Source organism: Gossypium hirsutum, chromosome A09, assembly GCF_007990345.1.
Source record: "Gossypium hirsutum isolate 1008001.06 chromosome A09, Gossypium_hirsutum_v2.1, whole genome shotgun sequence".
Taxonomy (NCBI): Eukaryota; Viridiplantae; Streptophyta; class Magnoliopsida; order Malvales; family Malvaceae; genus Gossypium; species Gossypium hirsutum.
Genome location: NC_053432.1, coordinates 54,126,616 through 54,198,704, shown reverse-complemented (window position 1 = coordinate 54,198,704; position 72,089 = coordinate 54,126,616). Strand labels below are relative to the sequence as shown.

At 33.9% G+C, this 72,089-nt stretch overlaps 1 long non-coding RNA gene and 1 other non-coding gene across 2 annotated transcripts; both read right to left on the bottom strand.

Annotated features, from left to right (window-relative positions):
• Positions 1–20,020: 20,020 nt before the first annotated feature.
• LOC121207432 (small nucleolar RNA R71) lies at positions 20,021–20,127 on the bottom strand. The gene has a single exon (XR_005902522.1). It is a non-coding gene; the product is annotated as a small nucleolar RNA R71 (small nucleolar RNA).
• A 21,096-nt stretch (positions 20,128–41,223) lies between these two features.
• LOC107890243 (uncharacterized) lies at positions 41,224–56,229 on the bottom strand. Its single transcript, XR_001681895.2, has 4 exons — positions 56,056–56,229; positions 55,890–55,985; positions 54,909–54,988; positions 41,224–41,675 (listed from the first exon to the last, which is right to left on the bottom strand). It is a non-coding gene; the product is annotated as an uncharacterized lncRNA (long non-coding RNA).
• Positions 56,230–72,089: the final 15,860 nt, after the last annotated feature.

Sequence of the window (72,089 nt, the reverse complement as noted above, 5' to 3'; positions counted from 1 at the left end):
TTCTTCTCTTTAAGTAGTTCTTCAAACTTGCAAGCTCGATCAACCAGTACTACCATTTCTTTTAATTCAAGAATCCCAACAAATACTTTGATGTCTTCATTGAGTCCGTCTTCAAATCGTCTGCACATTTTAGCTTCTGTAGGAATATATTCTCTAGCATACTTACTCAACCTGACAAACTCCCTTTCGTATTCAGTAACTGTCATGTTCCCCTGTTTTAATTTAAGAAACTCTTTACACTTCTGAGCAATAAATCTTTCACTGATGTATTTCTTCCGAAATTCTTCTTGAAAGAACTCCCAAGTTATTTTCTCTTTCGGTACTACTGAAGTCAATGTCTTCCACTAATGATAAGCTGAATCCCTCAACAATGATATAGCATATTTTAAGTATTCCTCAGGTGTACAAGACAATTCATCAAATACTCGAATAGAATTCTCAAGCCAAAACTCTGCTTTCTCGGCATCATCATCAATATTTGCCCTGAATTCTTCGGCCCCTTGCTTACAGATTCTGTCAACTAGAGTTCTGTGAAATTTCATCAGATCTACACCTTGAGGCATCAGGGGTACAGGTTGAGGAATCGGGGGAGGTGGGGGAGGTTGTGCATTCGGGTTCGTACGAACGAACTCAGTATACCAGGCACTTATCATCTGGAGAAAGGCTTCCTGAGCCCCTTCTCCTCCTCCTTGACCAACAGTAGGAGGTGGATTTTCAGTTGGCACCGCCCCTTTAGCCGGAGCTGGTGCATTACTCCCTACATCATCAGCCGCAACTGGATCGGGATCCATTTACTATAAAAAATATTTAAAAGGTCAGAAGTCGTCACACTATCACAATATATATATATCATGTATAGCAAAACCCGTACATACAACACATTAGTCCGAGAACCGACTAAACTTGCTCTGATACCACCAAATGTAACGCCCTCACGCTCGAGACCGTCGCCAGAGTCGAGCTTGAGGTGTTACTAAACTTAATTCATCAATTTAACAGCTTAAACAATTTATTTTTAAAATTTCCAGACAAGCTGGCCAACTGCGTCAACTTCGTTTAAAAATTCATATCTCGTGTTCCGAACTCAAAATCCAATTTCGTAAATTTTTCCTAAAACTAGACTCATATATCTATTTACTAATTTTTTTCTAGAATTTTTGGTCAAGTTATTAGTTAAAGTTTCCCCTATTTCAGGGTTTGACTACTCTGACCCCTGTGTATTACGAATCAGATATCTCCCTGTACAGAGTTTCAATGACTATGCCGTTTGTTTCTTATAAAACTAGACTCAATAAAGATTTCATACATGTAATATAAAACTCCTAATTATTTTTGTACAATTTATAGTGAATTTTTAAAGTCAGAACAGGGGATATAGAGATCACTCTGACCCTATTCCACCAAAACTTAAATATCTCACAAAATATAACTCATATACCAGTTTTGTTCCATCCATATGAAAATAAGCTCATCAAGCTTCAATTTAATAACTTACTCATCATTTAATTCCATTTCTACTATTTTTAGTGATTTTTCAAATTTACATCACTGCTGCTGTCAGATTCTGTTTTATGGCAAATTTTACTTTACTATAGATTTTCATGGACTAAATAGCATTTTAAACATACATAACATCAAATATGACTTAGATTGGCCATTCCAATGGCTAATCATTTACAAACCCTTTTCTTTCCAAACCATAGTCATATCATAAAATCATTTACACAAAGTGAGTATTTTGCCATACATGCCACATTCAAAACACACAAGCCATTTTACCAATTTAGGCCTTCGGATAGTGTGGACGAATCTTCGACCTATCCCGATTCTCAAGCCGGCTTGTCAACAACTACAATGAATAAAAAGGAGGGAGTAAGCATAAATGCTTAGTAAGTTCACATGCAAATAGCAAGTAACATAATCATGAAATTCCACATAAAACATCATTTGCATAAACAACACCAAGACATTCATGTTTCATTTGCATTTAATATCTTTCTACGATTTCATCATACCAAGTTCTCAACCCTAGGATTTAAGCACATACCTATCAAATTTTCTCATTCACCACACTTACCAATATGTCACCTTCGTTTTAGGCATTCTTCTCATTCACTTAAGATTCACCCGGTGAACACATCGGAATATAATTCGAATATGCGGATTTCATGAACGTAAGTGCCATACCCGCAGCTAGACAAACTCAATAGCCTGCAGAACTTATGTAGCCAAGCTACCATGTAACCCGCCCATAAGTGAACTCGGACTCAACTCAATGAGCTCGGGCATTCGCATCCATAAGTGAACTCGGACTCAACTCAACGAGTTCGGATGCCTAGTTACATCTCACGAACTCGGAGTCAACTCAACGAGTTCGGAACTCAAGTATCCTAGTGACATGTCACTTGTATTCTAATCTATTCCTAAGGTTCAAATGGGATTTTTCCTCGATCTCACATCTTTGCCGTCTTCCACGGAATATCGGAACCGATACTCGGTGATAGTTCATACTCATCAAGTAATTCACATAATTACATATTATTCAACAATAACCACAAAACATAACATTTCATGATAATAATAAGCATCATATCATATAAACAACATTAAATTGCTCAAAATGACAATTATGTTACTACATTTACACATGAACTTATCTCGATACAAAATTATTAGCAATCGAGCCTATTATTCGTAAACTTTGTTTTTCCCTCGATCGCCACTTGAATCTCGTTTCTCTTGATCTATAATGCCAAATTAATCTTATTTAATACATATATTCATCAAAACAGAATTTAATATGAACTTTGGCAAAATTACATTTTTACCCCTAAACTTTTACATAATTATACTTTTGCCCCTAGGCTTGGGAATTATACTTCATCCCTTATTCTTATGTTTTATGACATGCTGATCATTTTTCCCTTCTATGACAACATCAAATTCTCACCCTAACATGTACTTATGACTATTAGGTATTTTTACCGATTAAGCCATTTTACTCGTTTTCGCTTAAAACCGAGTAGCACAAGTTGTCTAACATAAATTAAAACCTCATATTCTTTCATAAAACACCAAAATACACAAATTTCACGTATGGGTATTTTTCCAAATATGAACCCTAGGTAGAATTATTGCTAGCATAAGTTAATTCGAGCTACCGGGATTTTAAAAACATAAAAATCATTAAAAACGGGGCATGAAATCACTTACTATGAAGCTTGAAAGTTGAAGAAAACCTAGCTATGAGGAGAGGTAAAGTTCGGCAGCAACAATATGGAGAAGATGATGATTTTGTGTTATTTTTCCCATTTTATTTCATTTAATATGCAAATGACCAAAATGCCCTTACTACTAAACTTTCTAAAAATTCCATCCATGTCCAATTTTTGTCCATAGACTTAGAAATTGGTCAAATTACTTTTTAAGACCTCCTCATTAATATTCCAATGCAATTTCATACTAAAAACTCCTAGAATGCAAGTTTTGCAAATTATTCGATTTAGTCCCTAATTTCAATTTCAGCACTTTAGGCATAGGATTTCATCACGAAATTTTCACACAATCATGCAATCATATCATAAACATAAAAATAATTATAAAATAATTATTTCTATCTCGGATTTGTGGTCACGAAACCACTATTTCGATTAGGCCCTAATTCGGGATATTACAAACCTAGTAATCAATTGAGTCTTCCAGTAAACAAGCTTCTATCATTAAGAATTCCATAGATTTGCCTTTAGTGGCCAAGTATTCCTTCCACTCTTTATAGTTTGCCTTGAAGTGCCCTTTCTTACTGAAATAGAAACATTTAAACTTAGATAAGTCTGTAGGCTTTCTGGTTCTCTTCCTTTCCACTTGTGGTGGCTTAGAGACCTTAGCCTTGCCTTTCTTAATGTGATTTCCTTTCCCTTTTGATGAAGAAGCAATGACTATATTCGCTTTTGCTTTTCGGACTGGCTGACCGTCGGTCAACATCAATTCATAGGATTGTAAATCCTTTATGAGTTGGGTAAGCGTCAAGTTTTTGTTTCCAAGTTTATATGCGGCTCGAAAACTAGTAAAATCCTTGGACAAGCTTTTGAATACCACCTTTATTTAGGTGTTTTGGTCCAAATTGGCCTCATTGTCCGCGGCTTGAGCAAAGTAGCCCATAAGAGTGATCATATGGTATTTGACTGGAGTGTCGGGTTTTTGCGAGGCATTCATTAAGCTAGTTATAGAAGTCTATCAAGACAAGGCAACTTGGCCTCCGAACATGTCTTCTAGCTTATCTAGAATCTCTTTAGCAGTCTTATAGCTCTACAGTTGCTTATACAGAGTGCTGGTCACGCTTACCAGTATATAACAACAAGCTATCTCATCACTTCTCTTAGCATTTTATTGCCTCAGCTTGAGTGGCCGGAGGGCATTTAGTATCAAGAACTATTTTACGTTTCTCACAACTCAGGACAATTATTAGGTTCCTTTTCTATTCCTTATAATTGTTTTTGTTTAGTTTGTCTTCAGTGAGTATGCTTAATTATTGAGTTGGTTCCATTTTCAAACTGAAAATAAAAGAAAATCATATATTAATATCTTTGTATTAAGAAAATGTTTGAAAACATTTTGCAACATTACGATATACATGAAGATGATGCATGCGTCTTACATTAAACCTTGAAAACATTTGTAAGCCATTACAATGATAATTCTCACTCCAATTGAATCAAGCCACAATGGGGTGATCATGATAAACTAATAAGAACATGGATTTACATCCAATTAGTATAGGTACCTAATTCCTTAGGCATTCACATGTACTAATAATCATGTATTGTTTGAACATCATTCTAACTTAAGTAGAGCTCCATGGGGAGTTATTTAACTAGAAGGTCTTGAGTGTATAACAATCAACTCGATACCTATCGCATCATGTACCACAAATGAGTCATCATGGGACAATCTTATTGAGTAGCATGCTTTGATTAGTTTCCCTCTTTTGAAGATAGAATTTCTCGAGCTATCGCATGATAATTCCTATTACAAGGGTCATTCCAATTATCATTTGATCACAATAGAATTCTTCTTACTTTTAAGAAATCTCCGCAGTGAAATCCATATAGAAATCTTACCGTAGGGTAGTGCACTTTCTATGCCATTACAAGAGACTATTAATGAAGGTCGCAGGTCTTGTTTAGAGACCTTCTCCCACTCAATATATTAAAAAACATGCAAAGTTTTTATAATTTCTGGTTTGAATCATGTATGATCAATATATGCATGACAAGTACATGTGACATTCTTTCCTAAACTATATGGAATGCTTACCTCATGTATGCAAGACATGCTATGACAATTTTATAATATTCACATTCAATTATTTACATGATTCGGTCAAACAATTTTGATTCTCTATAGTTTTTCTTTTAAGGGAAAACTCGAAGAAGTAAATGTGAACCGTGCACTAGAAAGGTTCCCAGGAAAGGGAGGTGAGTTGTATTTGACCACTTAAAAACCAATCCTTTCTTTGCCAAATCCAATCCTAGACATGCACCTTCTCATTACCACACTTCTCGCATTTAGACAACTAATGAGCAACATTTGCTTTCATTTTGCTTTGCATGCAAGAACCTTTTGAAGACAATAAAACAAAGTATATTAATGTAATAAATGAATTTTTTATTAACCAATCTGTTCAAAAAATTACAAGTGTATATTGACGAAAATACTACACTTAAAGGCACTAGATCCAACACTATATACATGAATAGCTACTGCACGCCATTTCACTTTGGCAAAGTCTGGCTTAGTCCCTCCTAATTATTTTGAGTCTTTGTTTAACATGCAATCGAGAAAAAAATTTATAAGTTCCAAGGAACGTAGTGAGATCTGTATACGGAAATTAAAAAAAATTGAGAATTCTAGTTTAGAATTAAAATTCTTGAATTTCATAGGAGCATTTGTGAACTTAGTTGTGAAGGCCCATGCCCTTTGTGTTCTAAGCCGTTAATTTGTGGACTAGATCCTGGTCTAATCCCGACCATGTTCACTATTGGGTCTCAACCCTTTCCATTTCTCATTGTTCCATCTCCCTGATACTCGCATTTATTACTTTTGGTTAGCGACGCTTGGCAACCACCCAAGTAATTGTCCTAACTACAGCTTTTACCAAAATACAATGTCCTCACTACCTTGGAGTACTAATGCTTACAAAAAAATATTATATTACTCGCTTTGTTGATCCATTCCTTAAAAGGGCTTCATTAGACATGTAGTTCCTACCTTTGATAGACCAAAAATATTTCTACCATATTTCATGGTCCTAACGGACCTCCGCATTCCATTATTCTTTAACGGATTTTACTAGCCATTCAACCTTGAGCAAGCATTTACTCCCACGAAGTCTGTTATCTATTTATTCAATCTTTTGGCTGACTTTTTTGTTGACTTACTAATTTATGACTGCATCCTATTATAGCCTAATCTGTGTTTGCTTAAACCAAGTTGGATCCACAGCTTCCCTGGTGCACTAGTTTTGATTTACATTATGTATACATCTTTATTTAAGGAGTCACTTCCTCTTTTCATCCTAACTGGGGTTGAGGCGTTTCCTTGGTCCCATTCATCATCGTCTTTGGCGATTTCTGTTATTATCCCTGTGGTTTGAGTTCCTCAGACACGCCAAGCTCATTCATTCTTGTGACTTATCACACCAGTCACACTGCAAACTCTACTGTAATTCTTGGTGTTCCTCTTGAACTCCAGACTTTCAAATTGTGATTCCCATGTTTTACACCTTGGTGGACTTTCTTGAGTTTTCTGTCTTGGCGGACTACCCCGTGTTTACTGTCTCGATAGACTACCTCGTGTTAGCTATCTCAATGGACTACCTCATGTTTACTGTCCTAGTGGACTACCCCGTGTTTATTGTCTTAACAGACTTTATTGGTTGCCATAGTTGAGCTATGGTACATTAGACCTCTTTTGAGGTGTTGCCTCGTAGGACCTTACCGCCATCGCGGTGTCGCCTCATAAAGCCTGCTGACCACCATTACAGTGTTGCTTTATGGAACCTAATAATCATTTTCACAGTGTCGCCCTAAAGGACCAATTGATCATTTCATTTCTTATTCAACCTTGATGCTCAAACATAGAAACATCCCCTCTGTAAGGCTTGGAGGTTTGCGCATCATGGTTTTCTTTCAGCAACTTCGTATGGCGGTATTTAACAGGAATTCCATTTTCCCTATTCCTCCTCCTATTCCTCCATTTTTCCATTCCTAAACTTGATGGTCAAACACCACAGTGTCCCTTCTGCAAAACCCAGAGATTTTCAAATCACAATTTGCACTCAGGAACACCGTATGGTGGTATCTAATAGAAATTCTCATTCCCAAGTCATAACTTCATCTATCCTGTTAACACTTTCCCCCATACTACGCATACATTACTCAAGCATATCATACAATTTATCATTAAACAAACATCATGCCAAATTATCTATCACCAACTACCTACCATAAAACAATCAGTAGACAAATGGTAAGAGCTCACATAGTATTGTGCACATACATAACCTACTCTTTCTTCAAGCATATGCACACCATATATTAGGAAACCTCAGTACATCATCAACGTGATACGTGCAAGCCACATAACATTATCTATCATCCAAAGGCAAGGCATAGAAATTCACCTCACTTTCTTATCCTTGTCAACTTAGCTTGTCCAAATGCTAGAGCCTTCTTTGTCCTGGCAGTTAAGGATGATAACCATTTATTAGTTAAACTAAAGGTGTTCAACCCTTAAAACTCAGAATCCATCATTGTATAAAAGCTTTTAAGGTTCTTACTCTACTATTTTCTTCAGTCCACGACTAAAGAGAGGTAAAGAAGCTTAATAGCTCCTTAATTTCTCTACTACTAGGCTTCAACACACAAGACTACTACGACATGCAGAGCTTCCTTTAGCTACATCCTCTTCTTCTTCAAAGCGATTAGGAAATTTTGTCTCCATACACACATATATATACTCTTGTGGCACGATCTTCACCTATCGTCACAACCATTCATCTTTAATAATTTTGTCTCCCATTATAGAACCAGCCAGTTCCCATCTAACTAAACTAGAATTGAGATTCAACTAATCACGATTCAGCCATTAAAATTTTGAAATTCCCAATAGAGCCCAACAATTCACAAATCCTTGTAATTTAGTCCTAGCTTTCCTTAATTTTAGGTCAATTAAAAACAATCGGGTGTTACAACATATCATATACACATCCAAAATAGGCATATTATGTGGACCATTTCATTACTATTCAAAATTTTCACATCAAAACCTAAAAACATGCCACATAAATGAGTCTGGAACGAATTTGAAAGTCTACTGAAGCTAAAGCTGGATATTGTGAGCTCTGGAGTGATCCGACAGACATGTTCAACAAAATGGCAATTATAAAAACAAAAAATAAAACATAGTAAGAATTATGAATACGTAGTAACTTCATAGGAACTAAAACAATAAACTCACCTCAATTATAATTAATATAACGAATTAACTACTATACAAATTTCCCATTTCCACATTTAACTATAATAAGGTGAGATCATTAGATGCAAGTCTCAAGCAATTCAATTTATACAATACCATGTACTCAATTTGATGTCATTTAATCAGTATCATCAAATATTTATATGCTTCAGATAAATTATTCAATTGTCAAATAACATACCCAATTTATACCATTCAATCCAAATCAATACCATTGCATCGAACCGTTGAGCATAATAAGCAACATTTACATCATTCCAATTTCATTTAACCATTTCCAATCACAATATACAATATCAATCATTCAATTCCTTTTAACCAAAACCATGTAGCCCAATGAACTAAAATAACAAATTTAGATACGCAGGTAACTAGTACAAGTGTGCTACTAACCCTATTGGGATGCCAGTTGTATCCTATCCTATTGTTCATTTAGGCATGATTTACAGATCAGTATCATTTATTACAATTCATTCCATTGCTCACATTTTATACAATTCCAATCACAATTCAAAATATAATCACATATCATCAATTCTTGTCCACTTGATGTCAAAACAATATATATATACCTTTTAACAATATAACATCACCATGTATATATCATACACTCGTATAATAAATTTTACATTCATTCAATACTGCATATCTATCTGTATTTATCACAAATCTCACATTTTCTGATGTAGTCCTTTTAATGCCATAAGTCATTGAAGTTACATTTACATATATAATTAATAAATACAACCACACTATTCAAGCATAATAAGAAATTACAGTAAGTTTCATATGAACTTACCTTGAAAACGACAACTACAAAGTGTGAGGGACTAATATGCAAATTCTCTATTTTTTCACGATTATCTATCGATTGATTCAAACCTAAATCTATAATAATTTATTATAATTTATCAATTCCAATAGCCTTATATCATCTTAGTATATGAATATAACAACTTAATTTAATTTTACACAATTTGCCTAAAGTTTTTCATTTTATTCAATTTAGTCCCTAAAATCAAAATAACTATATCTTTAAATTTTAATCTTCATTTTTCAATATGATTTCAAGTTCATCCCTATACAGCCCTCTAAATTCAATAATTATAGAAATTTCATGTCAATTCTAAAATATTTTCATTTTAGTACCAAAGCTCAAAACTAACAAAAGTCACTTTACACATCAGTCCTTAATCAATTCTAAGCTTACAGCCGATCCATTTAACAAAAAAAATCATGGATGGAAATATTTCAAAACTTTAACAATTTTACGATTTAGTACCCGGGATAGTTAGATTAAGCTACAGTGATCTAAAAAACATAAAATTTACGAAAAACAGGCTTAATTTGGACTTACATGCAAGAGATTAATTTTGGCCTAATTTTCTTTAGCTTCAACCATGGGGAATCGGGTGAAGATAATAGGAAAATGAAGATGATGGTTGTCTTTTTAGGTATTACAAATTTTAACATAAAAAAGAATCTAAAATTTAATTAAAAATAATATCCTTTTAAAACATCATCATTCCACCGCCTATTAACCTTCAAAAATGTTTAATTCTCATTTAAACCCTAAAACTTATTAATTAATCATTCTAACTAGTAAAAATCAATGAGATTAACTTTTACATTTTTTACAATTTAGTCATTATACATGAATTAATCACTTAATCGACAAAATTACTAATCCAAAATTCAATTAATCTATACAATAACTCCATAAACATTTAATAAAAAAATTTACAAGCTTTTTTTATGAAATCGAGGTCCTGATATCTTATTTTTCGATATCACTAACTTTAGAGTCAGTACACTTGTACTTTAACTATCCAATTGACAAATTTCACTAGACCAAAATTCTATATAAAATTATAATTAACTTGTAAATATTAATTAATAATATTTACGGAGTCAATCATTAAAGAATGGGGCTTTGAAACCACCGTTTCTAGAACCACTGAAAATTGGGTTGTTACAATGTTGCAACTAGATGGTCTAGGTACCAGCTCCCATGTTTCATTCCTCTCGAATTGTTGTAACTCTTCTTATAGAACCTAAATACAATCAACATCATTTAGGGCCTCTTCAACTCGTTTTGGCTCGATTTGAGAAATGTAGCAGGCTAATCAAACCATGCCTCTATAATTCTATCTTGGTGTCTGCCTCTTTTTTTTTTATTTCATTATGGACATCACCAATAATATTTGTTATTGAATGATTCTTCTTGACCCTTGAAAAAGGTTGAAGTGGTTTAGCATCAATAGACTGGTCATAAGTTTAATTAACAACTTAAACTTTTTAGCTTTCTATTTTTGACTGTTCTTCAAGTTTCCCAGTGCCAAGAGGAGTGGGCACAGCCTCAGACACATTTTCAGAAGGTTTATAATCCTCATCATCACTTTGATCTCTTGTACTCCAACATCATCAACTATCACATTGCAAGACTCAATAACCTTTTGGATGCATTTATTGAACACTATAAAGGTTTTACTGTTGTTAGGATAACCAAGGAATATCCCCTTATCAAACTTAGGATCGAATTTACCCTGGTATTTTTTGTCTTTCAGAATGAAACATGTACTCCAAAAGACATGAAAATACTTCACTATAAGATTCTTTCCCTTCCACAACTCATATGGAGTCACAAGTTTCTTTGGTGTGATAAGCACTCTGTTGATCACAGGAGTAGCATGTTAACTGCCTCACCCTAAAAGCAATAAGCAACGCCATTGCTCTTGAGCATTACTCTGGCCATTTCCTACATTGTCATGTTCTTTAGTTCCACCACTCCATTTTGTTAGGGTATCTTTGGTGTAGAAAGTTCCTACTGGATCCCCTTTTGATCATAAAACTAAACAAACTCATTATTTTCGAACTTGTGTCCACGATCACTTCGATCCTCCTTACCATGCCAATAGCTCTTCCCTTATCATTCATCAACCCTCTACACAATCTTTTAAATTCATCAAATACATTTGATTTATCTCTAAAAAACCTTACCCATGTATACCCGGAGTAGTCATCAACACATACAAGAACATATCTATTCCTTTCTAGGCTCTTTGTTTGCATACGACCAAACAAATCAATGTGCAAAAGTTTAAGTAGTGCTTTGGTTTGAATATGAGCCATCTTTTGATGCTTTTAACGATGTTGTTTGGCTTTCATACAACTGTTACACACATTAGGTGTAACACCCAACCTGGTCGCTGGATCCAAATGCGTGATGTTACATTACATTGCCGAAGCAACTCAGGATAACTCATTTCATAATCATAAAATTTAAATCCTAATTATCATTTAAACCAAGTTATTCATCAAACATATATAAAAATATACAATCATAATGTATAAGTTTCAAATTCATCATTTTACAGAGTTATGGAAGGTCAAATTTAAAGGTAGGACTCAAATTCAACTCAACTATCAAATTTCTATGTTGTGTCTCGAGACAACGGACTTCTTGTCTCAAAACAGGCCTCATTTTATTTAGGTATTTTTGTTTCGATATCAATAAGTCTTGGGTCACTAGATATGGTGTCTCGCGGCAGGGTCCCTTATGTTTCAAGACCAACCACTATTGTTTTCTTATTTTAGCTTTGATATTTGAATGTCTTGAGATAAAGGGTTCTTTTCTCGAGACCTAGAGCTAGACAAAACTAATTTAGCTTCGAAGTTTTTTTGTCTCAAAACGAAAGCCACTTGTCTGGAGACTTAAATAGCATTGTATTGAGATTAGCTTACCAAGTCTCGAAACACTAAGTAGGTCAAAATATAAGGTAAATTTTATTCTTATGATTTTGAGACATGATCGTACTATCTCAAGACATAATGGTAAAATGACCCTAAATGAACATTTTTAAGGGATCAAACTAAACCAAATAACATTTTAAGTAAACCTAAACTTTACATCAAAGTAATACCATCAATCTAACACATCTAAACATAATCAAACATCATCAAATTATAGCAACAAACGCATAATCATTTAACCATTTATTTCTCATTATCAAAATTATATAAACTAACATAATTATCTACTAATTAAATATTAAATTTCATCTTATAAAACTTTATAGGCCAAATATCAAATATACCAAAATGACCATTTAAACAACATGGCCCAAAACAACCCAGGTGTTTTGAAAGAGGTAGCGAAATGATTCCCAAGCTGATTTGTTGAGAATGAATGTTTTGAAACTTCCAACTTACTGGTAAGTCTAAATTATATAGGTTTATTTAACACATTTCCACTTTATTATGCTATATGTTAATTTTTGTTTGCTTAATTTGCTGTAGTTGGACCACTGAATTAACAAATGTGGGAGCCAATAAAAACATACACACGGACATGAACTAATATCCACTTCATGTAGATGACAAGAAAGAAAATTTGACCCAGAAAAAGTTGATTAAAACTAGTTGAAAGTTGATTGCTAAGAAGGGCTAATCTGCTAACTAGTTGGGTTTCCAAAACCCTCCAATAGGAGGGTGAAAAGCCCAATTCGGCTAAGGCATGAAGAGCAGCTATAAGACCCCAAAAACGACCTAGACGTTATGGTCGAGTCCGGGAGTGTTACGAAGAAGGGATTTGAAACTGACGATACTTCAATAAAACCATGTTTAGTTATTTAATAAAACGTCTAGGTATTATAAAACATATTCATTTCTGAAACCGTTATATGTTGTTCTCTAAAGTTAACCATTTATTTCGCAGCGGAAGTTTGAAAATTATTTAAAATAAAACCAAGCTCGTGTTTCCAAAAACCATTTGTTAAAACCATTTGTTTGCTTAAAGTGTTTTTGTCAACGTTGCAGAAAAGAAAACAAAACAAAATCCAAATCCAAAGGTTGAATCATACAATCCAGAGAGTCCCAAAAATTACAAACTCTTAAGAAAACTAGATTTTAAAATAAAATCATTATTACTAAATAAAAACAGATATTGATAGAGTGGTCACTGTTGAGCCTCCGTCGTACCGACCCGCCTAAGACTGTGGATTACCTTTACAGAACAGACAAACAGATGTGAGTTTTCGTAAACACAGTGTGTAACCCAATAGAAATAGGCATGCAACATACACAAAGTTTCATATACAGTCACATACAGATTCGGACCTAAGTCCATCCTAGAAATGGATATCAGAATTAGATGTACAAAACAGATATACAGAATCCTACCCCCATCCTTGACACACCATCTCCATCAATCCCATCACACCATGTGGGGTTAAAAACACCCACCCATCCCTACATACCATATAGTGTTGATGCGACAGATAACAGATAATATACAAACAAGTTGCCAGAATATAGGCGCGCCATGCAGACCACTTCCTCCATATATACAACTCCCACCCTAGACTCAGATACAGAATACAGATGCAGAAATATCAGAGTAAACATGCTTAACATGCTTGCATACAGATAGATACATACTTAAATAGTATAGTCAGACATACATATAGTATCCTACTAAAATCAGTCGTTCAGAATATCATATCACATAGAATAAGGTTTGGTTAGCCCTTATCGACCCTACGATAGACCCACAGTCGATCAGAAGGACCCGTGCAACCCTGAGAAAATTTTAGAATTTTGGGCCCACACGCATTGGCCTAAAACCCACACGCCCAAACTGGCCTAACCCGTGTAGCCCACATGGCGACACTCACTCTGTCACATGGCGATGTCTTGTACACGACAACGCCTTCGTCAGTCACAAGGCCAACAACACGACTAGCCACACGCTAGTTTGGAGTCGACAGACTCCATTTTTGCCTTTCGCCAAAGCTTAATTTTTCGTGTTAAGAGTACACACCTGGTTCATTTTCGAAACAAACACAACCCCAGAGTGAACAGAACCTAAAATTATCACAAAACGCCTACAATCAAAGTGGATTCACAATTCCAAACGAATCCTCATTCAAATTCACGTAACCAAACGCATGCCTTCAAAAGAAAAACTGTACTAAAACGTTTTGAAAACTTACCCTCGACGACGGCGGCCTCTAAACTTAACTATGCAATCGAAGGGTCTCAGTTCTCTTAAAGAACATCTAGCAAAATGGTATACCGAATTAATCTCATACACCAACAGAGGCTAATGTATAAATCAAAACTATCACAAAACACAACGAACCCCTTACTTACGCAACAACACGAAGGAATCGAAATTATAAAGTATCGCGATTTGAAAGAGAAATTTCTACAAAAATTAGAAAAAGAAAACAAAAGTTGAAAATGGGAAAACAGAAAGAAAAAGAAGTTAGAAAAGGAAAAATTTTGGGAAAAGAGAAAATCCAAAATTAAAATTAAGAAAATCTAATAACCTATCCCTAATTTTTCTCCCACCCCCACTAATCTACTAACTCTTAACCACATCAGAATTTCAGTTCCTCCAAACCTTTATCAGACACCCGAAGTAAAAATTATCACCTATGCTCACATAGGGATTTAAACACAAAACCTCCAACACACTAACTCCTTACCACTCGAACCAGCAGGCTCATGTTGATATGAGTTTACAAAGAATATTACAAATGCCTACCCAACAGGGATAAGGGTAGGATAAAAAAATAACAAAATTTTCCAAAAGTAAGACTTGAACCCAAGACCTCAAATACATTTCATTGAGAAAAACTCTCTTGGCTGACCACTTTGAGAAGCAATTTGCGAAGGAGCAATTGTGAGAATTGGAGGAAGCCACCACGAGAATGGGAGGAAGCCAACACGATCAGTCTTAGGGGAATTGCCGAACTCATCGAAGAGTTTCTTCTTCCTTATTCTTTTCAAGTGTTCTTAGTTGTTCAAACATGATTGAATGTTTTTCCATTAATGGTAATGAATTAAATTTGTTTTAGCTAGAATAATTGCAATGATTTGATTAAATTCATTCGATTCATGTTTATGTTTTGTGCCTCAATTGTTCATGCTTCCAATTTAAATCATTCATGTTATTCATGCATTAAAATATGTTTGGAGGCATTAGAATTAGTTGCTTAATCCTTGTGCTAAAGGACGCGATAATTGGAAGTTGCATACTTAGTTTATATCCTATTTAGAATAAATTAAAGGTTCATAATAATCTAAGAAAGCACTATTACCTTGCATAACTTTAGGTTTATGTGATTAATTATTTCAAACCTAATCTGTCCCTGTTACTTCACATGAAATTTAAGGAATTCTTAGTTAAATGTGGAGATAAAAATATTTTTTTTTCTAAGTATAAAACTTCAAAAGAACTTATATAAGATTCCAAGTTAATTAATGATCGAGTTACCATGGAATATTTTCTAGAACATTGTTAAACATGATGAAGACTGAATCGAGTCAAGTGTTGTGATTGTTCTAGCTTATTCATGCTATTGTTGTTAAACTTGTGAAATTATTACTAAAATCACTTCATTTCATTTGTAACACCCCAAACCCAGCCCAGAAGTTATGGCTGGATCCAGCATGCCACATCAAAAACGTTAAAAAAAATTTCCATTCTAAGTCTAGAAAATCGTACTTGATGTTCAAAAGATTAATTCATTAAGGGTTAAAGTGAATGGAAGTTGTACACTAGGTAGGAAACCGAAAAAGAGGTGGTGAGTCCATCGGACTGCTTAAGTACCAAGCTCCCTTCGGATCCAATCCTAGACATGCATACCGCCATTGCCACACTTTAACGTCATGGATATTTCTAGGAAACCGATTTGATTAAGTCATTTTTTGGAAAAGTGATTAATTTTGGAAAATACTTTCATTGCGGAAGCTTTGCTTGTTGTCGTGTTACTTTGAAATCAATTGTTGTTTTTGAAAACGCGCCCTAAAGCTATCCAATTTCAACAGTTAAAATAAGCATTACCTATCTTAGTAATACATATTAAAACCATCAAAAATAATTAAGCGGCCTTATTACATTTAAAAACCCAAAACTTCAAACGTAAATAAAAGGATGTCTAGTTCACCAGAAGAAAATCAAGCTTTCAGAACGGGTGGCCACTCCGAATTCCCTCACAGCTCCAAGCCCACTATGGTTGGGGATTTCCTGTGTGGATGATAATAAAAGGGGTGAGTTTGGGGAAACTCAGTGTGTAAGGAAAACCCATTCAAAGCCCAAGTCAGCTCAAGCCTATTGGGCCTAAGCCCATTCAGGTAACAGTGGTACTGGGCCAGAGCCATTTTCAGATTACAATAAACTGGGCCTTAGCCCCTTATTCAAATAACAGTATGGCCCATAGGCCCATTTCAAAATACATGCAACATCAGTAAACATATGCAAGCCCATTTGGGTAACAGTGGTACTGGGCTAGAGCCCTTTTCAGATTACAATAAACCGGAACTTAGCCCCTTATTCAGATAACAGTATGGCCCATAAGCCCATTTCAAAATACATGCAACATCAGTAAACATATGCAAGCCCATTTGGGGAGACTACTCAACCCACCAACCACTACACTCCACCCGTACCAGCCATACACTCTATGTGGGGAATAGCTCAACCCACCCAGCCCAACACTCCACAGTTGCACCCTTACTGCTCAGTTAACAGTAAATTGAGGCAAAGCCGCCAGTACATGGACAAGCCACTTTCAGTACTTCCTCCGTCAATATCCCAGTCCCATGTATCAGATAATAACAACATGGCATGCAGTAAATAACAACAATCAAACATGCATTTAGGTCAATTTAACCCTAGGGGTATTTCGGTAATTTATCTACTAGGGGTAAAACTGTAAATTTTCCACTTTTAAAGGTATTTCAGTAAATTATCTATTTTAGGGTTTTTCATGCATATTCCTACTTTTCACGTACTAACAGAATCACGTACCGAGGGTTCTTACCGAATTGGGCCCGTTGGCACATCATTCCAATTTTGGCCCATTAAGCCCAAAAATATCGAGGGCACAGAAATCATGCACTTTGCAGTCCAAATTTTGCAGCTTACCAAAAACATTAATCGATTTACCTCACGAGCATTCGCACACTCACAAATCTACAAAATACCGATTTTCGGCATTTCGACTTTTCGACTTTTGCCGATCCAGACTAAGAAAGAGGGTGTTAGTTACACACCTGTTTGCGACGATATGCTGACGAGATCCACACACGAACTGCCTACAATTTGATTACTAACACGTTAATCTAACTATTCAAATACGAACTAAGTATTAACCCCTTAAAATATTCGGCCAACCACACCTACAGATCATAGTAAGCTTATAAGAAAACAATAAGCAACTCATTAACAAATTTTTGTCAATGTTTACCACATAACCATAATTTCACTGCAAGCTGTCTTCCTGAGCAACAGTCACTACATTATTTATAACTGGAGCTATGAAACTCCAAATCAAGTGATGTTAATTTTCCCTGAAAATAGACTCATATATCTTCTATCCATAAAATTTTCAGAATTTTTGGTATGGCCAATCAATACTAGATTTTTCTTAAAGTTTCCCATGTTTCACTGTTTGACTAATCTGACCACTCTTCATTACGAATCAAATTTCTCATTGTACAGAATTCAAAATATGTTCTCATTTATTTCATTTGAACCTAGACTCAACAAGCTTTAATTACATAATTTATTCAGCTTCTCATTCATCTCCCACAATTTATGGTGATTTTCCAAAGTCACGTTACTGCTGCTGTCCCAAGCAGATTTATTACCAAATTCACTCTTTCACACATAACTTGCATGCATGTTATTTAAACATGTATATCACCAATCAATCATCACATATCTATGATTTTACTTAAGTATAATCTCCATTTCATCATTTTAAAGCACAACATGTTAGCTGATTTTTCCCTTTAACATCTAAGGCACATGCATGCTCATTTGTTTGGCTCAACTTCACCTATCTTCCATTTTTCATCAAAAGAACATGAAACAACAACCATTTCCTTCGTTTTAATTCATGACTAAATGCTCACAACACAACTAAAAACCAAAATATGCTTCAAGGGTTAAGGTAGAATCAAGAAGAACTCATGAACATCAAGATAGAAGCAAACTACCATGAACTTACCTTCAATTTTCTTCCCCATGTGACCGAACATTCAAGAGCTTTCTCCTCTCCTTTCTCTTCTCTAACTTTTGGCTATGATGAACAAAGATGGACAAAACTTTGTTCTTTTCACCCCTTTTTCTTTTAATAAAATTTCATATTTCATCCATTTAATTCTTTAATACAAAAGACATGAAATGCCCATCATGGAACATTTACCTAACCCATTATCATGGAATATTTACCTAATCCATTATCATGGAACATTTACCTAACCCATTATCAATTTGTACCATGAATTATGGATATCAAGTGCTCATATTGTCTACAACAACATGATGGCTGGCCACTTCATGTAAAATGGGAGGTTTGTCATGCAAATCCTCCTATTTTGCACTCCTATTTATTTGGCCACTTAAATTTAGCTTATAGCATTTTCAAACATTTTCACATAGGTTTTATTTCATAATTTCACCCCCTTTTTCTTATGGAACAAAAATTAACTAAAATTGTCAGGTTCTATCTTAAGCTTGGCTTTCTAGAGGCCCACTAACATAATTAAACTTATGCCAACATTCACAGAATTCCCGAAAATTGGGGCGTTACATCATTTTATTTCACTCATTTGCATTTAGGTTAGTTTGCATTTAGTTAATTTATTTAATTTTAACATTCATTACCTTAAAATATTGTGTTTTATTAACCAACTTGTAAATTCTTAATTTTACAATTATTGATTAACAGATACAGTCTCTGTGGAGACGATAACTCTTTAACTTACTTATTACTTGATAACGACTATGTACACTTGCACATTCTGTTGGAACCATGTTTTTGGCGCCGTTGCCAAGGACTGTTAATTTAATAATTGATAGTGATACTATTTCTTGCATTTTGGTTTTTTATTTTTATTTAATTAATTTTTTAATTATTTTTTCAAGGGTTTATGAGCATAGATCGAATTATCGATTTACTCCTTGTAGACCCTGAAATCGAGTGAGCATTTATACAAAAGAGACGAGAAAGACTAACCTAGATACAAGCCGTAGAAATGGACCTTGAAAATCAAAACGAAGTTTAAGGAAATGGAGTTGCTAATGCTCGCAATTCAATCCTTATTGTTGATGATAAAGATAGAGCTATAAGGCAGTACGCTGTGCCACTTTTTAATGAGTTAAATCCGACAATTAGGAGACAGTTTGAATTAAAGCCTGTAATGTTCCAGATGCTTCAAACAGTGGGCCAGTTTAGTGGATTGCCCACAGAAGATCCATACCTTCACCTTCGACTGTTCATGGAGGAAAGTGATTCCTTCAAGATAGCCGGTGTAACCAAGACGTATTACGATTGAAGTTGTTTCTATACTTGTTGCAAGATAGAGCATGGGCGTGACTTAATTCTTTGCCACTAAGCTCAATTTCTACTTGGCTAGAATTAGCTGACGCTTTCTGGTAAAATATTTCCCACCTAGCAAAAACGCTAAGTTACGGAATGAGATCCCTACTTTTTAGCAAATGGATGAAAAATTCTTATATGAGGCATGGGAAATATTCAAAAAGTTACAATGTAAGTGCCCTCACCACAAGATTCCGCATTGTATTCAATTAGAGAAATTTTATAATGGTCTCAACGTACACACTAGGATGGTGGTAGATGCTTCTGCATATGGTGCTCTCCATTCTAAGTATTAAAATGAGGCTTACGAAATCGTCGAGAGAATAGCCAGTAACAATTACCAGTAGTTGACAAATTGAGCAACTGCAAGAAGATGAGTAGTAAGAGTGCATGAAGTGGATGCTCTCACTTCACTTGTAGCTCAAGTATCTACTAGTTCTTCAATGCTTAATTTTTTTCACTAACGGTTTAAACAATGTTACAACTCAGCCACCGAGTTAATTTGACATTATTTTCTATATACTGTGGGGACGGATATTGGTTTAAAAATTTTCCTTCAAATCCCAAGTTTGTTTATTTTTTTTTGAAATTCAAGTTTGTTTATTATGTAGGGAATCAAAACCAGAATAGAAGTGGACAAGAATGACAGTCTAACTTCTATAACGTGAAACCGTCCAAACTTTTCTTAAAGTAACCAAGGAGCTAGATTGAACAACAACTACATGCAACATAGATCAAATCAACCTCTTAGGTTCAATCAACAAGTTCAGAAACCACCTCAAGCTGAACCGTCCAACAATTTGGAGAATTTTTTAAATACGTACATAGCTAAGAATTACGCCTTAATCTAGAGTTAAGCAGCAACACTGAAAAATTTGGAAAACTAAGTAGGTTAGTTAGCTAAGGAGCTTTGCAATAGACCACAATGAGCCTTTCCAAGTGACATGGAAAATCCTAGGAGTGTGGGTAAGGAACATTGCAAGGAGTTGCTTTACAAAATGGAAGGACTTTGGAAACTAAAGAAGTTGAGGTTGAAGATGAAACTGTCGAGTAAGAAAATCAACTGACATTTTGTAACATCCCAAAATTTAGCTTAATGAGAATGTAGAATTGCATAAAAAATAATGAGTTAGCTAAGTAGTTAGTTGTTAAATGTGAAAGCATGAAAGTTAATTTGAGGTCCCAAGTTCAAATCCCTTCCATTGCAAAATAATTAAATTTTGCAAAAATCCATTGATTTTAATGTATGTGCCGTCCATACCCTTGTAACCTAGGTATAAATGTTAATTTTATACAAAATAATAAGAATTTATTCCTTTTTCTCTCATCCTAGCCGTCCCTCCCTTCTCATCTCTTCCTTGATCTTCAAATTTTCTTTCTTCCTCTATTGTTGCCGTCGCCCATAACACCTAGTTTTATCATCTTTTTTCTTTTATTTTTGCCACAAGATTTTGCATCATCTCCTCCATCATATTTCTTCCATTATGAAATCTTGAGTCTCCAATATTGATTCCTAACGTTGCGAAGAAGTTCCATTATCGTCTATAGCATCTAGCTTGTGTAAGATCTCTTTCTCTCTTGTTTTCTTGTTAAATATTGTTAAATAAAAACCTAAATTTTTAGATCTAGAATTTGGGGGATTTTTAAAAATTTAATGGAATTTTTCCGTACTTTTAATCAATTCCTAAATTGGTTTTAGATCAGCCCTAAAATTGGCCACTGAGGATGGTGGTGTGCGCACCTATGGGCAAGAAAGGGGGCTGTTTTTTTTTAATTCTTTCCCATCTTTTTCCATAGTTATTATGGGTTCTTGAGCCCCTTCTAATAAGCCTTGAAAAAAAATTTAATTATAAAAAATCGTTATTGACCAATCAGCAAATTGGATATGATAATTCGAGAAGTGTAAGTGTGGGTAATTATAAACTAGTTAGTTGTTTTGATATAGACTTTGGGAAAATGTTATGGATTGATTAAATGTAGTATTTTAATCAAGATTAGATACTGGTTTTATAGTATTTAAATGTTTTAGGTGCTGACCCAAATGCTCTAAATCAACAGTAAAGCCAAAAGTTGTTCGTGCGTATGATTTGCATAAAAACAGTGTGAGAAATCTATCTAGTTTGGATTCGAAAAATAGTTGTAATTGTGACGATTGGATTGAAACCATAAGTGGGTGTTTAGGGGATTTATAAGAGGTGTAATTATTGAGTTATATATTGATTTCTTTTAATTTAATTAATTTAGGTATGTTTGAAAGTTTATTAAAGAAACCACAAGATTCGCTAGTGTGCTGCAAAAGAGCGTAAATAAGGTGTGGGACCTAAACTCAATAACTTGTTTGATAATAATAAATATTATGATTAAATTGATGGTTTAGCTTTCTGATTGGTCTTGACTTAATAGCTAAGAAATTAAATTTCTATGTGGCCCAATCAGGTACATTACGAGCCTTAATTATTTGGCATGGTGGCATTGTTGCTAGATTGATTGAATGATTGACATTTCCATGAATGTTTGGTTAATTTAATGTATGATTGGTGGTAGGTATGACATGTTTATGAATGAAAATAAGGCTTATGCATGATGTATTCGTACAAGTGAATTGCTATGATATGTTTGAAAGACTGCTATCCATGCACACAGAAAAAAAATAAAAGTACATGAAATTGTGTTTTGGGAATAATATCGTCTTTATGGTAGTTTTAAAGTTGGATTATTGATTCCATATTCTGAAAGTATTGTGATAATTGAGGGCATGTATCGAGAATGCCAACTAAATGTGAAAAATATTGATTAATGGCTATGTATAAGATAATATGACATATTGCATGTGCATGGGGTGAGATTATGTGGATGACGGAGGAGTTCCGTAGAGTTCTTGTGGAATATTAAGTTCACATTTATATGTAGTTAATGAACTACACCTAGAGTACTGAGGGGATTGGAGATTTTATCGCATTATTTGATATTGGAGATTTTATCGCATTATATGTTATACAACAGATTTTCTGCATTTATGTTATATGGTGGTTTCTACCACATTGAGCTTTCCTCGCATATATTGGAGTTCAACAAATGGGTTCTAGGGAACTCATGGTGTGTAGTGGATGGTTTGGTTAGGAATTCATATTACATTATGTTATGATCATGTTACATAAGGATGTTATTATGGATATTGAATATGTTATTTGGTTCTATGAGAAAATGCTTGAATGTATGTGATATGCTTGATTGTTTAGACTCACACTGAGCTTGTTAAGCTCACTCCATTACTTCAACTTCTCAGGTAATGAACGAACTTAGGATTGAATTGGCATGTGGATGTAGGACGTGCTTTAGACTTGAAACAACATTGTGATTTTATTTACTTAGTTTTCTATTCTATTATTATTCGATTTTTAGACTGTAAAATTATTAAAAATTATGGTTTTGGACTGCTTTCTTTTTCATGATTTTCATTCTTAGATGGATTTTTGGATTTATATATATAGAAATTGAACTATGCATGTAATTTGGCTAAGTTAATAATTGGGATAGTATGGTATATTTTCTGCTGTAACCAAGATAAACAAAATATTTTTCAAAGGCAATGATGTCTATTGAGTTTTTCGAAAACCACACCTAATTCACTATCTTGGCTTAATAATGGTTGGATTAGTTAAATGAATGGTTTCCAAAATTAGTGAAGGCAACTGCGATTTTATAAAAAAAGAGTGTTTTTGAGGTTTCAACTATCGATATAGTAGGTTCGACGATTAGGTGACTGATATGACTTTCACGATTCGGTCATAATATCTAGGCTGGGTTTGGGAGGTTACACAGTTGAAATTCTTACATCTGATTCTACAAATTCGGAGGAGGTAAAATCTAAACTTGTCAACTCTGGTAATCTAACATCTATCTCGGATGCAAAGATGTTACCACGAAAAAGCTATCTAGTCTAAACCAAAGTTCCACAACCTCCATATCCTCAAAGACTCCAGCAACATAAGCAACAATAGGGTACTCAATTTAGGATAATTTTGGATGTATTGAAATAGATACATATCAACATTTAGTTGGTGGAAGCTTTGGAGCAAATTCTGAACTATGCGAAAGTTATGAAGGAATTTTTGTCCAAGAAGAGTAGGTTTGGGAAATTTGAAATTGTTGCCCTAACTACAGAATGTAGCTTATTTTTTCAGAATAAGTTTCCTCCTAAGTTGAAGGATCAAGGAAGTTTCATCATACCTTATAATATTTGAGAATCCTATTATGGCAAGACTTTGTGTAATGACCCAAAAATTCACGGGCATCAGAAAAGTGTAGTATCGGGCCTCTGTCTTAGTAAACAGAGTTCGTCAATAATTATTAGGAATATTTGTAAGTCTAGTAGTGTGTTTAATTAGGCTTTAATTAAGTGAAATTAGCTCAATTTAGAGAAAATAGTAAAAAAGGACTAAATTGAATAAGGGGTAAAAGTTGAATTATAGATTAATAGAAAATAAAAAGGATTACATTGGCAATTAAGCCATTAACAAGAAATGAGGCGGCATATATGTAATAAAAATCTAAGATTTTTATGTTATATTTTAATTATATAATTAATTATTTAGATATAAATTATGTTAAGTTAATTTAAAATAATTATACTACAAGATTTTTATATGATAAATAAATTGAAATTATGACAAGTGGATGGTGATGATAATGTACAAATGTAAAATACAGATGTTTACATTTGTAATACATATATTTGTTATTAAATAGATATTTATTATTATAATTATTAATTATTATTGTTTATATTATTATAATTATTATAATTATTATAATTATTATATTATGGAATAAATTAAGAAAAGATATATGTAGGGTGTAAAAATCATACATGTCTCATGCATATATTTATACACTTGTAAAATAAATATATAATTACTTAAAATTTAAGTACAAAGATATTTATAATTATTAATTAAATAAATATAAAATAAATAAATCAAATGGTGCCAAATGTAGGGTGATAAAGTTGTACAAATGTAGTAAAATATGTATATACACTTGTATTATAATTAAAAGATATTTATTAATTAAATAATTATTATAAATTATATTATTATAATATAAAGTAAAGAAATAAAAACAAAACAAAACAAAAGAAAAAGAAAGGAGAAAGAAGCAGAGAGCATTTCGAAACAGAGCAGGGAAAAGGAGAAAAAGAAAAATAAAAGGAAAAACTAGGGTTTGAAGGTTTTAAGCTTTAATTGGTAAGTCAGTTAAGTCCTTTTTACTTAAATTTGATGTTTTAGAAGCTTTAGAATAAAGTTTTGTTGAAATTAAGTTGAGCTTTTGGAGGTTTTTAGGTTTTTGAACATAGTTCATGTTGAACAAAATAATGAATTAAGGGTTTAATTGAATGAATTTCAAGATAGAATTGAAAAAAGGGATTGAATTGTAAAGTAAGTTATAAGTTTTACATAGTAGGGATTAAATTGAAAGAAGTTTAAAATTAGGGTTTTAATATGAACATTGAAAATTTAAGTTGAATATGGCAAAATATTAAGTAGAAATGAAAAGTGAATTGAGTTAGAAAAGTAAATGAGTTAATTAGGATTAAATTGGAATTAATGTATAAATTGAAAATAAATTCAATTAATAATTGTAAATTAGTGCTGTAATTAATAGTGTAAATTATTGTTTTCGTAGCTAACAAGGAATTCGAGGCATCGGCTCACAAAGGAAAGGAGAAAGCTATCGAGGACTAAAAAGAGAAATTCACAGTTTGTATTACTATAGTTCAAACTACTATTTATTAAATGTTAAATTTAAATTTATGTGTATGTAAGTAAAATTATAAGGTAAGTACCAATATTAAATTGAATGAAATTGAGATGAAGTATGATTATGTATGAATATTTGATAGTATATTGTTGGAAAGTGGAAAATTGTATCGAATTGAATTGTACATTGAAAGTAAAATTGAAATTAAGAAATGATTTGAACACCTTATTAACTAGTCGGGTTGAGTCGGATATAGTTGGCATGCCATAGGATTGGAAGAGTACGAGAATTTATCAGCTTCGTCATCAGGCACTATATGTGTCGTATTAGGCACCACGTGTGTCGTTTCAGACATTTTATGTGTCGTATACTGCTTATGATATATTGATCAGGTACTGAGTACCGTTTTAGGCACAATGTACCGTACTGGTGTGTTTAGGTTGAAATCTGCATATCCGCCAAAGTTTGGGTTTGTTAATAATGTGAACAACTAAAATGAGAAATTTAAAATAAATTGATTGATTATACTATTGAAAATATTGAAGGAAATGAGAAAGTTGAATTGTGGATTGAAATTGAGATTAGAAATGAAAGGCATGAACTAAATGTTCATGTAGTAATTGAAATTGAGGCATATGATATGTGAATGAAATTGAAGAATAGCTAAAAAAACAAAATTGTATTGTTGTTGTTAATAAATGAAATTTTAAGAATGAATTGATATTTGAGAAATTTAATCGTTACATGCTTGATTATTATATTCTACTATTTTTACTATAATTTGAATTATGGTAATACCACTGAGTATTAAAATATTCAGCGTATAGTTGTTTCCGTGCGCAGGTCGATAGGAGTCTAGAGTTCCGGTCCAGCATCTAGAATGATCCCAACTCTAGCATCAAACTTTGGTGATGTATTATTCTTTTGGTAAAAGTGGCATGTACATAGGTGTTGTAATGGTCACTTTAAAATGTTTTATGATTTTAGTTGAAATAAATGATATTTGGTGTTTTGGTACTAAGTTAAATAAAATGGTTTGACAAATTTGGTAAGTTTGGTATTAAACTTCGAAAGAAAAATGAATAAAGCTAGTTAGTAAAATTTGAATGATATTATGAATGTTTATTTAATTAAAATATCAAGTTAATGTTTTAGGTATAATTTAGGTGTATTTAAAGCTGAATTGGACTGGTTGTGATTTTTGTTTGGATTGGTTTCGATTTGAAATTTGCAGGGATGGTTAGATATTTATAAAGGGGTTATATTGAGTTCACAAAAAAAATTCCAAAATACCCAAACAAGTTCTGATTTGATTCTAACGTGTGAATTGGACTTCGAGGGTCCGTTATAGGGACTTTATGATTAAATCAAGATATGTATGTCATTTATTTGAATTAATTGTAAACTGTTTGATATGTTCTGTAATGCTTCATATCCCTGTTTGCTAAGGGGTGTTACAGTTATTGGTATCAGAGCTATTAGGTTTAGTCAACTCTCGGACTAAATCAGGCTCGGAAACTGAGTCTAGATGTACATGTCACTGTCGAGTCGAAATTGAGTCGGGATTTGGATGCTGACCTATTTGTTTGTTTTTGTTTTATAGGTTAAAGCTGTCTGATGAAAGAATAAATGATATTGGTGAAGAAATGTATACTGGAGACGAAAAGTCGTATGGATTAGATGAAATGAAGTCAATTACACCTAGCATAAATCCAGTAAGAAATCCATCTCCTAGAGTTGATAGAAGAAATGATAGAGATGATTCTGATATATTACGAGTAATTGCCGATGCATTACAAAGAGTAGCGAGAACTGCTCCTACTACGACTTCAATACCAACTCAGAGACAGGCCCCGATAAAAGAATTGAGAAAATATGGTGCTACTGAATTTTTGGGTCTAAAAGGAGTCGATCCATCTGTAGCTGAAAATTGGATGCAGTCGACTAAGGCTTAGTTTGGATAGGCGGCGTGTTTACCTCCAGTGAGGTTAAAAACAGCGATGGCTGTGAGATTAGTTACTGTAGCGGTGAGATTGGATACTGTAGCGGTGAGATTAGAAACAATGGTGGAGTGTGTGTTTGGATTCAAACGCAGCTGTAGCGGCGAGGTGAAAATAAAAAATGACTATTAAGGACATCAGATTAAAATTGACATATAATAGAATTTTTTAAATTATTTTACTTATATAAAATTATAAAAATATGTGAATTTATAAATTCATTTAATAAAATATTAAAATTTATCTTCCAATATTTTATTATAAATATTTTAATGAATTATATAATCAATTTAAATTATTTATTAGATAAAATGATAATTATTTTTAATTTTTTTATAGTTAAATATTCTTTTATAACAATGATAAAAATTATTTTCGCAAATAGCAACATTATACTTGGATCAAATTTTGAAGTATCTAAACGAATGATTTTTAATTAAAAAAATAGTAACATAAGACATAACAAGTTTCATTATTACTAGAAATTAGGTTATGATACAAAATTGTTTTTACAAATATTGATTCATTAAACTATTTGCAATGGTTTCCCTTAACATTGCAATTTCAAGGTCACTTTCACTGTTAGAAGAACTCGATTCACATCTATCAAAATGGCCTGAAGAGATTGGCATGTCGGGTATATTCTCAAATTGTCAAAAACCCTGGTCATTTGACCAAGCATGTCTTCGAATGTAATTATGCAAAACCATTGTTGCAATAACTATTAAAACTTGCTTGTCGAATGAATAGCGTGGAATATCTCTTAATATTGGCCATTTTTTTCCAAACTCCAAATGTCCGTTCAATCACAGAGCATAATGAAGAATGGGCATGATTAAAGATTTCTTTTTTTTCCACATGCTCGATGATTACCCCGACGAAAGTCAGGTAAATGATATCGTTCCCCCTATATGGACCTAGAAAACCTGCCAATTGTGGATATCCTGAATCCACAAGATAATATTTTCCTACAAAAAAGTAAAACATAATATCAAGTTTAAAAATAAATTAAAAATTTTAATATTGTTTTTATGTAAAGATTAATTAAAAAATTAAAGTTCAACTTGGTGGAGGGTGTGGAAACTTTAACTCTTGTTTTCTATGTGCTTGCAAAAAAATTCTACTGTCATTTGTTGTTCCTTCCCTGTGACACCCCTAATTTGACCCTAGTTGAAAAGTGGTTTCGGGACCACAAAATCGAGTCATAAAAATAATTAGCCGTCATATTTTATGACTATTATATGTGAATACGAATGTGTGAAAGTTTTAAGCTTTGATTTAGTAAATTGCATGTGAATTTAGTCAATAGGACTTATGTGTGACACTTTTGAAATGTGATAGATCAAAACATAAGGATCTATTAGTGCATGAAATAAAAAGGGTGGACTTGCATGTCAATTTCCCCCCCTAATTAGTAGTGGCCAGCCATGAGCATGAGAGTGGACAAAATGTTATGGGGTGAAACATGTTGGAAACATGTTGTGTTAGTGTGTTATGGGAGAAAGAATATAATAAAGGGTTAGTAATAAAGAAATGAAAAGGGAGGGGTGATGAGAACAAAGTTGTCTCATCCATGTTCCGCCCCCATTTCCGTGACTTGAGAAGGAAAGAAAAGAAGAAATCGGATCTTCTTGGCCGAAATGAAAAGAGGAAGAAAGGAATGAAGCTAGAAAGGAGAGGGCAGCTGCATGTAATGGAAAACTATGAAATTTGTTTGCTTAGAAGTTAAAATTTTCAAGTAGAAGGGTAACTCTTCTAAACTCTCCCTTGCCCATAGCTTTTCGTTGACAAATTCTGGTTGCATTGTTGATTTGAGCTTGACGAATATGTGGGAGAAGAGAAGATTTTCTTTTCTAGTTGCAAATGTTGCATGTCTAGTAGATGAAGAGTTTCTCACTTGTGTTAAAAGAATTTAGTGAATGCTTGTGTTGTTATAATCCATTTTTGTAACTTTGGGGTTGATTGTATTTAGCTAACAAGGTAGGAGAAGGTTGTAGTAGAAAAGGGAAAGAGCAAATTGAATAGGTAGAATCGGTGTTGGGAACCTTAGTGAGCTTTCCTTGAACTTTTATTCTCTTGTGTTTGACAATTGTTGAAAATGTTAAATCATTGTCCGAATTTTACCTTGTTGGTATTGTTCATTGCTGCCCTGCTTATGCTATCTGATTGTGGTATTGATGCTGTTTGAATATTGTGTTGTTAATGACGTTCAGATAGTGGTGTATTTATGTTGTTTTAAGGACTGTTGTTTAGTGTTTTAATGCAGCAAAAAGAAATTGTTGTTTAGACGACAATTAATGTTATCTAAGTGATTGTAAATTTATATTAATAATGGTTGAAGTTGTTAATGAACAAATGATATATAAATGAGCTATTTAGATGTTAAAGAATGTTGTCTAAATGGGTGAAGACTATGATGTCTAAAACTGCTATTAATTATTTTACAAGCTGAAATTTAAGGGGATTGAATGCCGAAATTAATTGTACATGAAGGTTAAAGTTTTTGTATCCGATGCTTCAATCCAAGCTGAGTGATGGTGTTCGAAAGTGCTCTGCGGCTTTAGTTTAAGAGCAAAGAGGATCAAAGTCGGATAGGGGAAAAAGAGAATGTCAACGAATAGCCGTGGATACCTAATCGTCGACCACTTCCGAGGTAAGTTTTAAGTGATCAAACATTGAGTAAATTCAATCAAAATAGGACATAATGAGTTGAGTTAATAAGATATGATGTGGCCATGATATGTCTTAAACTCAAAAGGTAAGTTCATAAGTGTTTGGACTTGGAAATTTAAGAGCAAATTGTAATAATTTGCTTTGGACAGCAGCAGTAACGTGATTTTAGAAAATCACTATAAATTGTTGGCGTGAAATTATAGGCTGAATAAAATATGTAATCAAAGCTTAGTTAGTCTAGTTTCTTATAAAAGAGACCGTCGAAGCAAAGAAATTTCCTATAAAGAGATATTTAAAGTTGTGTGGGACTATGTCAGAATGACTCCGAAATCCCTTGTTCTGTATTTAGAAAATAATTATAATTTGTACAAAAATGGTTATAAGATAAAATTTATATGCTTAGACTCCTTAATGAGTCTAGTTTCAAATGAAATCAAATAGAACACATTTTGAATTCCGTACAATGAGAAATTTGATTCGTAGTGAAGAGTGGTCAGATTAGTCAAACAGTGAAACAGGGGAAACTTTAATAAAAATCTGGTATCGATTGGCCAAACCAAAAATTCTGAAAATTTTCTGGATAAGATATGTATGAGTCTATTTTCAGGGAAAATTAACGGCACTTCATTTGGAGTTTCGTAGCTCCATTTACGAATAATTTAATGACAGTTGCTCAGGAAAAACAACTTGTGCTGAATTTGGGATTTTGTTGTAAACCTTAATAAAACCATTTGAGTTGCTTATAAGCTATCGATTAAACATTGGTAATCAAAGTACCAAATCCGTATTAAAGTGAAGCTATAAGCCACAAATGACTAGTATACCTAGTCAATTTTGTTATGATGAAATTGATGTACAAGTATATATATGTGATAGGGCCGAGTGGCCAATGTGATGAATGTGAAAGTATATATATATGTGATAGGGCCGAGTGGCCAACGTGATGAATGTGAAAGTGTATATATGTGATAGGGTCGAGTGACCAACGTGATGAATGTGAAAGTGTATATATGTGATAAGGCCGAATGGCCAATGTGATGAATGTGAAAGTGTATATATGAGATAAGACCTAATGCCCAATGTGATGAATGTGAAAGTGTATATATGTGATAAGGCCGAATGGCCAATGTGATGGATGTGAAAGTGTATAAATGTGATAAGTCCCGAAGGGCATTTGTGTCAGTACTATATCCGGGTTAAAACCCCGCAGGCTTTATGCGAGAATATTATCCTGATTAATGTCCGTAGGCTTCGTGCTCGTACTATATCCGAGCTTTAAAGACCTGACGGCTAAATGCTAGGATTCAAGTAAGACTTTGATATTGAGTATCTGCATTAAGTTACCATCAAATAAGTATTATGTATTTAAGATGTTCAGGTACGTATTACTTACTCATCGGTGGAGTGATTTCAAGGTGAATTATTAGTATCAAAGAGGTAGGTAAATGTGATTAATATTATAACTCCAAATATGAGAATGATCTAATTGGTAATGGTATGTTTGTATAATAGAGTATGCGATGAAATATTCTTATGTATTAGTGCATATTCTGCCCAAAAGCCTTATGATTTGAGCATGGGTTGGGTTGAGCTAGATGTGCCAGTACAAGGTAAGGATTATGATTTGTAAGCTTACGTATATGTGATAAGGAATATGTTTGGTATTTTATGTGCCTATGGTAATTTAGTACTTGTCATGTTGAAATACTTAAAAGTATGGATGTGATTATGAACAAGTGGAAAGGATTATTGAAAGTTGAAAATCGATGAAGAATGTGCTTTGGAAATATTTGACCATCTAGGTCATTATTATTCGAAAGTATATATGTGGCATCCAAGTGTTGCGTTTAATGATATTATAGATCGAGATGAAGCTCTAGATTAACTTCATCGAACAGTTGAAATGAATGACCAATGATAGTGATTGAGAACACTTTGTTTTGCTTAAAACTTACTAAGCATTAAATGCTTACTCCGTTCTTTGAATCTCTGTTTTATAGATTTTGGTTCGTCAGCTATCGGACTCGGGATTATTGAAGTCGAAGTCGCCCACACTATCAAAGCCCTTTTGGTACACTTTTGGTTGAACTCTGAAAATGGCATGTATAGGACTACCCTTTTTGTTGTTGGTCATGTATCCTTCGGTTTTGTGTAAATTTGGATAGCCATGCGAAAATGGCTTAAATATACTTTGATCATAGCATTAAAATCGTTTTGTATGTTGTTTGTCGAGAGGTATGGAAATGTTGGTAACGGTTAGCCATGGGAATGGCCATTCATGATCACTTTTGGTATATGTATGACAAACTCTAGTTGATCCATGGAGGATCATGAAATAGGTAAAGTTTACCTTAAAAATAGATGCTGATAGCAGCAGTGACGTGAATGTGAAAAATCACTAAAAATAGTAGGAATGGAATTAAATAGTGAATAAATTATGTAATCGAACCTTGATGACTCTACTTTCATAGGAAAGTAACAAAACGATCATATGAATAGTATGTTAAGATATATTTAAGTTTTCGTGAGACAGGGCCAGAACGGTTTCTGGATTCCCTGTTCCGACTTTGGAAATTCATTATAAATTAACCAGAGATAATTATAAGTCATGCCATATATGTACGGATTCCTTTTCGAGTCTAGTTTCTATAGAAACAAACGGAATCAGTATTGAAGCCCAGTACAGGGAGATATCCAAGTCGTAATGCGCAAAGGTCAGTGTAGTCGAACCCTGAAACAGGGGAGACTTTAACTAATAAACTGTACTAATTGGCTCAAGCAAAAATTCTAGAAAAAAATCTGTAGATGGACATGTGAGTCTAGTTTCAGGAAAAAAATTACGAAACTGATTTTTGAGCTTTGGAACTCAAGATATGATTTTTAAGGTGACAGTGACGCAGTTAGCCAACTGCCTGGAAACTTTTAAAAGTGGACTGTGTAAGTAAATTAATTAAGTCGGTTAGCACCTTGTGTTCGACTCCGACAACGGTCTCGGGTACGGGGTGTTACAATTTTATTGGTATCAGAGCTACGGTTTAGTCGATTCTAGGACTACCGTAATACGTTTGGGTCTAGCTATACATGCCATTATGTGAATATTTGATAGTGTGGTGATTTCTGACAATTGAAAATGTGTTTATTTATTGTAATGAATTCCGATCCCGATCGAGCTGTAGCAGATGGTATTGAGAGGACTGAGACATGCTTATGATGTGTCAATATTGAGAAGGGTATAACATAAGTAAGTTTTGAGTAATTGAATTTGGTATTTAACTTAAAATGCCATGATATATATGTATGATAGATGAATGATGTCCCATTGTCCTTATCATAATAAGGTTATTAGAGAAATGAACAAAGGAAGAGATTAGGGATATATGCTTTTGTGTGATTGCTTATTGAGCTGAAAGTTTAGTAAAAGAAGCATACATGTATTAGATTTGAATGATATTTACGACTTAAAGTCAAGAATCATGCTATATGTTTACATGTGAATGAATTAATTAAATTATAAATGTGATTTGTGCCATGTGAAACATGATAACATGTGAATAAATATGTATGAGACTCAGTGATGTGAATCCGAGTTTAAAGACCCGCTGACTATATGAAGAGATTATGTCCGGGTAAAGACCCGATGGCTATGTACAGAGATTATGTCCGGATTAAAATTCGCTGGCTTTGTGTGGAGATTTCATCCGAGCTAAAGGTCTCGATGATGATCCGGGCTAAGTCTCGAAGAGCATTTGTGCTAGTGATGTATCTGGGCTAAGTCCCGAAGAGCATTCGTGCTAGTGATGTATCCGGGCTAAGTCCCGAAGAGCATTCGTGCTAGTGATGTATCCGGGCTAAGTCCCGAAGAGCATTCATGCTAGTGATGTATCCGGGCTAAGTCCCGAAGAGCATTCATGCTAGTGATGTATCCGGGCTAAATTCTGAAGAGCATTCGTGCTAGTGATATATCCGGGCTAAGTCCCGAAGAGCATTCATGCTAGTGATGTATCCGGGCTAAGTTCTGAAGAGCATTCGTGCTAGTGATATATCCGTGCTAAACCCCGAAGAGCATTCGTGCTGGTGTTATATCCGGGCTAGGTCCCGAAGAGCAATCATGCTGGTGACATGTATTCGAGCCTTCGTGCCTAGTAGGCTTCGTGCCGGTAATTTAAGCAAAGTTTAAGTATTCATTACTATACGAATTCAAATTTAAATGAGATGATATGTTTAAAAGTGTACATACATGATGTTTATAGACTTGGTTAAGTCATTTCAATGTGTAATAACGAATGAATAAGAGCACTATGTGTGTGAATGATTAGAGGCACTGTGTGTGTGCGAATTCCTTTAATCGAGCACTATGAGTGCGAGATCGGTCAGTGGGCACTAAGTGTGTGAAGTGGAATTCATGTAAGACCTCGTCTGGGACGAAGGCATTGATTTGAGATAGTGTGTAAGACCATGTCTGGGACATGGCATCGGCTCGATATGTGAGCATATGTAAGACCATATCTAGGATATGGCATTGTAAGAGCTATATGTGCTTAATGAGTATCCGTAATGATTTCGAATGATTCAACGGGTATCGTTAACAGTGATTAAATGTGCTAAATGAATTCAATGTTCAGGTATGTGGAAGTTGATTTTCTGTTGGAAATAGGTTAAGTTGAATAGTGAGATATGATGGAGTTATAAAGGATATTTATTGGGATGTTTGAGTATATGTGTACTTTCGGTCAGGTTACAGCTTATACATGAATGAAAATGTGGGTTACAAATATGTGGGTTGATGATGTGAATTATACATGTTAATATGTGCTTAATATGTGTTTGAAATGCATTTGTGAATTAAATTAAGTGATTATTGCTTATGAAATCAAGAAAATGAGATATATGTGCATACTTGTAGAAATGTTTATGTATTTGTTTTAAGATAAGAAAATGATTTTATAGATCGATGCGAAATCAATAATGAATTACAATTGCTATCGATGAGCTAATGTTTATATGAATATAATTCAATAAGAGGACGTTATCCTAAACTATGCATCGGTAGAAATTTTCGGGGACGAAAATCCCTAAAGGGGGGGAGAGTTGTGACACCCCTAATTTGACCCTAGTCAAAAAGTGGTTTCGGGACCACAAAATCGAGTCATAAAAATAATTAGCCGTCATATTTTATGACTATTATATGTGAATACGAATGTGTGAAAGTTTTAAGCTTTGATTTAGTAAATTGCATGTGAATTTAGTCAATAGGACTTATGTGTGACACTTTTGAAATGTGATAGGTTAAAACATAAGGATCTATTAGTGCATGAAATAAAAAGGGTGGACTTGCATGTCAATTTCCCCCCTAATTAGTAGTGGCCAGCCATGAGCATGAGAGTGGACAAAATGTTATGGGGTGAAACATGTTGGAAACATGTTGTGTTAGTGTGTTATGGGAGAAAGAATATAATAAAGGGTTAGTAATAAAGAAATGAAAAGGGAGGGGTGATGAGAACAAAGTTGTCTCATCCATGTTCCCCCCCATAGCCGTGACTTGAGAAGGAAAGAAAAGAAGAAATCGGTTCTTCTTGGCCGAAATGAAAAGAGGAAGAAAGGAATGAAGCTAGAAAGGAGAGGGCAGCTGCATGTAGTGGAAAACCATGAAATTTGTTTGCTTAGAAGTTAAAATTTTCAAGTAGAAGGGTAACTCTTCTAAACTCTCCCTTGCCCATAGCTTTTCGTTGACAAATTCTGGTTGCATTGTTGATTTGAGCTTGACGAATATGTGGGAGAAGAGAAGATTTTCTTTTCTAGTTGCAAATGTTGCATGTCTAGTAGATGAAGAGTTTCTCACTTGTGTTAAAAGAATTTAGTGAATGCTTGTGTTGTTATAATCCATTTTTGTAACTTTGGGGTTGATTGTATTTAGCTAACAAGGTAGGAGAAGGTTGTAGTAGAAAAGGGAAAGAGCAAATTGAATAGGTAGAATCGGTGTTGGGAACCTTAGTGAGCTTTCCTTGAACTTTTATTCTCTTGTGTTTGACAATTGTTGAAAATGTTAAATCATTGTCCGAATTTTACCTTGTTGGTATTGTTCATTGCTGCCCTGCTTATGCTATCTGATTGTGGTATTGATGCTGTTTGAATATTGTGTTGTTAATGACGTTCAGATAGTGGTGTATTTATGTTGTTTTAAGGACTGTTGTTTAGTGTTTTAATGCAGCAAAAAGAAATTGTTGTTTAGACGACAATTAATGTTATCTAAGTGATTGTAAATTTATATTAATAATGGTTGAAGTTGTTAATGAACAAATGATATATAAATGAGCTATTTAGATGTTAAAGAATGTTGTCTAAATGGGTGAAGACTATGATGTCTAAAACTGCTATTAATTGTTTTACAAGCTGAAATTTAAGGGGATTGAATGCCGAAATTAATTGTACATGAAGGTTAAAGTTTTTGTATCCGATGCTTCAATCCAAGCTGAGTGATGGTGTTCGAAAGTGCTCTGCGGCTTTAGCTTAAGAGCAAAGAGGATCAAAGTCGGATAGGGGAAAAAGAGAATGTAAACGAATAGCCGTGGATACCTAATCGTCGACCACTTCTGAGGTAAGTTTTAAGTGATCAAACGTTGAGTAAATTCAATCAAAATAGGACATAATGAGTTGAGTTAATAAGATATGATGTGGCCATGATATGTCTTAAACTCAAAAGGTAAGTTCATAAGTGTTTGGACTTGGAAATTTAAGAGCAAATTGTAATAATTTGCTTTGGACAGAAGTAGTAACGTGATTTTAGAAAATCACTATAAATTGTTGGCGTGAAATTATAGGCTGAATAAAATATGTAATCAAAGCTTAGTTAGTCTAGTTTCTTATAAAAGAGACTGTGAAAGCAAAGAAATTTCCTATAAAGAGATATTTAAAGTTGTGTGGGACTGTGTCAGAATGACTCCGAAATCCCTTGTTCTGTATTTAGAAAATAATTATAATTTGTACAAAAATGATTATAAGATAAAATTTATATGCTTAGACTCCTTAATAGTCTAGTTTCAAATGAAATCAAATATAACACATTTTGAATTCCGTACAATGAGAAATTTGATTCGTAGTGAAGAGTGGTCAGATTAGTCAAACAATGAAACAGGGGAAACTTTAATAAAAATCTGGTATTGATTGGCCAAACCAAAAATTCTGAAAATTTTCTGGATAAGATATGTATGAGTCTATTTTCAGGGAAAATTAACGGCACTTCATTTGGAGTTTCGTAGCTCCATTTACGAATAATTTAATGACTGTTGCTCAGGAAAAACTACTTGTGCTGAATTTGGGATTTTGTTGTAAACCTTAATAAAACCATTTGAGTTGCTTATAAGCTATCGATTAAACATTGGTAATCAAAGTACCAAATCCGTATTAAAGTGAAGCTATAAGCCACAAATGACTAGTATACCTAGTCAATTTTGTTATGATGAAATTGATGTACAAGTATATATATGTGATAGGGCCGAGTGGCCAATGTGATGAATGTGAAAGTATATATATATGTGATAGGGCCGAGTGGCCAACGTGATGAATGTGAAAGTGTATATATGTGATAGGGTCGAGTGACCAACGTGATGAATGTGAAAGTGTATATATGTGATAAGGCCGAATGGCCAATGTGATGAATGTGAAAGTGTATATATGAGATAAGACCTAATGCCCAATGTGATGAATGTGAAAGTGTATATATGTGATAAGGCCGAATGGCCAATGTGATGGATGTGAAAGTGTATAAATGTGATAAGTCCCGAAGGGCATTTGTGTCAGTACTATATCCGGGTTAAAACCCCGCAGGCTTTATGCGAGAATATTATCCTGATTAATGTCCGTAGGCTTCGTGCTCGTACTATATCCGAGCTTTAAAGACCCGACGGCTAAATGCTAGGATTCAAGTAAGACTTTGATATTGAGTATCTGCATTAAGTTACCATCAAATAAGTATTATGTATTTAAGATGTTCAGGTACGTATTACTTACTCATCGGTGGAGTGATTTCGAGGTGAATTATTAGTATCAAAGAGGTAGGTAAATGTGATTAATATTATAACTCCAAATATGAGAATGATCTAATTGGTAATGGTATGTTTGTATAATAAAGTATGCGATGAAATATTCTTATGTATTAGTGCATATTCTGCCCAAAAGCCTTATGATTTGAGTATGGGTTGGGTTGAGCTAGATGTGCCAGTACAAGGTAAGGATTATGATTTGTAAGCTTACGTATATGTGATAAGGAATATGTTTGGTTCTTTATGTGCCTATGGTAATTTAGTACTTGTCATGTTGAAATACTTAAAAGTATGGATGTGATTATGAACAAGTGGAAAGGATTATTGAAAGTTGAAAATCGATGAAGAATGTGCTTTGGAAATATTTGACCATCTAGGTCATTATTATTCGAAAGTATATATGTGGCAGCCAAGTGTTGCGTTTAATGATATTATAGATCGAGATGAAGCTCTAGATTAACTTCATCGAACAGTTGAAATGAATGACCAATGATAATGATTGAGAACACTTTGTTTTGCTTAAAACTTACTAAGCATTAAATGCTTACTCCGTTCTTTGAATCTCTGTTTTATAGATTTTGGTTCGTCAGCTATCGGACTCGGGATTATTGAAGTCGAAGTCGCCCACACTATCAAAGCCCTTTTGGTACACTTTTGGTTGAACTCTGAAAATGGCATGTATAGGACTACCCTTTTTGTTGTTGGTCATGTATCCTTCGGTTTTGTGTAAATTTGGATAGCCATGCGAAAATGGCTTAAATATACTTTGATCATAGCATTAAAATCGTTTTGTATGTTGTTTGTCGAGAGGTATGGAAATGTTGGTAACGGTTAGCCATGGGAATGGTCATTCATGATCACTTTTGGTATATGTATGACAAACTCTAGTTGATCCATGGAGGATCATGAAATAGGTAAAGTTTACCTTAAAAATAGATGCTGATAGCAGCAGTGACGTGAATGTGAAAAATCACTAAAAATAGTAGGAATGGAATTAAATAGTGAATAAATTATGTAATCGAACCTTGATGACTCTATTTTCATAGGAAAGTAACAAAACGATCATATGAATAGTATGTTAAGAGATATTTAAGTTTTCGTGAGACAGGGCCAGAACGGTTTCTGGATTCCATGTTCCGACTTTGGAAATTCATTATAAATTAACCAGAGATAATTATAAGTCATGCCATATATGTACAGATTCCTTTTCGAGTCTAGTTTCTATAGAAACAAACGGAATTAGTATTGAAGCCCAGTACAGGGAGATATCCAAGTCGTAATGCGCAAAGGTCAGTGTAGTCGAACCCTGAAACAGGGGAGACTTTAACTAATAAACTGTACTAATTGGCTCAACCAAAAATTCTAGAAAAAAAGCTGTAGATGGACATGTGAGTCTAGTTTCAGGAAAAATATTACGAAACTGATTTTTGAGCTTTGGAACTCAAGATATGATTTTTAAGGTGACAGTGACGCAGTTAGCCAACTGCCTGGAAACTTTTAAAAGTGGACTGTGTAAGTAAATTAATTAAGTCGGTTAGCACCTTGTGTTCGACTCCGACAACGGTCTCGGGTACGGGGTGTTACATTCCCAACCAGGAAATGCAAAAATAAAGCACATGTTGAAGTCACAAATTGCCATAATATTTTGAGTTGGCTCACCTTTCCGTCCGATATAAGGTATTTGACAAGAAGGCGAAATGCATACTTTTATGTGTGTTCCATTTATGGCCCCAATACAATCCTTTAAAATAAATACAAGTAATAAGATAAAAGTTAGAAATAATTTATATTTTAAAAATATAAAGATTGTGTAAATTTTACCTTAAAGTGAGGCCAATATCTTGTATCATGTCGAATATGGTTCGGTACTTCCTTGAATTGACCTTCAGTGGGTTTAATCGTGTCTATTCCTATTCGAACAAATCTATGCAACATATCAGTAAAAATTCAACTAACAGTTTCCCCAAATCGTTGAAATCACTTTACTGTATTTGAATTTGATTCTCTATTTCCAAGAATATACAATGATAATGCTAACTTCTCCATCGCAGAGACCTTCCCATGCGTTAATCCATAATTTGTTTGCAATTTATGCAACAAGCTGTGAAATATTTTTTTTGGCATCCTAAAACTATTCATGCAACGATCATCATGCCCATTTAATACTTAGTCCACCCACATTTGACCTGTATAATTTGAATCCATACACGGTTGCATAGTGAAATAAGTTCCATGGTGTACCAATACACTGCTTAACACTTGTTATTCCTCTTCATGATAATTGTTGTGCTCAACTTGTATAACAATTGTGGCTATTCTTCGTTGAGCTTCTTCACTTAATTCAGGGGTATCATACTTCATATAAAAACTATTATACATATTGTTAAATTCATCCATAACCTGAAAAAGTAATCAAATAAAAATAAATTAATAACTTGTGACATTTTATACAACACAAAAAATTGAATAAAAGCATAGCATAAATATACCAAACATAAAAAATATCATACATTAGTTTTACATATAAAAAAGTAGATCATACATTAGTTTTACATATAAAAAAGTAGTATAGTTATATTATAATGATAATTCTAAGGAGCTTATGGTGGAGGTGGTGGATGGTACGGTTGGAAGGGATATAAGGATGTTGCTACCAAGGATGAAAATGATGCAATTGGATTTTGTTTAGCATACTCACGTTGAAGCCACCAAACCCTAACATCTGGATCTAAGTTCAAAAACACTCTTGTTTCACTAGTATTTGGAACATTTTGATGGCAAAATAGTACAGTTCATCTTTTTTTGGAATTTCATCTCCCAAATCACACAAAGCATCCTGAAATAGTATATTGAGTGTGAGGAAAAATAATTTCATTCACTGACTTCCTTGGACTAGCCATACTCTTACACAATTTCTCAATATGAGTAGCTAATAAATTTCTTGATGATTTTCTACTTGAACTTGATTTTTTTCCTTTACCGTGTACAACCCCAAGTGTTTCCGTTCTTCGATTAGGAGTTTCATGAGAAGGGTTTGATGGTACCTCATTAGGAGGGATACCTTCATTCTCATTACTATTTTCATCTAAATCACCAAATCCCTCATTAGGTGTATCATCTCCCATAGGAACCCCACTTGGAAGAACACCAGACGAAGGTGCCCATGCATTCTCTCCAGTGGCTACAATGCCACCAAATATTTGCCACATTAAATCATTCAATCGTGGTTCAATTCCTTTCTTCTTAAATCCTTTAAAATCAGGATTTTCCTACAAAACATGTTAAGTGTTAAATGTTATACTCATATTTTTATATTTGTAAATTATTAATTTCAATAAACTTTATGCATTAAAATAATGATAAAGTTAACACTAACCTGTATTTTTTCAACCCACCATTCTTCGGTAGCATCGACCATCTTTTTAGATGGACACCATCCAATACCTGTAGATTCCTTAAGCAACTCCCTCCATAACCTCTATTCCTTTTTTAATGTATCCCACTTATTTTTCAATTGAGGTTTCCATAATTTTTTTTGTGTTTTTGCTTGAAAAAGAGCAACGACATTTTCCCATCCTTTTGAGTTTAGATGAGTTGTCGGTCTATTACCAGCATTGACTTCATTCACATAAAGTTCACAAAATATCAACGTCAGCTCATCATCCCAAACAGCTTTTGTTGCTAAGGTACTATCTCCCTCCACAAATTTTTATGTCTTTACCATCTATTTTTATTATTTTGATTTCAAATGTCAACCGGCATAAAACCATAAATATATAATTAGATGAAATAATATAGTTTCATAAAATTTAAGAATAACACATCACAAAAAGATGAAAGCCATAAGATGAACACTAAAGAAAAAATTCTCAAAGATCCATGGTAAACAATAACGAGGATATAGAAAAGATAATTGATTATGACTATCTTTTCAAAAGTGTAAGCAAACTTCATTCCTTATGTTTTTCTTAGCAACACTAGTCATCAAGAATTGCTTTGTCCAATACATCAATGTTATAAAACTATAACCAAAGATAAAGTCTTGATTTCTTTTCTTGAAACAACTGTGATGACCAACAGATAACTGATTATGAGCTATGACCTATAATCTATTTGAGCGCTATGTTTTAAGTGTCAATTGTTATTGAGGTGATAATTGAATTTATTACTTAATGGATGATTGGTATTTGGGAGATAGGTGGAGACTGTAGAAAAAAATATTTATCTCGTTTAAAGGTTCAACTTTAGGGTTTCAGACAAAAAAAGAAAGTTAAAATATAGTATTTAACATATAGGGTTTCAGACAATTTTCTTTAAAGACCTAATTGCACCAAAGCATTCTTTAAATTGGTTCTTAAATTTCAAAACATTTTAATTATATTCTCAAACTATTTATGTTATATCAATTAGGTATTTTCATTTTTTTTATTTTTTAATTTAATCATTAAATGACATGCAAAATCATATGACATAAAAGTAAAATGTTGCTTAATTTTTAAAATTTATAACTAAAAATGAAGTTAAGAAAAAGAGAGTGAAATATGCTTTCTGTAAAAACTTCAAAAAACCTCATAATCAAGATTTTCATAACATTCACTTTTACAATATCAATCTTCTTTAAAGCTTTTATTTTAAATTATGTCACATTTAATTTTAGTAACGAAAAGATTTGATTTATATAATATAAATAATTTAAACATGTAATTAGAATATTTTAAAATTTGAGGACCAACTTAGAATAAATGTCATGGTCTAAAGATTTCTAGTGCAAATAACTCATTCTTTGAGTAATCTTAAATTTTGGATCGATTTAATTTTTTGTTTTTATTATTTTAATTAGTTTAGTCTTTATTTTTTTACCAAATAAAATAGAAGTATAATAAAAAAAACATAAACCTCTATTTTTTTTAATAATGAAACAATAGAGGTCATACATTAAAATTAAAATTATTACATTTAAGCATGTTAATTATGATTATAGTTGCAATTATAGTTGGTGATGCAATTATATTTTCATGAGCTAATATAACTATTGTTTATAAATTTATCTCAACACTCTATATTTAATATAAATTGTAGTGGAAAAAAATTATATTGTATCAAAAGAAAGATGGTTTAAGTACAATGCTGGGATTGTTTATTATTTTCAGGGAATATTCCATGGTAAATAGATTATTTTCTTGATCCCTTTATTATTTTCTTGATCATTTAGCACAGGAAGATATAATGCTGGGATTGTTTATTAATTGAAACCTGGAATATTCAATTCAATTCTTAAGCTACAATCATTAGATTAGATTAGATTAGATTAGATTAGATTAGATGTTTATCTAAAATCTCTGCAATCAATTTTCATTTCATATTTAATTCAATTTTCATGTAGCAGAGGTTGATTTCTGATGTTCTTAAATAAAAAACTGAACAACTTCCTATCTATTCCTATCAGCTACTTTGATTAGATTTTAGGGTCTCACCCTGATTAGCATTCTATAGTGATAAAATTAGGATCTGGATTCTCTATATTCCCTTTAATTGTAGCCATTTGCTGGCTGGCTCGCGTCACCGGAATCAACTCAAGATTTGGATTCTCAATATGACTATTAATTATAGCCATCTTGTTTTATCTACCCATTGCTTTCTCTTTGAATGTTATACTCCCCCCCTTTTATTTTTCTGGTAGTCCTGATCAAGAGCCATAAAATTCCTAAAAGAAGCTTTTTCTTTAATGATAGTTGTCGAAACCATTTTTAAAACCATTTTTAAATCGAGTTTTGGAAAATGGGAATCGACTTTAAGAAAAACGAAAACGAGAGTCGCCACCAATCTTTTTAGGTGTGATTGGATCACCTTATAAAATGTTTTGTTTTAAAACATTAATTTTGGTCTACGAAAGTCGAGAAAACAGATTCGGGAGTCAGTTACGTATGAGGAAGGGTTAGCACCCTCGTAACACCCAAAAATTGGTACCTAATTGATTATCAAGTGTCTTTAATGTTGGAAATTTGAAAGTTTTAAGATGCAAACCTCTTTTAATTAGAATGTCTCAATTTTGAAAACTAAGGCTCACTTATTTCAAACGAGTCAAAACATCACATCTAGTAAGTTAGGATGCAACATTTTAAAACCTTTGAAACTAAGCTCGTCTTTCGAAATTTCCTATCTCGAAACAACAAAACGCCATGTCCAGTAAGTTAGGACACTATGTTTTGAAATCTCGAAATAATTGTTTAAGTTTTGAAAACTCAAAATCACTTAGAAGGGTGCTTGACTATTCGAATTCAACGAGAAAAGTCGCAACCCAGTAAGTTAGGGCACGACCTTTCTCGAAGTTTCCAAACATCAAGCATTGCCTTTTATTTTTTTTAAAAAAAACCTTGGAATATTATTTTAAATGACATTTTAGGATGACATATTAATGCATCATGAAGCATAGATGTACAAAATATTCTAACATTTCCATACAAACATAAATAATATCATTAAGACAAAACTAAATAACATGAACATACATTTAATAAAAAAATCATACTAGGGTAAATATAAGATAATAAACAAATAAAAACATGAGTAAACTAAAAGAAAAGCATAATACATGCAAAAATTATACAACAATATATCATAAAATAACACATAAAAGAAATAATTAAACATAGCATATAAAAAAATGAAACTATGCACAAATAAGATAAATGACATACACTAAAAAAATGAATAAATAGAACATTTACAAATTATAAAAATATAATGCAATAGTTCAAAATACATGAAATGATAATATAATATATATACATGCATAGAAAATATATATTTGAAAATAAACTATATAAAAAGGTTAAATATTATAATATATAAAATACATAATCAAATGTATAAAAGATAGGAATAAATATACATATTTGAAAAATGAAGAAATTAAAATAAAAAAAGGTTGAAAAACTAAGATAGACGAAGAATAAAATAAGAACAAACCACAGAGAGTAAGAACGCAAGAGGGAGAGAAATTTGAGTGAATGCTCTCAAGAATTCTTATTGCTTTCCAAAACTCAAGTGTGTTTACAATGAAGGGAGAGGCCTCTATTTATAGTTAAACCTCCTCAAATCCAACGGTACAGATCAATTACATCAACGGTTAAGATTAAAAGGTATCTACAAATTAAATCTCTAAGATTACAAAATCATATCTTCTAAGATTGCATATCATATCTAAGATTGTATCATATCTAAGATTGCATATCATATCTAAGATTGCATATCATATCTAAGGTTGCATATCATTGAAGATTATATTTCCATATGAGTCAAGCTTGTAGATGGACTTTAAATCTTTTCAAGTAATGGGCCATTCTGATCGAGCCAAATTATATTTGTAATTTTGGACTTGGACTTTGTTTTTTTTTTGGGTTTATTATTTTTGTTTTTGGACTTATTTCTGGGCCCGGGCAAAATTGAGTGTCTACAGGTGCCCCTCTTTGCTCATTGCTGTGTAACAGGAATAGAGCAAAGACTATAAAAGGACCAATTTTGCCCGGGCTCGCCGAGTCTTGAGTTCTTGATCCTTGATCTTCTTTAAATGGCCTCTTGACGGCTTCAATCTGCTTCACTGCAACTTAGGAAGGCGATATCTGCTATATTTGATCTGCTCCTCGTCTAATACAGAGACGCCAAATCTGTTATCTTCGATCTGCTCCTCGTCTAATATAGAGACGCGAAATCTGCTTCTTCAATCTGCTCCCCGTCTAATACAGAGATGCCAAATCTGTTATCTCTGATTTGCTCCCCGTCTAATACAGAGATGCCAAATCATCTTGGATCTGCTTCAATGAAAGTCCAATCTATTATGTCTTCGATCTGCTCCCTGTCTAATATAGAGATGCCAAATCATCTTGGATCTGCTTCAATGAAGGTCAGATCTGCTGTGTCTTCGATCTGCTCCCCGTATAATACAGAGATGCCAAATCATCTTGGATCTGCTTCAATGAAGGTCCAATCTATTATGTCTTCGATCTACTCCCCGTCTAATACAGATATGCCAAATCATCTTTGATCTGCTTCAATGAAGGTCAGATCTGCTGTGTCTTCGATCTGCTCCTCATCTAATACAGAGATGCCAAATCATCTTGGATCTGCTTCAATGAAGGTCAGATCTACTATGTCTTCGATCTACTCTCCGTTGAATATGGAGATGCCAAATCTGTTTCTTTGATTTGTTCTCTGACAGTACAGAGATGCCAAATCATCTTAGATCTGCTTCAGCGTAAACACGTAAAAGGCAAATCTGCTATGTCTTCGATCTGCTCCTTGTCAATGCAAGGATGCCAAATCATCTTGGATCTACTTCGATGTGAAAACATCCGAAGGTTAGATCTGCTATGTCTTCGATCTGCTCTCCGTCGAATATGGAGATGCCAAATCTATTTATTCGATTTGTTCCCTATAAACACAGGGATGCCATGCTGAAATCTTCGATCTGCTTCGTTGGAAGCACAGGAATGTCAGATCTGCTATGTCTTCGATCTGTTCCCTGTAAACACAAGGATGCCAAATCTGCTATCTTCAACTTGTTCCCTATAAACACAGGGATGCCATGTTAAAATCTTTGATCTGCTTCGCTGTAAGCACAGGAATATTAGATCTACTATGCCTTCGATCTGTTCCCTGTAAACACAGGGATGCCAAATCATTTTGGATCTGCTTCGATGCGAAAACATCCGAAGGTTAGATCTGCTATGTCTTCGATTTGCTCTCCATCGAATATAGAGATGCCCGATTTGCTATCTTCGACTTGTTCCCTGTCATTACAGGGATACCAAATCATCTTGGACCCTACTGCTTAGGGGGTTAAGGTGCATCGTCTTCGATCTGCTCCGCTACTGCTTAAGGATAAGATCTGTAAATTTAACCTGTTACCCTACTACTTAGGGGATTAAGGCGGGTCTTCGATCTACTCCACTACTGCTTAGGGAGATAAGATCTGCAAATTTAACCTGTTACCCTACTGCTTAGGGGATTAAGGTGAGTCGTTGTCGATCTGCTCCGCTACTGCTTAGGGAGATAAGATCTGCGAACCTGTTACTCTACTGCTTAGGGGATTAAGGCGAGTCTTCGATCTACTCCACTACTGCTTAGGGAGATAAGATCTGCAAATTTAACCTGTTACCTTACCGCTTAGGGGATTAAGGCGAGTCTTCGATCTGCTCCACTACTGCTTAGGGAGATAAGTTCTACAAATTTAACCTGTTACCCTACTGCTTAGGGGATTAAGGCGAGTCTTCGATCTTCTCCACTACTGCTTAGGGAGATAAGATCTGCAAATTTAACCTATTACCCTACTGCTTAGGGGATTAAGACGCTGAATTTTGTAATTTTCAATCAATCTTGCTACATTGTCCAGTGAGGAATCCACCTGTAGAATTGATTTTCTGGAATTTATGCTTATGCCAAATAATTAAGATGCCATGATCGAAATGAGTCAAATGCTCCTAATTAGACATATTATGATGCAAAATGTTTATGAAAATAACTCCTATTTCGGACGTCATCACTCATTCATCTATCGAGCTTTCCACCTCGTTCTTCTCGACATATCAATCATACTCTGCTCGTATGCCTCGAATCTTCTCCATCAATTTGGTTTACCGTACCATTCCCCAAATGTTACGACCCACTGAAGATGTTTATGAAATGATCCTTTTTCAAGATCAATATTACTTAAAACGTCCAACCACCTTTTGGACTGAAGAAGAAAATCTCTCGAGTATCTCCAACCCATACATATGGAAATTCCTTAAACAATTGTCTTGTTTCAGTTTCTTGTATTATCTAGAAATTTCCAGAGTAATAAGCAAAACTTCATTTGTGAAGATATTTTAGTTCATCTATCATTATTTCAATGCAACATGCTTTATGAATAATGGGAGACAAATAAATTGATCATGAGGATAATTAGATTTGGACAAATTATTGGAAGGAATGCAAAAAGATTAACCTGAGAACATATCTTTACGAAGAAAAAGAATCCAAAGATAGTAAATAGGATAGAAATCAAATGCCCCAGATACCGCCGCTTGAGCGTCTATACACCAGCTCCATGAAGACTTTCTTGAGTTCAACATGTGTTTAAAAGATCCAAAGTAATTCGTTGATGCCTCGATATGTAACATACTTCACTTCTCGTCGAATCCAGTATAGCAAGGTCACTGCATGACTTTCCAAATTTGAGCTGCCCTTTCGGGTTTTCAAGTCAAAACCCTTTTGGTCTCAAGGCGCCCTTTGCAGGTTTTCACCTTGGCCTCTCCATTTTTTCTTTTTCTTTTTTTTTCTTTTTTTCTTTTCTTTTTTCCTCTTTTTTTTTGAAATAGAAGTCCCAAAGTGCCCTTTGCGGGTTTTCACCTTGGCTTCCCTTCTCCTTCAGACAAAGTACTCCTTGACCGAGTCCGAATTCACTGGATCAGATAAATTCTTCCTATCAATTTCTTGTCAAAATCAGTGCACCTCTAGAGAAAGCCCTCTTCACAACATATGGCCCTTCCCAATTCTGCATCCTTTTGCATGGGAAGGATCTCTTTCAGCACAAGGTTTCTTTTATGAAATTCTTTTGGACGAACCTTCTTTGTCATAAGTCTGTGTCATCCATTCTTGGTACATTTTCTTAGGATGAATACTTTCAAGTTAAGTTTACTAGAGGTGTTCAATTCTTGACTCCATCAAAGCTTGGAGGAAAAACTTGATTCATAAACCCATGAGAAAGGGATTGCCCCAGCGGTAGTCCTGGCTATTGTTTGTCAAACCCTACAAAAAGATGGTTCAATGATTCTCAGTAGTCAAGAATGAAGTTGCTGACTTTATCCTTCAACCTGGAAAGCTGAGGTACAGAGATTACTCCCGGAGCATACATCCCACCATGACTCGATGATGTTTCTGAAGCATCCCTAATCTTCATAAATTGCCCCCAACTGTGAAGCTGCCAAATAAGCGTAGCAAATAGGAGCCACAAAAAATATGGCTACGGTGCTCTTTTGATACATATAGGATAGAGAATGAACAAACTCTTGCAGATCATCAGCTGAAAACCCAGCCTGGTCTAAGAGAACATGATAGTGGGTCTGCCTCGTGATTCCAATCATTCCAGCATGGGTACCAAGGTAAAAATCATTGTTCTTTGGATGACATACTTTGTTGTCAATGACAGTACCATGTAGCACATTGTCAGGAGATCCCTGCTGAAAAAACTTGGTATGATGGTTTTTCGTACAACAATAACCACAATCTTTAGGGTTCCACTTCTCGTCAAGGAACTTGTAAGCCTCAATAACTTGATCAAAACTTGATTGAATTGAGACTCGCTAACCCCATCCTTGAAAATAATGATTTGATCAAGTTTCCTCTTCCCTGAACTTGTATAGAAGTCTAAGAGAGCTTCCTTCATGATACCGTCATCCACTTTGTCAGAAACTGGTTTTGAAGAAAGAATCTATCATTTTAAGCTTCAGAGATTGTGTACAGCCTGATGCCTCATAGTTGGAAATCAATGGCCACCGCCTGGAGCTAACCATCGCAGCTATTGACGGCACATCAGACTGCTCAGGAAAGCCAAACAATGCACCCATTCCAAGGATGATGGTTGGAACCTTTGAAACAACTGGAATTGAAGGTGTTTGCCCCAACGTAAGCATAGAGAGTAGGCGGTAGTTTCTTATGCCAATTTTTACCAGTCTCGGTCATCTTCTGTAATTTATTTTTTTCTTCTTTTTCTTTTCTTTTGGCAACCTTTGTTGTACTGTGGTATGGCGCATTATCTTTGAAAAGACTGCAAACTTTTGGCATTGTGCAGTTATATATAATATTTTTTTTTGAAATGGATGACTTTTGACTTTGTAATATTGGCATATAAAGCTATCTCCCCCTCTTAATGGAGTAGTTGACGTCCACGAAGATAAGTCATTGTCAGCTTGAAACTTTTGACGAGCTCGGGTTTATAACATACATGCCCCATAAGTCTTGACTCCTTTAAATTTGGCATTCATTGTACAACTGATGCGATCTCTTTCCATGGTGGACCAACAGTGCCCCAAAACCTCATGTTTATCCTGGCAATTGCAAATCCTCCTGCATGCGTCTTTGGACCACATTTTTGAATTCCCATCATAGTCTCAACAAGGTCTTGTTTTGTCTCCTCAGCTAATTCCAATTTCGTAATCTTTCCTTCCTCTAAGGCTATATTTCCTACCACCACTTCATGGGGTAAAAACCATTTTCAACAAATTCAGAAACAAGTCACAATTTCTGTTACCTTCAAAGTACTGAGATTCTCTAAACACATATCGTACTCAAAAGGAACTCTGAATTTGTAGTATCGTTGCCTATGTCATTGATATCTAGGGATCTATGATAGGCACACAAAAGAATATACAAGGAATAAATGAATTCAAGAATGACTATTTACATGAAATGAAAATTTATAAAAAATGTCAAAGGTCAAAAGAATCAGAATGAAAGAATATTTACTCATATAAATAATAAAAGTATGTTTTATTGAAAATAAAAATGTCTGAACATGAGCCCATTTCTCAAAAGAAATCTCATTACTCCTAGGCTTTAGAGCAACAAGAGTGTTCTGAATATTACTCCGTAAAACTTCTAAAGATTACAGGAAGTTCTTCTGCAGTCTAATTGTTTAAAGAACTTCCCGGTTCGTAAGGGCGAATGCCCTCAAGGTTTCTTTGTTCAGTCCCTTCTTCATGTATGACATTGATGGGATGATTTTCATTTCCAAACACCCCCTTCTCCGAGTAAGCTATCCCTCTTGACACAAAAGTCGGGGATATGTAAGGGAATGTCGTTAATTCCCATTCAACTTTTTTTTCACTCAGCCGTGACCCTCTTCACTCTCTCTGTTTTTCTTTCTCTTTTTAATAACTTTAACTAATTAGGGTCTTTTTTTAATTTTGAATGCAAATGATGCAATGAAATGCTATAAGATGCAAATGAATGCAAAAGGTATCGATCTCGATTCAATCTTATTTAGAAAACTTTATTTAGAAAAAGAATATCTTTACATATAAATGGATTACAAATACGCTTTCGCCCTAATGCCTAAAGTTTTAACAACAAAACAAACTCTTGGCCACGATCAAATTGTAGCTCATATTGGTGCTCAATATGTCAGCCTGTGCCGCCAATGTCTGTAAATAATCAGCTGCCTCCTGAGTTTGAGCTACGACCTCACCCGTGGGGTAATCCGTGCAGCTAAGGGCACCTCCTCCAATACCTATGAAGTTGATCTGATTATTTTGAGATAGATTAGCGAACAAGTAGGTATCCCATTCTGCAGTGTGCTACCTTAAAATAATATCCTATATCCTCAATGTTTCTCGAGACCTTTCAGATTTCTACCCACGCAGAGCATCCTGCCTCGGTACCTTCGCAGCATAGCTAATCTCTAAAGGTCTTTGTATGATACGGTCTTCTTTAATCGCTTTCTTTCACACTTACTTGAGCTATCCAGGCCATCGGGGCTTGCATTTCCATTGTTTCTGATAAGTACAACAGTAAACTCAAGCTTGTTGTTTGGTAGCGGTCCTATAGTAAATGAGCTTTTTACCATCATAGGCAAAATTCTTTCCATCCAACTCATATTTGTAGGTTTCATGCACTCTATCAATCACTTTTCTTCCAATACCCTTACCATCCACATGGCAACCGTCTTCATATGAAAGAGAAATGCTATAATGGTAGAAGTGTCCATCAATACTCCCACACTCACTTTGAATTGCTCATCTATCCTCTTGTCAAGCAAATACTGCAAGTCCCCTTAGTTATTGTAGAATAACTGCTTGGCTTTATTACTCCATTGATCCCATATTTCCTTTAACTCCTGGAGATTATTTTGCGCCACGCTGATGCGAGTGTAATCCCATAATTCTGATGTGTATCCTTCAGCGTTTCCTTTGACCATTTATGGACGTTAGCGTTGCCCTCCATTCTATCAAGAAGTCTGTTCTCCATAATAAAACTTTCTAACTTAGAAACTGACCGTGAATCGATACCTTTTAAATGCAAAATGACATGCACAAAAGAAAGAAAACAGTCAGTATCATATGATATTAATAAACACAAAGATAACCTAAGTATAATTCTATCTATATTGATCTCTTACAGTTTTTCTATATGTGGTTTGTTTCTAAAGTTTGAGGTACCCGAACCAGCAAATTCCTCGATCCTCACCCATTATAGGCTCATTTGAATCGAGTTCAGTTCAAGGGAATACATTTCCCTATGGCTACACGGAGATGAAAATCTCACGAAACCATAGGTACGGATGTATCCTGAAAGTGATCCACTATCCTGCACGGAGGCGAAAACCTCACGAAGGCGTAGCTTCTCACTCCCACTTAAGGGTGTGACCACAACAGTCATGCAAATGCAATGCGTATCAGAATATAGCAACACATGCAATAATACAAACACATGTAATGCAAAGAAGATTAAATTTTAAAATTTTTAATTTCCGACATTAAGACAAGAGATAATCAATTACACGGCATGACTCTCTTATTAGTCCCCAGTGGAGTCGCCAAGCTGTCAAAACCATTTTTAAATCGAGTTTTGGAAAATGGGAATCGACTTTAATAAAAACGAAAACGGGAGTCGCCACCAATCTTTTTAGGTGTGATTGGATCACCTTATAAAATGTTTTGTTTTAAAACATTAATTTTGGTCTACGAAAGTCGAGAAAATGGATTCGAGAGTCGATTAAATACGAGGAAGGGTTAGCACCCTCGTAACGCCCAAAAATTGGTACCTAATTGATTATCAAGTGTCTTTAATGTTGGAAATTTGAAAGTTTTAAGATGCAAACCTTTTTTAATTAGAATGTTTCAATTTTGAAAACTAAGGCTCACTTATTTCAAACAAGTCAAAACATCACATCCAGTAAGTTAGGACGCAACATTTTAAAACCTTTGAAACTAAGCTCGTCTTTCGAAAATTTCTATCTCGAAACAACAAAACGCCATATCCAGTAAGTTAGGGCACTATGTTTTGAAATCTTGAAATAATTGTTTAAGTTTTGAAAACTCAAAATCACTTAGAAGGGTGCTTGACTATTCGAATTCAACGAGAAAAGTCGCAACCCAGTAAGTTAGGGCACTACCTTTCTCAAAGTTTCCAAACATCAAGCATTGCCTTTTATTTTTTTTAAAAAAAACCTTGGAATATTATTTTAAATGATGTTTTAGGATGACATATTAATGCATCATGAAGCATAGATGTACAAAATATTCTAACATTTCCATACAAACATAAATAATATCATGAAGACAAAACTAAATTACATGAACATACTTTTAATAAAAAAATCATACTAGGGTAAATATAAGATAATAAACAAATAAAAACATGAGTAAACTAAAAGAAAAACATAATACATGCAAAAATTATACAACAATATATATCATAAAATAGCATATAAAAGAAATAATTAAACATAGCATATAAAAAAAAAGGAACTATGCACAAATAAGATAAATGACATACACTAAAAAATGAATAAATAGAACATTTACAAATTATAAAAATATAATGCAATAGTTCAAAATACATGAAATGATAATATAGTATATATACATGCATAGAAAATATATATTTGAAAATAAACTATATAAAAGGTTAAATATTATAATATATAAAATACATGATCAAATGTATAAAAGATAGGAATAAATATACATATTTGAAAAATGAAGAAATTAAAATAAAAAAAAGGTTGAAAAACTAAGATAGACGAAGAATAAAATAAGAACAAACCATAGAGAGTAAGAACGCAAGAGGAAGAGAAATTTGAGTGAATGCTCTCAAGAATTCTTATTGCTTCCCAAAACTCAAGTGTGTTTACAATGAAGGGAGAGGCCTCTATTTATAGTTAAACCTCCTCAAATCCAACGGTACAGATCAATTACATCAACGGTTAAGATTAAAAGGTATCTACAAATTAAATCTCTAAGATTACAAAATCATATCTTCTAAGATTGCATATCATATCTAAGATTGCATACCAATCTAGTTACTTGAGTTCATTTAGCTCCAAACTGGCCCAATGAACATGTTGATGTATTGATGGATTATATGATATAAGCCAAGTATGACATAAACTTTAGAAAATATATCATCAGTAGAAAGATGTAGTTATGGAGAAATAGTGATACCAGTAAGTAAACCACTACCAACTCACACACCACAAACATGACTACTGCCTCTGTGATTCACCACAAAATGGGTTTTTAGGGTGAATATAGTGCCTAGGCCAAAAGACGGGGTTCGAAACTCTAGTTATTCATGCTTATAACTTATTGCTTGTAATGATCCAATGCACATGGGCTTAATCACATTATATACTTGGATTTTGTTTTTGTTTCAACATCAACTTTAAGCTAGGCGCTTAGCATAAAGTCCAGGAATGAACATGCAATCTATTCTTAACAGAATTTAATCGGGAAATGAAATACCTCTTTGGGACGATTCAGATATCGATAGTTTCTCAAAATCAGAAAAGAGGAGTTTCAAAGGTCTCTATTGATTTCCAGCCCTACAACAGACAACAGGAGTATTCCTTAAAGTTTCAAAATTGCATTAATTTATAATGGAAGCAAAAACCTTTATTTTTTTGGCAAATTAAAAGTTTTATTAAAACCCTAAAATGGGAGACTAAACTAAAAGTTATACATACGCAACACCCTTAAGCCTCAACAACACTGCTGCCTAAGCGAAAGATGAAACACCTAAAGGATTAAAAGCTATAATTGCTAATTTGCTATTAATGTTGGCAAACTACAATCAATTTTCTTTGTCTTTATTCCCATAAATTCAAGTCTCCATTCAATTTTTTCTGCAGTATTAGCTTATTAATAAAAAAATCCATCTCTAATTAAGTACTTCCCAAGGATCCAATTAACCTCAGCCTTAGAATAAGCAGAAAGTTACACCAATTGTTGGATCAACAAAGAAATGAAGAAAACCCAAAGTTTGGAACAAAAGAAACAGCAGAAAAGAAACTATGAACAAAAATCATATTGCAAATGGAGAAATCAATTAAAAAAAGAAAGAAAAAGAAGAAGAAGAACTAACCGATGCCATGGTCAAAGAAAGATGATGAAGTTGGGTCAATAAATGAAGTCTGTCTTAAGGATGGAAAAAATGAGGGATTTTTACATAAAGGCATAAGCCATAGGGGAGAAAGTAGATTGGGAGACAAGGGGGGTTTGATACCTATACAAGTAGAAATCTCAATGTTAAGTACAGACCCATACAAGTAGAAATCTCAGCTTGCAACCCATACAAGTAGAAATCTCAATGTTAGGTATAGACCCCCAACATTCCAGTAGAAATAAAAACATAAAAAAGGGTAAAGAAATGAAAGAATGAAAAGAAATGACATACATAAAGCATCAAGAAGAAACCAAAGGGATAAATTTGAGCTTAACACTTACAATCATAGGCTTATTGGTCCTCGATTGAGGAGGAGTTGTCATAGCTTGCAGCAGAGGTTTTTCTTCCCTGTTATCAGCAAAATTTGGCTGCCAAATCTAGAAAAAAATAAGATTGATAAAGAAACTTTCAAGGATAAAATGGTAAATTAATAAATAAAAGTAATACCTTCGCTGCACCAGTGAACTTACGACTGCTTTCAGCTCCAGTTGGTTTTTGGGATATCAGTATGGTGAAAATTAATTTTGGTTGCACTGAAATTGTAGCACCCCAAACCCGGCCCAGAAGTTATGGCCGGATCCGGCATGCCACATCAAAAACGTAAAAAAAATTTCCATTATAAGTCCAGAAAATCATACTTGATGTTCAAAAGATTAATTCATTAAAGGTCAAAGTGAATGGAAGCTGTGCACCAGGTAGGAAACCGGAAAAGAGGTGGTGAGTCCATCAGACTGCTTAAGTACCAAGCTCCCTTTGGATCCAATCCTAGACATGCATACCGCCATTGCCACACCTTAACGTCATGGATATTTCTAGAAAACCGATTTGATTAAGTCATTTTTAGGAAAAGTGATTAATTTTGGAAAATACTTTCATTGCGGAAGCTTTGCTTGTTGTCGTGTTATTTTGAAATCAATTGTTGTTTTTTTTTTTGAAAACACGCCCTAAAGCTATCCAATTTCAATAGTTAAAATAAGTATTACCTATCTTAGTAATACATATTAAAACCATCAAAAATAATTAAGCGGCCTTATTTCATTTAAAAGCCCAAAAACTTCAAACGTAAATAAAAAGATGTCCAGTTCACCAGAAGAAAATCAAACTTTCAGAACGGGTGGCCACTCCGAATTCCCTCACAGCTCCAAGGCCACTATGGTTGGGGATTTTCTGCGTGGATGAAAATAAAAGGGGTGAGTTTGGGGAAACTTAGTGTGTAAGGAAAACCCATTCAAAGCCTAAGTCAGCTCAAGCCTATTGGGCCTAAGCCCATTCAGGTAACAGTGGTACTGGACCAGAGCCCTTTTCAGATTACAATAAACTGGGCCTTAGCCCCTTATTTAGATAACAGTATGGCCCATAGGCCCATTTCAAAATACATGAAACATCAGTAAGCATATGCAAGCCCATTTGGGGAGACTACTCAACCCACCAACCACTACACTCCACCCGTACCAGCCATACACTCCATGTGGGGAATAGCTTAACCCACCCAGCCCAACACTCCACAGTTGCAGCCTTGCTGCTCAGTTAACAGTAAATTGAGGCAAAGCCTCCAGTACGTGGACAAGCCACTTTCAGTACTTCCTCCGTTAATATCCCAGTCCCATGCATCAGATAATAACAACATGGCATGCAGTAAATAACAACAGTCAAACATGCATTTAGGTCAATTTAACCCTAGGGGTATTTCAGTAATTTATCTCTTAGGGGTAAAATTGTAAATTTTCCACTTTTAAAGGTATTTCAGTAATTTATCTATTTTAGGGTTTTTCATGCATATTCCTACTTTTCACGTACTAACAGAATCACGTACCAAGGGTTCTTACCGAATTGGGTCCGTTGGCCCATCATTCCAATTTTGGCCCATTAAGCCCAAAAATATCGAGGGCACAGAAATCATGCACTTTGCAGTCCAAACATTGCAGCTTACCAAAAACATTAATCGATTCACCTCACGAGCATTCGCACACTCGCAAATCTATAAAATACCGGTTTTCGGCTTTTCGGCTTTTCGGCTTTTGCCGATCTAGACTAAGAAAGAGGGTGTTAGTTACACACCTGTTTGCGACGATATGCTGACGAGATCCACACATGAACCGCCTACAATTGGAATACTAACACGTTAATCTAACTATTCAAATACAAACTACGTATTAACCCCTTACAATATTCGCCCAACCACACCTACAGATCATAGTAAGCTTATAAGAAATCAATAAGCAACTCATTAACAAATTTTTGTCAATGTTTACCACATAATCATAATTTCACTGCAATTCCTGAGCAACAGTCACTAAATTATTTATAACTGGAGCTAAGAAACTCCAAATCAAGTTCCGTTAATTTTCCCTGAAAATAGACTCATATATCTTCTATCCATAAAAGTTTCAAATTTTTTGGTTTAGCCAATCAATACCAGATTTTTCTCAAAGTTTCCTATGTTTCACTGTTTGACTAATCTGACCACTCTTCATTACGAATCAAATTTCTCATTGTATAGAATTCAAAATATGTTCTTATTTATTTCATTAGAAACTAGACTCAATAAGCTTTAATTACATAATTTATTCAGCTTCTAATTCATCTCCCACAATTTATGGTGATTTTCCAAAGTCACGTTACTGCTGCTGTCCCAAGCAGATTTATTACCAAATCACTCTTTCACACATACCTTGCATGTATGTTATTTAAACATGTATATCACCAATCAATCATCACATATCTATGATTTTACTTAAGAATAATCTCCATTTCATCATTTTAAAGCACAACATGTTAGCTGATTTTTCCCTTTAACATCTAAGGCACATGCATGCTCATTTGTTTGGCTCAACTTCACCTATCTTCCATTTTTTTTCATCAAAAGAACATGAAACAACAACCATTTCCTTCATTTTAATTCATGACTAAATGCTCACAACACAACTAAAAACCAAAATATGCTTCAAGAGTTAAGGTAGAATCAAGAAGAACTCATGAACATCAAGATAGAAGCAACGTACCAAGAACTTACCTTCAATTTTCCTCCTCCTAATGACCGAATACTCAAGAGCTTTCTCCTCTCCTTTCTCTTCTCTAACTTTCAGCTATGATGAACAAAGATGGACAAAACTTTGTTCTTTTCACCCCTTTTTCTTTTAATAAAACTTCATATTTCATCCATTTAATTCTTTAATACAAAAGACATGAAATTCTTATCATGAAACATTTACCTAACCCATTATCATGAAACATTTACCTAACCCATTATCATGGAACATTTACCTAACCTATTATCATAGAACATTTACCTAACCTATTATCAATTTGTATCAATTTGTACCATAAATTATGGATATCAAGTGCACATTTTGTCTACAACAACATGATGGCTGGCCACTTCATGTAAAATGGGAGGTTTTTCATGCAAATCCTCCTATTTTGCACTCCTATTCATTTGGTCACTTCAATTTAGCCTATAGCATTTTCAAACATTTTCACATAGGTCCTATTTCATAATTTCACTCACAAATGACAAAATTAAAGCATGAAATTTTGCCAACATTCACAGAATTCCCGAAAATTGGGGCGTTACAGAAATGCTCAACCAAACAGGTTGCCAGTGAGGTTGGTAGCCCAAGTGCATCTCACTGGCATTAAACAGTGAACCAAAGGCAGCCTAAAAGAATTTTACAGCAAATTGATTGTACCCCCCAGGAGTGTTTGATTTGTGCTGTATCATTGCTACAAGGGGAAACTTATTTATGGTGGGAACCAGTGGTTCGACATTTACTGGACGATGAGATAACATGGGACCTATTTCAGAAAGAGTTTCAAAAGAAATATATCGGAGAAATGTATATCGAAGGCGAGAAGTAAGAGTTTTTAATACTACAACAGGGTGATAGGTCAGTAATAGATTATGAGAGGGAATTCTCGAGACTCAGTAGATACACCTTAAAATTTATACCAACAAAAGTTGATAGTTGCAAAAGATTTTTACAGGGTTTGCGAGACGAGATCAAGGTACAGTTGGTATCTCACCGTATTACTGAGTTTGTAGATTTGATTGAATGAGCCAAAATGGTGGAATAAGTTCTGGGCCTCGACAAAAAGATTAAAGTTGTTAGACCAACCGGGAAACGTATGGGAATTACCGGTTTGAATCCTCAGCCAAAAAGATCAAAGGAATCTCAAGGTGGATGGAGATCCAGTTTTAGATCGGACAGAGGTGGTAAAAGCCGGGGAAAACAGACGATGGTATCTACTACTAGTGTAAGAGGTCTACCCCAGGATGTAGACATTCCAGAATGTGGACATTGCGGGAAGAAACATTTGGGTGATTGTTGGAAAGTGACTGGAAGCTGTTTTCGTTGCGGGTCGATAGAGCATTTTGTTAAGGACTCTCCGAAGAATAAAAATGTTACTCCTCTTGTATCACCGAGATCAGTGTCTACTGCTAGAGGTAAAGGTTCAGGCAGAGGTGGTTTGGTATCCAGATGAGGAGGCGTTCGAAGGATCAGTGACATTGTTACCCAGCAGTCTGAGGCCGGAGTACCAGCCAGAGCCTATGTGGTCAAAACTTGTGAAGAAAGTTTGCGAGTAAGATTCAGTTGGAAGCCAGTGCAGTAAAATTCGGATAGTTTGCGAGTTTCTTGATGTATTTCCCGAAGAATTACTGGGTTTACCACCTGACAAAGAGGTTGAATTTGCAGTAGAGGTTTATCCGGGTACAGTTACAATATCCATACCCCAGTACCAAATGTCACCTACAGAGTTAAAGGAGCTGAAGATACAGTTGCAAGACTTATTAGATCGTGGTTTTATTCGACCGAGCATATCACCGTGTGGAGCTCCAGTATTATTTGTTAAGAAGAAATATGACTATATGCGACCTTGTATTGATTACCGGCAGCTGAATAAGGTAACAATTAAAAACAAATATCCATTGCCTCGTATTGACGATTTGTTTGATCAGTTGAGAGGAGCTTCTATATTCTCGAAGATTAACTTAAGGTCAGGTTACTATCAGTTGTAGGTAAAAGAAAGTGATGTACCGAAGACAACTTTCCATACGAGGTATGGTGACTATGAGTTCTTACGTAACACCCCAAACCCGACCTAGACGTTATGGTCATATTTGGCAATGTCACACGATAGTGTTTTTGAAACCTCGTTGTTACGGTCAAAACATTCCATGTTATTATCTTTAGTAAACCTTTTTTAGAACTTAGAAGTCGTCTTTATTCATTTAAAACATTTGTTTTGAAACATCCTTTGTTGCAGAAGCTTTAATAAAATAGTTTAAGTGATCATACGTTTAAAAAATACTTTTAAATTTTTGAAAATTGAATTTCCTACGACTAGTAGGTATAAATCCGTAAAGTAAAATAAATAAATAAAAAGCCAAATTTAAAACCAAAGTCCCAGAGGGTCCTTAAATTACAACCCAAATAATCAATAATAATCAAATTATAAATCGTAAATTGAAAACCATGAAGTCCAAAAATTACTATGGTCACCGCTGAGTCCTCTATCGCACCGATCCATCTAAGTCTGGGGATTACCTGTGCACATTAAACAAAAAGGGTGAGTTTATGTAAACTTAGTGTGTAATCTCGCAGAAACAAACAAACAATCAGTATTCACAGTGCACAGTTGAACAGTCTTGGGCCTAAGCCCTTTTCAGTATCAGTGACAGTTTGGGCCTTAGCCCATCTCAGTACAATGTCAAAAATGTAGTAGGGCCTTAGCCCATCACAGTATCTGTAGTAGTAACAGTTATGCAGTAGCAAAATCCTACCCAACTAGCCTCTACACACCATCTCCGTCCAACCCTACACTCCATGTGGGGATATAATCAACCCACCCATCCCTACACTCCAAGTAGTACTGAATGCGGCACAAAACAATAGTTTGCAGCTGAGCTGCCAATAAATTAGGCTTAAAGCCTTTCTGTACACTTCCTCCGAATAACAACCCCCAACCCAATACAATGCAACATACAATGGATGATATGTTATTATGAAATTTCAGTACATTTATTCAATTCATATCTTAACATGCTAAGTACAGATATCATTCAGTCAATTTCACACATTTATGGGTCTAAGTAGCGCTTACCGACCTTACAGTGGGTTTACATTCGACTTGGGCGACCCGTGCAACCTTAGAAACATTTTGGTAAAAATGGGCTCACACGCCCATGTGATCTGCCCATGTGGTCCACTCGGCCCAAATTGGTTATGGCCTTGTGATCCATTTTTAATGTAACCCATGCTAGCTAAATATTTATATATGTTTTCACTATTTACTTATATGTTCATTCAAAGTTGTCTACTTGAGTCATTGTCACTAAATTATTTATATCTTGAGCTACAGAATTCCAAATTAAGATCCGCTTGATGTTTTTGAAACTAGACTCAAATACCTTTCTACCATAAATTTTTTAGAATTTATAGTTTATTAAATAAGTACAGTAAAATCTTCAAATTTATCCCTATTCTATTATTTGACAGCTTCAACCTTTCCTTACTAAAATTTTTTCTATCTTTTAATATGGAATTTGGATGAAGTTTCTGTTTCTTTCTCTTGAAAATAGACTCATTAAGGATTTAAACATATAATTATTTTTTACAACTTTTGATGATTTTCCAAAGTCAGGCCAGGGGAACCCGAAATCATTCTGACCTTGTCTCACAAAATTTATTATATCTAATAATTTACAATTCCATTGCTTAAACTGTTTCTTCCATGAAAAACTAGACTCAATAAAATTTAATTTAATATTTTATTAAACCTCTAACTCAATTTCCAATATTTTTGATGATTTTTCAAATTTAGACTAGTGCTGCTGTCCAAAACTATTTTAATGCAAAATGTTGATTTCCAAGTTTATAACACCCTTATTTCCTTTCTCTACAATTTTTTTCACATCATTTTCTCTTATTTCTCGATAGCAAGCAATATCAGCTTTTCATCGAATCCCTCTGCATTTTGGGTACACACCTAGTATCATTTCTGATGCGTAAGCATTCTTAAGCCTCCAGAACCTAAAAATCGACCAACATATCTCCAGATTAATCATTTAATTAGTTTTTAATCATCCAATTTCGGAAGGAAATAGACTAAAAACCTAACAAAACCCTTACCTCACTTGAGTAACCTCGACTTCGCACAATCACAGCGTCGATTCAAAACCACGAGCCCCTTGATTAACCGAGACCGATTAACAATAGACAAAATTGTTACGTACTGAACACGCGCAACCAACGATGAACAATCGAATCAATTGGAAAAAAAAGGAAAGAAACGAAAAGGGAAAAAATAATGGAAATTTCGGCAGTAACTAGAGGAAAGAATCGGCAGAAGAAATTAAAAAAGAAGAAGAAAACGTCAAAAAAAGTTCGGGGAATTGGAGAGAAAATCGAAACTCTATTATTATTATTATTGCAACAAAAAGATAATCAAATTATTTTTTGATAACCTCTCCCCACTTATCTCCTAAAATCACTCCTTATTAACCCACTAAAAGACAACTACTCAGAATTTTTCCCCAACACAACTCTTAGCTAAAGTTGGATCAAAAATACTATCTCCACGCCATTACAGAAAATTGAACACGGGACCTCCAACACTCCAACACTCCACTAAACCACCAGACCAGCAGGCCCATTCTAATATGAACTTACCGACAATTAAACTTAAGTCCTTTGCACAAGGTTAATGCTTTATTTATAAAAATACCAAAATTTGCCCAAGTAAGGCTTGAACTTGGGACCTCTCACACACACCCAGAACACTTAACCACTGAAGAAGATACACACTTGTATGTCACACATACACGAAATCAAAAATTAAAATTTTAGGGCGTTACATATTAGAAATGTCATTCGAGTTGAAAAATGCTCCAATTGCTTTTATGGATCTCATGAATTGTATCTTTCAGCCATATTTAGACCAGTTTGTAGTAGTTTTTATTGATGATATATTGGTTTATTCAAAGTCAAAGTAAGAGCATGATTAGCATCTCAGGATTATACTACAGATATTACGGGAGAAGTAGTTGTATGGAAAGCTCAGCAAATGTGAGTTTTGGTTATCAGAAGTTCTGGGACATGTGGTATTTGCAGATGGAATCCGAGTTAATCCAAAGAAGATTGAAGCGATTGTTCAGTGGAAACCACCAAGAAACGTATCAGAGGTATGTAGTTTTCTTAGTTTAGATGGCTATTATAGAAGATTTGTAAATGGATTTTCGAATATAGCTTTGCCGATGACCAAGCTGCTACAAAAGAATGTATCGTTTGTGTGGGATGATTAGTGCCAAGAAAGTTTTGAAAAGTTGAAGCAAATGTTAACAGAGGCACCAGTTCTGACATTAACAGAGTCAGGGAAAGATTTTGTAATGTATAGTGATGCTTCTTTGAGTGGTCTGGGTTGTGTACTAATGCAGGATGGAAAAGTAATAGCCTATGCATATCGTCAATTGAAGCCACAGGAACGTAACTATCTGACTCATGATTTGGAAGTAGCAGCTGTGATTTTTGCTCTAAAGATTTGGAGACATTATTTGTACGGTACGAAAGGCTACATTTATACCGATCATAAAAGTTTGAAATATCTTATTTCTCAAAAAGAATTGAACTTTAGACAAAGACGGTGGATAGAGCTTCTAAAGGATTATGACTGTGTTATAGACTACTATCCAGGAAAAGCTAATGTTGTAGCTGATGCATTAAGTAGAAAAGCTGCAATTGAATTGAGAGTGATGTTTGCACGACTTAGAATCAGTGATAATGGGAGTCTTTTGGCTGAGTTGAGAGTAAAGCTAGTAATGTTTGATCAAATTTGATTAGCACAGTTGGAAGATGACAAATTGTTAAAGAAAAGAGAGATGATACAGAATGGTACGGCAGGAAGTTTTAGCATTGATGATTATGGATGTTTGAGATATCAAAATCGGATTTGTGTTCCAATTAATTCTAAGTTGAAGAAATTGAATCTTCAAGAAGCTCACGACAGTTCATTTGCTTTGCACCCTAGAGGCAAGAAGATGTATCGTGATTTACGAGAACTATATTAGTGGCCAGGGATGAAAAGAGATATAGTTGAATTTATGAGTAAATGTTTGACTTGTTAGCAAGTAAAAGCAGAACATCAAGTTCCTACTGGATTACTTCAGCCTATTAATATTCTCGAATGGAAATGGGATCGTATCACGATGGATTTTGTTACGGGATTATCGTTGTCTGCAAGTAAAAAGAATGCTATTTGGGTGATTGTTGATCGGCTTACCAAGTCTACTCACTTTATAGCAGTTAGGACCGATTGGTCATTGTAGAAACTTATGGAGGTGTACATTTGAGAAATTGTTAGATTGCATGGAATTCCAATATCAATAATTTCAGATCGGGATCCTCGGTTCACATCAAGATTTTGGAGGCAGCTATATGAATCATTGGGTACTCGACTTAGTTTAAGTACAGCTTTCCATCCGCAAACTGACGGAAAATCTGAACGGGTAATTTAGATATTAGAAGACATGCTTCGAGCTTGCATCATTGATTTTGAATTAGGTTGGGAACGTTATTTGCCATTAGTTGAATTTGTCTACAATAATAGTTTCCAATCTAGTATTCAAATGGCCCTACATGAAGCTTTATATGGTCGAAGGTGTAGATCGCCGATATGTTGGATAGAATTGAATGAAATAAAAGTGATTGTGCCGGAATTGATTCAAGAGACAGAGGAAACAGTTAAAGAGATCAAAGATAGCTTGAAGGCAGCTTTCGACAAGAAAAAGTCTTATGCTGATTTAAAACATCAGACATTGAATATTCAGTTGGGGATAAGGTATTTCTTAAAGTTTCTCTATGGAAGAAAGTCTTGAGATTTGGTCGGAAAGGTAGTCCACATTTTATTGGGTTGTATGAAATAGTGGAAAGAATTGGACCGGTTGCCTATCGATTAGCTTTGCCTTCAGACTTACAGAATATTCACGATGCTTTTCATGTTTTGATGCTTCGAAGATATAGATCGGATCCTTCTCATGTTTTCCCACTAAAGATATTGAAATTCAATCTGATTTGACTTATGATGTAACAGCCCAAATTTCAGTGATATCGGAATAGTGATTTGAAATCACTAAATCTGACATGTGAGTTTAGATATTAGTAAGTAAATGTTAAGTGTGGTTTTAGAAATAATTTTGAATTAAATGAAATTATGTAGTATAGGAAGTTGTAGATAAAATAGAATAAAAACGAGGTATCGAGACCTCGAATTCATAAATCGAGCCATAAATATTTTTAAAAAATATTTATGGAGTGTAAATAAGTTAGTATTAAGTTTTCGTTAAAAAATTTTAACGTTTGGATAGTCAATTAATTAAAAATGACTAAATTGAAAAAGGTACAAAACTTGATGAAATGATTAAATGGCTCAAGTGTTAAATGAGGGAGGACTTAAAAGGAAAATTAGCCTAAAGGGAATGGATGAGGCGGTATAAGCAAGAAAAAAATCTGGAATCAGGTGAACTGAGGGTAAAATGGTAAATTTTACAAAATTAAACAAATAAATTGAAATTGAAAGAGATTTCTAGGCCATTCTTCTCATAATTTCTGCCAGACAGCCATGGGAGAGAGCTTTTAAGCTGGTTTTGCACAATTTCACTGCATGTGAGTTTATTTCTTGCCCTTTTCTTATTTTTTTTGTATTTTTAAGACTTTTGCAATTAGGTCCAATCATATAATTCATTAGTTTTTGATTTGGTGGGTGAAATTGGAAGTTACCCTGGCTGAGTAAGGGCAGTATATGATGAATTATTATGAAATTGAAGTTCTAATTTCATATTAAGGTTGTTTTATTAAGTCATTTTGATAGAAAATGGTATTTAGGACCTAATTGTGAAAAAGTTGTGAATTAAATGTTAGTGTTGAAATTCAGAATATCAAAGGTTTTGAAATAATTTATAATGATAAAATAAAATGTTAATTGAGAAAAAAATTAGTTCAACTGATGGGTGAAATGAGCAGGGACTAAATTGTAAAAACTGTAAATTTTGGGGTAAAAGTGTAATTTTGAAATTTGAACAGCATAAATTGTGAAGTGAAATAGAAGTCAAATAAATGCTAATGAGTAGAAATACTTTATATTATAGATCAAGAATCCAAAGAAGAACGAGAAAAAGAAAAAGTTGCGGAATAGTCCCTAAATTTCAATATCTTCTACAAATCAGCTAGGTAAGTTCATATGTAAATGTTGGTAACATAGTTATTATTTTAAATATTTTTATGTTATTTAAATGATATGATAATTATTATGAAATATTATACTCGTGATAATTGTTTGATAATATGTCAAATTGTGTGATATACTTGGAAAATGTAAAATACTACCGAGTATCGGTATCAGCATTCCGTAGGAGATAGTTGAGACATATGATTGGGAAAAAGGTCCCGTTGAACCTTAGGAATGAATTAGGATACAAGTGACATGTCACTAGGATATTTGGGCATCCGAACTCGTTGAGTTGAATCCGAGTTCACTTATGGATGCGAATGTCCGAACTCGTTGAGTTAAGTCTGAGTTCACTTATGGATGCGAACGCCCGAGCTTGTTGAGTTGAGTCCGAGTTCGCTTATGGGCGGGTTACATGGTAGCTTGGCTACATATGTGGCACTTATGTGCAAACTTTCCATGTATCCGAATTATATTCCGATGTGTTCAACGGGTAAAATTCTACTCAAATGGAGGAATACTAGAGATGAAAGGGACGTATTGGTAATTGTCGTGAAATGAATACTTTGAACAGGTTTGTACTTAACCCTCGGGTTGAAAACTCGACATAACAACAATATGATAAGATTGTAAATGAAAATGTGATATGAATGTCTCGGTGATGATTATGAAAATGATGTTTTATGTTTGCTTATATAGTTGTGTCACTTGCTATTTGCATGTGAACTTACTAAGCATTTATGATTACTCCCTCCTTTTCATTCCTTTTAGTTTTGACAAGCCAGCTCGGAAATCAAGAACGGTCGGAGGCTCGCTCACACTATCCGTGTATCATCTTGGTATAACGGTTTGTATATTTTGAGCATGGCATGTATAGCATTATAATCATTTTGTGTATATAGTCTTATGATATGGTTATTGAGTGGTATGGAAATGCTTGATAATGATTAGCTGTTGGAATGGCTAATCAAGGACATATTTGGTGTTATGTATGCCTAAATGCTAGTTATTCCATGGAAATCATGAAATAGGTAAAATTTATCATAAAATAGATTAAGACAGCAGCAGTGACGTGAGTTTAAAAAATCATTAAAAATAGTAGAGATATAATTAGATGATGAATAAAATAGGGAATTAAAGAATTATGAGTATATTTTCATATGAATGGAACAAAACAGGTATATGAGTTATATTTTATGAGATGTTTAAATTTTTGTGAAACAGGGCCAGAGCGATTTCTGGATCCCCTGTTCTGACTTTGGAAATTCACCATAAATTGTACAAAGATAATTAGAAGTCATGCTTTATATGTACAGATTCCTTATTGAGTCTAGTTTTATTAGAAACAAATGGAATAGTCTTTGACACTCTGTACAGGGAGATATCTGATTCATAATACATAGAGGTCAGAGCAGTCAAACCCTGAAACAGGGGATACTTTAACTAATAAACTGTACTAATTGGCCCAACCAAAAATTCTAGAAAAAAATTAGTAAATAGATATATGAGTCTAGTTTAAGGAAAAATTTACGGAATTGGATTTCGAGTTTCAGAACTCGAGATATGAATTTTTAAGCAACTGTGATGCAGTTGGATAGCTTGTCCGAATTTGTTTAAGTGCTCAAATAAGTTTAGTAATGCCTCGTGCTCGACTCCGGCGACGGTCTCAGGTAAGGAGGCATTACATATGAAGAAGAGCCAGTTCAGATGGAGAAATCATAATGTAGAAGAAGCGACTTGGCAACCGGAAGAAATGATGAGAGTACAGTATCCTCATCTTTTCTCAGGTAAATATCGAGGACGAAATTTATTAAGGGGGGAGAAATGTAATGACACAAAAATTCACGGGCATCGAAAAAGTGTAGTATCGGGCCTCTGTCTTAGTAAACCGAGTTTGTAAATAATTATTAGGAATATTTTTGAGTCTAGTAGTGTGTTTAATTAGGCTTTAATTAAGTGAAATTAGCTCAATTTAGAGAAAATAGTAAAAAAGGACTAAATTGAATAAGGGGTAAAAGTTGAATTATAGATTAATAAAAAATAAAAAGGATTAAAATGGCAATTAAGCCATTAATAAGAAATGAGGCAGCATATATGTAATAAAAATCTAAGATTTTTATGTTATATTTTAATTATATAATTAATTATTTAGATATAAATTATGTTAAATTAATTTAAAATAATTATATTATAAAATTTTTATATGATAAATAAATTGAAATTATGACAAGTGGATGGTGATGATAATGTACAAATGTAAAATACATATGTTTACATTAGTAATACATATATTTGTTATTAAATAGATATTTATTGTTATAATTATTATTATTATTATTATTATTATTATCTTATGGAATAAATTAAGAAAAGATAAATGTAGGGTGTAAAAATTATACATGTGTCATGCATATATTTATACACTTGTAAAATAAATATATAATTAAAATTTAAGTATAAAGATATTTATAATTATTAATTAAATAAATATAAAATAAATAAATCAAATGGTGCCAAACGTAGGGTGATAAAGTTGTACAAATGTAGTAAAATATGTATATACACTTGTATTATAATTAAAAGAAATAAAAACAAAAGAAAAGAAAAAGAAAGGAGAAAGAAGCATAGAGCAGGGGAAAGGAGAAAAATAAAAATAACAGGAAAAACTAGGGTTTGAAGGTTTTAAGCTTTAATTAGTAAGTCAATTAAGTCCTTTTTACTTAAATTTGATGTTTTAAAAGCTTTAGAATAAAGTTTTGTTGAAATTGAGTTGAGATTTTGGAAGTTTTTAGGTTTTTGAACATAGTTCATGTTGAACAAAATAATGAATTAGGGGTTTAATTGAATGAATTTCAAGATAGAATTGAAAAAGGGGATTGAATTGTAAAGTAAGTTATAAGTTTTACATAGTAGGGATTAAATTGAAAGAAGTTTAAAATTAGGGTTTTAATATGAACATTGAATAGTTAAGTTGAATATGGCAAGATATTAAGTAGAAATGAAGTGTGAATTGAGTTAGAAAAGTAAATTGAGCTAATTAGATTAAATTGGAATTAAGGTATAAATTGAAAAGAAATTCAATTAATTATTATAAATTAGTGCTGTAATTAATAGTGTAAATTATTATTTTCGTAGCTAACAAGGAATTCGAGGCATCGGCGCACAAAGGAAAGGAGAAAGCTATCGATGACTAAAACGAGAAATTCACGGTTTGTATTACTATAGTGCAAACTACTATTTATTAAATGTTATATTTAAATTTATGTGTATGGTAAGTAAAATTATAAGGGAAGTATGAATATTGAATTGAATGAAATTGAGATGAAGTATGATTATGTATGAATATTTGATAGTATATTGTTGGAAAGTGGAAAATTGTATCGAATTGAGTTGTACATTGAAAGTGAAATTGACATTGAGAAATGATTTGAACAGCCTATTAACTAGTTGGGCTGAGTCAGATATAGTTAGCATGCCATAGGATTGGAAGAGTATGGGGATTTATCAGCTTTGCCGATCAGGAACTATATGTGTTGTATTAGGCACCACGTGTGTCGTTTCAGGCGCTTTATGTGTCGTATACTACTTTTGATATATTGATCAGGTACTGAGTACTGTTTTAGGCACAATGTGCCGTACTGGTGTGTTTGAGTTGGAATCTGTGTATCCGCCAAAGTCTGGGTTTGTTAATGGGGTGAACAACTGAAATGATAAATTTAAAATAAATAGATTGATTATACTATTGAAAATATTGAAAGAAATAATAAAGTTAAATTGTTGATTGAAATTGAGATTAGAAATGAAAGGCATGAACTAAATGTTCATGTAGTGATTGAAATTGAGGCATATGATATGTGAATGAAATTAAAGAATAGCTAAAAAAAATAATTGTATTGTTATTGTTAATAAATGAAAGTTTAAGAATGAATTGATATTTGAAAATTTTAATCGTTGCATGCTTGATAATTATATTCTGCTATTGTTATTATAATTTGAATTATGGTAATACCACTAAGTATGAAATACTCAGCGTACGGTTGTTTTTGTGCGCAGGTCGATAGGAGTCCAGAGTCCCAGTCCAGCATCAAACTTTGGTGATGTATTCTTCTTTTGGTAAAAGTGGCATGTACATAGGTGTTGTAATGGTCACTTTAAAATGTTTTATGATTTTAGTTGTAATAAATGATAATTGGTGTTTTGGTACTAAGTTAAATGAAATGGTTTGACAAATTTGGTAAGTTTGGTATTAAACTTGGAAAGAAAAATGAATAAAGCTCGCTAGTAAAATTTTGAATGATATTATGATTGTTTATTTAATTAAAATATTAAGTTAATGTTTTAGCTATAATTTAGGTGTATTTAAAGGTGAATTAGATTGGTTGTGATTTTTTTTAGATTGGTCTCGATTTGAAATTTGCAGGGAAGGTTAGATATTTATAAAGGGGTTATACTGAGTTAACAGAAAAAGAATTCGGAGTACCCAAACAAGTTCCGATTCAATTCTAACGTGTGCTTTGGACCTCGAGGGTCCATTATGTTCTGTAATGCCTCGTAACCCTATTCTGGCGTCAGTCTAGGGTAAAAGGGTGTTACACTTTGTGTGATTTGGGATCGAGTATCAACTTGATTCCTATGTTTGTGTTCAGAAAACTAGGTATTGGTGAGACTAGACTGACTACTGTTACACTTCAATTAGCAGACAAATCCTTAGCGCATCCAGAAGGAAAAATCGAGATGTATTGGTACATGTTGATAAATTCATATTTCCTGCTGACTTTATTATCTTAGATTTTGAAGCATATAAAGAAGTACCAATCATCCTAGAAAGGCCTTTCTTGGCAACCAGTAGGACGATAATCGATATACAGAAAGGTGAACTCACCAAGCAAATTTAAGATGAACAAGTGACCTTTAATGTACTCAAGGCCATAATATCTCCTGATGAGGTTAAAGATTGTTACGCTGTCTCTAAGGTAGATCCGCCCTCTCCTAAAAAATTAGAATTCAATGATCCGTTGGAAGATACTGAAAGGGGATCTATTGAAGGACAGAAGAGTTTAATCCAATCTCAAGTATTTGATCCTGGGAAATTCGAATCTCAGTGGGTAAAAGCAACGATCATTTATCCCACCTATGACATTCTGTGGGTGAGACCTGTACCAAAGAAAAAAGGTGTCACAGATCATAAGCTGATTTCGTTAAAGACAATCAAGTGTTCGCAAATTTGTGTGAATGATAAAAAGTTGAGCAACGCAACGCAG